The sequence below is a fragment of the Coregonus lavaretus genome (assembly GCF_964263955.1).
Source record: "Coregonus lavaretus genome assembly, contig: HAP1_SCAFFOLD_414, whole genome shotgun sequence".
Classification (NCBI taxonomy): domain Eukaryota; kingdom Metazoa; phylum Chordata; class Actinopteri; order Salmoniformes; family Salmonidae; genus Coregonus; species Coregonus lavaretus.
Genome location: NW_028157512.1, coordinates 240,908 through 312,996, shown reverse-complemented (window position 1 = coordinate 312,996; position 72,089 = coordinate 240,908).

Below are 72,089 nucleotides of genomic sequence, written 5' to 3'. Positions count from 1 at the left end.
CACTAGAAGGACACATGTAGAATATAACATACAAGGGTTTTCAAATGGGATTTAAAAAAAAAATTATATGAATATTTTCTAAGATCATGTTTTAGGCAAAATCCACAATGCAACTAGTTCGGCATATGAAGGGATAATTTTTTTTTTATAACAAACGTGAAAAATATTCTTTTAACATTTTGCATGAAAAGGGTCTAAAATATTTTTTTAACGTTCAGCACTAGAAGGACATATGTAGATACAAATATTTTTTATAAAAAACGTGAAAAATATTTTTTATAAATGTTTCATGAAAAGGGTCTAAAATATTTTTTTACGTTCAGCACTAGAAGGACACATGTAGAATATAACATACAAGGGTTTTCAAATGTGATTTAAAAAAAAAATTATGTGAATATTTTCTAAAATCATGTTTTAGGCAAAATCCACAATGCAACTAGTTCGGCATATGAAGGGATACAATTATTTTTATAAAAAACGTGAAAAATATTTTTTATAAAATTTTCATGAAAAGGGTCTAAAATATTTTTTTAACGTTCAGCACTAGAAGGACATATGTAGATACAAAGTTTTTTTATAAAAAACGTGAAAAATATTTTTTATAAATTTTTCATGAAAAGGGTCTAAAATATTTTTTCAACGTTCAGCACTAGAAGGACATATGTAGATACAAAGTTTTTTTTATAAAAAACGTAAAAAATATTTTTTATAAATGTTTCATGAAAAGGGTCTAAAATATTTTTTTACGTTCAGCACTAGAAGGACACATGTAGAATATAACATACAAGGGTTTTCAAATGGGATTTAAAAAAAAAATTATATGAATATTTTCTAAGATCATGTTTTAGGCAAAATCCACAATGCAACTAGTTCGGCATATGAAGGGATAATTTTTTTTTTATAACAAACGTGAAAAATATTCTTTTAACATTTTGCATGAAAAGGGTCTAAAATATTTTTTTAACGTTCAGCACTAGAAGGACATATGTAGATACAAATATTTTTTATAAAAAACGTGAAAAATATTTTTTATAAATGTTTCATGAAAAGGGTCTAAAATATTTTTTTACGTTCAGCACTAGAAGGACACATGTAGAATATAACATACAAGGGTTTTCAAATGTGATTTAAAAAAAATAAAATTCTATGAAAATCCACAAATCCACAGTTCAGCATATGACAGGAGACACTGTTTGAGTGTAACAAACGTGAAACATTTCTTTTAGCCATTTCGCATGAAAACAGGATCCACAATCATTGGTTTTCGTTCAGCACTAGAAGTACAGGCGCGCCCTACAATAGGCAAGGATTTTCAAGTCTGCAAGTACGTTTTAAGCTGAGTTCCATGAACATTGTCCAAAATCATGTTTTAGGCAAAATCCACAATGCGACCAGTTCAGCATATGACAGGAGACACTGTTTGAGTGTAACAAACTTGAAACATTTATTTTAGCCATTTCGCATGAAAACAGGATCCAAAATCATAGGCAAGGATTTTCAAGTCTGCAAGTACGTTTTAAGTTGAGTTCCATGAACATTGTCCAAAATCATGTTTTAGGCAAAATCCACAATGCGACCAGTTCAGCATATGACAGGAGACACTGTTTGAGTGTAACAAACTTGAAACATTTCTTTTAGCCATTTCGCATGAAAACAGGATCCACAATCATTGGTTTTCGTTCAGCACTGGAAGTACAGGCGCGCCCTACAAAAGGCAAGGATTTTCAAGTCTGCAAGTACGTTTTAAGCTAAGTTCCATGAACATTGTCCAAAATCATGTTTTAGGCTAAATCCACAATGCGACCAGTTCAGCATATGACAGGAGACACTGTTTGAGTGTAACAAACGTGAAACATTTCTTTTAGCCATTTCGCATGAAAACAGGATCCACAATCATTGGTTTTCGTTCAGCACTTAGAAGTACAGGCGCGCCCTACAATAGGCAAGGATTTTCAAGTCTGCAAGTACGTTTTAAGCTGAGTTCCATGAACATTGTCCAAAATCATGTTTTAGGTTAAATCCACAATGCGACCAGTTCAGCATATGACAGGAGACACTGTTTGAGTGTAACAAATTTGAAACATTTCTTTTAGCCATTTCGCATGAAAACAGGATCCAAAATCATTGGTTTTCGTTCAGCACTGGAAGTACAGGCGCGCCCTACAAAAGGCAAGGATTTTCAAGTCTGCAAGTACGTTTTAAGCTGAGTTCCATGAACATTGTCCAAAATCATGTTTTAGGCTAAATCCACAATGCGACCAGTTCAGCATATGACAGGAGACACTGTTTGAGTGTAACAAACGTGAAACATTTCTTTTAGCCATTTCGCATGAAAACAGGATCCAAAATCATTGGTTTTCGTTCAGCACTGGAAGTACAGGCGCGCCCTACAAAAGGCAATGATTTTCAAGTCTGCAAGTACGTTTTAAGCTGAGTTCCATGAACATTGTCCAAAATCATGTTTTAGGTTAAATCCACAATGCGACCAGTTCAGCATATGACAGGAGACACTGTTTGAGTGTAACAAACTTAAAACATTTCTTTTAGCCATTTCGCATGAAAACAGGATCCAAAATCATTGGTTTTCGTTCAGCACTTAGAAGTACAGGCGCGCCCTACAATAGGCAAGGATTTTCAAGTCTGCAAGTACGTTTTAAGCTGAGTTCCATGAACATTGTCCAAAATCATGTTTTAGGCAAAATCCACAATGCGACCAGTTCAGCATATGACAGGAGACACTGTTTGAGTGTAACAAACTTGAAACATTTCTTTTAGCCATTTCGCATGAAAACAGGATCCAAAATCATTGGTTTTCGTTCAGCACTGGAAGTACAGGCGCGCCCTACAATAGGCAAGGATTTTCAAGTCTGCAAGTAAGTTTTAAACTGAGTTCCATGAACATTGTCCAAAATCATGTTTTAGGCTAAATCCACAATGCGACCAGTTCAGCATATGACAGGAGACACTGTTTGAGTGTAACAAACTTGAAACATTTATTTTAGCCATTTCGCATGAAAACAGGATCCAAAATCATTGGTTTTCGTTCAGCACTGGAAGTACAGGCGCGCCCTACAAAAGGCAAGGATTTTCAAGTCTGCAAGTACGTTTTAAGCTGAGTTCCATGAACATTGTCCAAAATCATGTTTTAGGCAAAATCCACAATGCGACCAGTTCAGCATATGACAGGAGACACTGTTTGAGTGTAACAAACTTGAAACATTTCTTTTAGCCATTTCGCATGAAAACAGGATCCACAATCATTGGTTTTCGTTCAGCACTAGAAGTACAGGCGCGCCCTACAATAGGCAAGGATTTTCAAGTCTGCAAGTACGTTTTAAGCTGAGTTCCATGAACATTGTCCAAAATCATGTTTTTTGGCTAAATCCACAATGCGACCAGTTCAGCATATGACAGGAGACACTGTTTGAGTGTAAAAAACGTGAAACATTTATTTTAGCCATTTCGCATGAAAACAGGATCCAAAATCATTGGTTTTCGTTCAGCACTGGAAGTACAGGCGCGCCCTACAAAAGGCAAGGATTTTCAAGTCTGCAAGTACGTTTTAAGCTGAGTTCCATGAACATTGTCCAAAATCATGTTTTAGGCAAAATCCACAATGCGACCAGTTCAGCATATGACAGGAGCCACTGTTTGAGTGTAACAAACGTGAAACATTTCTTTTAGCCATTTCGCATGAAAACAGGATCCACAATCATTGGTTTTCGTTCAGCACTAGAAGTACAGGCGCGCCCTACAATAGGCAAGGATTTTCAAGTCTGCAAGTACGTTTTAAGCTGAGTTCCATGAACATTGTCCAAAATCATGTTTTTTGGCTAAATCCACAATGCGACCAGTTCAGCATATGACAGGAGACACTGTTTGAGTGTAAAAAACGTGAAACATTTCTTTTAGCCATTTCGCATGAAAACAGGATCAACAATCATTGGTTTTCGTTCAGCACTGGAAGTACAGGCGCGCCCTACAAAAGGCAAGGATTTTCAAGTCTGCAAGTACGTTTTAAGCTGAGTTCCATGAACATAGTCCAAAATCATGTTTTAGGCAAAATCCACAATGCGACCAGTTCAGCATATGACAGGAGCCACTGTTTGAGTGTAACAAACGTGAAACATTTCTTTTAGCCATTTCGCATGAAAACAGGATCCACAATCATTGGTTTTCGTTCAGCACTAGAAGTACAGGCGCGCCCTACAATAGGCAAGGATTTTCAAGTCTGCAAGTACGTTTTAAGCTGAGTTCCATGAACATTGTCCAAAATCATGTTTTTTGGCTAAATCCACAATGCGACCAGTTCAGCATATGACAGGAGACACTGTTTGAGTGTAAAAAACGTGAAACATTTCTTTTAGCCATTTCGCATGAAAACAGGATCAACAATCATTGGTTTTCGTTCAGCACTTAGAAGTACAGGCGCGCCCTACAATAGGCAAGGATTTTCAAGTCTGCAAGTACGTTTTAAGCTGAGTTCCATGAACATTGTCCAAAATCATGTTTTTTGGCTAAATCCACAATGCGACCAGTTCAGCATATGACAGGAGACACTGTTTGAGTGTAACAAACTTGAAACATTTCTTTTAGCCATTTCGCATGAAAACAGGATCCAAAATCATTGGTTTTCGTTCAGCACTGGAAGTACAGGCGCGCCCTACAATAGGCAAGGATTTTCAAGTCTGCAAGTACGTTTTAAACTGAGTTCCATGAACATTGTCCAAAATCATGTTTTAGGCTAAATCCACAATGCGACCAGTTCAGCATATGACAGGAGACACTGTTTGAGTGTAACAAACTTGAAACATTTATTTTAGCCATTTCGCATGAAAACAGGATCCAAAATCATTGGTTTTCGTTCAGCACTGGAAGTACAGGCGCGCCCTACAAAAGGCAAGGATTTTCAAGTCTGCAAGTACGTTTTAAGCTGAGTTCCATGAACATTGTCCAAAATCATGTTTTAGGCAAAATCCACAATGCGACCAGTTCAGCATATGACAGGAGCCACTGTTTGAGTGTAACAAACGTGAAACATTTCTTTTAGCCATTTCGCATGAAAACAGGATCCACAATCATTGGTTTTCGTTCAGCACTAGAAGTACAGGCGCGCCCTACAATAGGCAAGGATTTTCAAGTCTGCAAGTACGTTTTAAGCTGAGTTCCATGAACATTGTCCAAAATCATGTTTTTTGGCTAAATCCACAATGCGACCAGTTCAGCATATGACAGGAGACACTGTTTGAGTGTAACAAACTTGAAACATTTCTTTTAGCCATTTCGCATGAAAACAGGATCCAAAATCATTGGTTTTCGTTCAGCACTGGAAGTACAGGCGCGCCCTACAATAGGCAAGGATTTTCAAGTCTGCAAGTACGTTTTAAGCTGAGTTCCATGAACATTGTCCAAAATCATGTTTTTTGGCTAAATCCACAATGCGACCAGTTCAGCATATGACAGGAGACACTGTTTGAGTGTAACAAACTTGAAACATTTCTTTTAGCCATTTCGCATGAAAACAGGATCCAAAATCATTGGTTTTCGTTCAGCACTGGAAGTACAGGCGCGCCCTACAATAGGCAAGGATTTTCAAGTCTGCAAGTACGTTTTAAACTGAGTTCCATGAACATTGTCCAAAATCATGTTTTAGGCTAAATCCACAATGCGACCAGTTCAGCATATGACAGGAGACACTGTTTGAGTGTAACAAACGTGAAACATTTCTTTTAGCCATTTCGCATGAAAACAGGATCCAAAATCATTGGTTTTCGTTCAGCACTGGAAGTACAGGCGCGCCCTACAAAAGGCAAGGATTTTCAAGTCTGCAAGTACGTTTTAAGCTGAGTTCCATGAACATTGTCCAAAATCATGTTTTAGGCTAAATCCACAATGCGACCAGTTCAGCATATGACAGGAGACACTGTTTGAGTGTAACAAACGTGAAACATTTCTTTTAGACATTTTGCATGAAAACAGGATCCACAATCATTGGTTTTCGTTCAGCACTGGAAGTACAGGCGCGCCCTACAAAAGGCAAGGATTTTCAAGTCTGCAAGTACGTTTTAAGCTAAGTTCCATGAACATTGTCCAAAATCATGTTTTAGGCTAAATCCACAATGCGACCAGTTCAGCATATGACAGGAGACACTGTTTGAGTGTAACAAACGTGAAACATTTCTTTTAGCCATTTCGCATGAAAACAGGATCCAAAATCATTGGTTTTCGTTCAGCACTGGAAGTACAGGCGCGCCCTACAATAGGCAAGGATTTTCAAGTCTGCAAGTACGTTTTAAACTGAGTTCCATGAACATTGTCCAAAATCATGTTTTAGGCTAAATCCACAATGCGACCAGTTCAGCATATGACAGGAGACACTGTTTGAGTGTAACAAACGTGAAACATTTCTTTTAGCCATTTCGCATGAAAACAGGATCCAAAATCATTGGTTTTCGTTCAGCACTGGAAGTACAGGCGCGCCCTACAATAGGCAAGGATTTTCAAGTCTGCAAGTACGTTTTAAGCTGAGTTCCATGAACATTGTCCAAAATCATGTTTTTTGGCTAAATCCACAATGCGACCAGTTCAGCATATGACAGGAGACACTGTTTGAGTGTAACAAACTTGAAACATTTCTTTTAGCCATTTCGCATGAAAACAGGATCCAAAATCATTGGTTTTCGTTCAGCACTGGAAGTACAGGCGCGCCCTACAATAGGCAAGGATTTTCAAGTCTGCAAGTACGTTTTAAACTGAGTTCCATGAACATTGTCCAAAATCATGTTTTAGGCTAAATCCACAATGCGACCAGTTCAGCATATGACAGGAGACACTGTTTGAGTGTAACAAACTTGAAACATTTATTTTAGCCATTTCGCATGAAAACAGGATCCAAAATCATTGGTTTTCGTTCAGCACTGGAAGTACAGGCGCGCCCTACAAAAGGCAAGGATATTTCAAGTCTCCAAGTACGTTTTAAGCTGAGTTCCATGAACATTGTCCAAAATCATGTTTTAGGCAAAATCCACAATGCGACCAGTTCAGCATATGACAGGAGCCACTGTTTGAGTGTAACAAACGTGAAACATTTCTTTTAGCCATTTCGCATGAAAACAGGATCCACAATCATTGGTTTTCGTTCAGCACTAGAAGTACAGGCGCGCCCTACAATAGGCAAGGATTTTCAAGTCTGCAAGTACGTTTTAAGCTGAGTTCCATGAACATTGTCCAAAATCATGTTTTTTGGCTAAATCCACAATGCGACCAGTTCAGCATATGACAGGAGACACTGTTTGAGTGTAAAAAACGTGAAACATTTCTTTTAGCCATTTCGCATGAAAACAGGATCCACAATCATTGGTTTTCGTTCAGCACTAGAAGTACAGGCGCGCCCTACAATAGGCAAGGATTTTCAAGTCTGCAAGTACGTTTTAAGCTGAGTTCCATGAACATTGTCCAAAATCATGTTTTTTGGCTAAATCCACAATGCGACCAGTTCAGCATATGACAGGAGACACTGTTTGAGTGTAACAAACGTGAAACATTTCTTTTAGCCATTTCGCATGAAAACAGGATCCAAAATCATTGGTTTTCGTTCAGCACTGGAAGTACAGGCGCGCCCTACAATAGGCAAGGATTTTCAAGTCTGCAAGTACGTTTTAAGCTGAGTTCCATGAACATTGTCCAAAATCATGTTTTTTGGCTAAATCCACAATGCGACCAGTTCAGCATATGACAGGAGACACTGTTTGAGTGTAACAAACTTGAAACATTTCTTTTAGCCATTTCGCATGAAAACAGGATCCAAAATCATTGGTTTTCGTTCAGCACTGGAAGTACAGGCGCGCCCTACAATAGGCAAGGATTTTCAAGTCTGCAAGTACGTTTTAAACTGAGTTCCATGAACATTGTCCAAAATCATGTTTTAGGCTAAATCCACAATGCGACCAGTTCAGCATATGACAGGAGACACTGTTTGAGTGTAACAAACGTGAAACATTTCTTTTAGCCATTTCGCATGAAAACAGGATCCAAAATCATTGGTTTTCGTTCAGCACTGGAAGTACAGGCGCGCCCTACAATAGGCAAGGATTTTCAAGTCTGCAAGTACGTTTTAAGCTGAGTTCCATGAACATTGTCCAAAATCATGTTTTTTGGCTAAATCCACAATGCGACCAGTTCAGCATATGACAGGAGACACTGTTTGAGTGTAACAAACTTGAAACATTTCTTTTAGCCATTTCGCATGAAAACAGGATCCAAAATCATTGGTTTTCGTTCAGCACTGGAAGTACAGGCGCGCCCTACAATAGGCAAGGATTTTCAAGTCTGCAAGTACGTTTTAAACTGAGTTCCATGAACATTGTCCAAAATCATGTTTTAGGCTAAATCCACAATGCGACCAGTTCAGCATATGACAGGAGACACTGTTTGAGTGTAACAAACTTGAAACATTTATTTTAGCCATTTCGCATGAAAACAGGATCCAAAATCATTGGTTTTCGTTCAGCACTGGAAGTACAGGCGCGCCCTACAATAGGCAAGGATTTTCAAGTCTGCAAGTACGTTTTAAGCTGAGTTCCATGAACATTGTCCAAAATCATGTTTTTTGGCTAAATCCACAATGCGACCAGTTCAGCATATGACAGGAGACACTGTTTGAGTGTAACAAACTTGAAACATTTCTTTTAGCCATTTCGCATGAAAACAGGATCCAAAATCATTGGTTTTCGTTCAGCACTGGAAGTACAGGCGCGCCCTACAATAGGCAAGGATTTTCAAGTCTGCAAGTACGTTTTAAACTGAGTTCCATGAACATTGTCCAAAATCATGTTTTAGGCTAAATCCACAATGCGACCAGTTCAGCATATGACAGGAGCCACTGTTTGAGTGTAACAAACGTGAAACATTTCTTTTAGCCATTTCGCATGAAAACAGGATCCACAATCATTGGTTTTCGTTCAGCACTAGAAGTACAGGCGCGCCCTACAATAGGCAAGGATTTTCAAGTCTGCAAGTACGTTTTAAGCTGAGTTCCATGAACATTGTCCAAAATCATGTTTTTTGGCTAAATCCACAATGCGACCAGTTCAGCATATGACAGGAGACACTGTTTGAGTGTAAAAAACGTGAAACATTTCTTTTAGCCATTTCGCATGAAAACAGGATCCACAATCATTGGTTTTCGTTCAGCACTAGAAGTACAGGCGCGCCCTACAATAGGCAAGGATTTTCAAGTCTGCAAGTACGTTTTAAGCTGAGTTCCATGAACATTGTCCAAAATCATGTTTTTTGGCTAAATCCACAATGCGACCAGTTCAGCATATGACAGGAGACACTGTTTGAGTGTAACAAACGTGAAACATTTCTTTTAGCCATTTCGCATGAAAACAGGATCCAAAATCATTGGTTTTCGTTCAGCACTGGAAGTACAGGCGCGCCCTACAATAGGCAAGGATTTTCAAGTCTGCAAGTACGTTTTAAGCTGAGTTCCATGAACATTGTCCAAAATCATGTTTTTTGGCTAAATCCACAATGCGACCAGTTCAGCATATGACAGGAGACACTGTTTGAGTGTAACAAACTTGAAACATTTCTTTTAGCCATTTCGCATGAAAACAGGATCCAAAATCATTGGTTTTCGTTCAGCACTGGAAGTACAGGCGCGCCCTACAATAGGCAAGGATTTTCAAGTCTGCAAGTACGTTTTAAACTGAGTTCCATGAACATTGTCCAAAATCATGTTTTAGGCTAAATCCACAATGCGACCAGTTCAGCATATGACAGGAGACACTGTTTGAGTGTAACAAACGTGAAACATTTCTTTTAGCCATTTCGCATGAAAACAGGATCCAAAATCATTGGTTTTCGTTCAGCACTGGAAGTACAGGCGCGCCCTACAATAGGCAAGGATTTTCAAGTCTGCAAGTACGTTTTAAGCTGAGTTCCATGAACATTGTCCAAAATCATGTTTTTTGGCTAAATCCACAATGCGACCAGTTCAGCATATGACAGGAGACACTGTTTGAGTGTAACAAACTTGAAACATTTCTTTTAGCCATTTCGCATGAAAACAGGATCCAAAATCATTGGTTTTCGTTCAGCACTGGAAGTACAGGCGCGCCCTACAATAGGCAAGGATTTTCAAGTCTGCAAGTACGTTTTAAACTGAGTTCCATGAACATTGTCCAAAATCATGTTTTAGGCTAAATCCACAATGCGACCAGTTCAGCATATGACAGGAGACACTGTTTGAGTGTAACAAACTTGAAACATTTATTTTAGCCATTTCGCATGAAAACAGGATCCAAAATCATTGGTTTTCGTTCAGCACTGGAAGTACAGGCGCGCCCTACAATAGGCAAGGATTTTCAAGTCTGCAAGTACGTTTTAAGCTGAGTTCCATGAACATTGTCCAAAATCATGTTTTTTGGCTAAATCCACAATGCGACCAGTTCAGCATATGACAGGAGACACTGTTTGAGTGTAACAAACTTGAAACATTTCTTTTAGCCATTTCGCATGAAAACAGGATCCAAAATCATTGGTTTTCGTTCAGCACTGGAAGTACAGGCGCGCCCTACAATAGGCAAGGATTTTCAAGTCTGCAAGTACGTTTTAAACTGAGTTCCATGAACATTGTCCAAAATCATGTTTTAGGCTAAATCCACAATGCGACCAGTTCAGCATATGACAGGAGACACTGTTTGAGTGTAACAAACGTGAAACATTTCTTTTAGCCATTTCGCATGAAAACAGGATCCAAAATCATTGGTTTTCGTTCAGCACTGGAAGTACAGGCGCGCCCTACAAAAGGCAAGGATTTTCAAGTCTGCAAGTACGTTTTAAGCTGAGTTCCATGAACATTGTCCAAAATCATGTTTTAGGCTAAATCCACAATGCGACCAGTTCAGCATATGACAGGAGACACTGTTTGAGTGTAACAAACGTGAAACATTTCTTTTAGACATTTTGCATGAAAACAGGATCCACAATCATTGGTTTTCGTTCAGCACTGGAAGTACAGGCGCGCCCTACAAAAGGCAAGGATTTTCAAGTCTGCAAGTACGTTTTAACCCTCGTGTTGTCCTCCCAAATGCCTTACGCCTTTTGTCCTCTGGGGTCAAAAATGACCCCGCCTGGTTTGACTGTTTATAAAGCATACAGTATACATTTTCAATCAATTCTGTGTTACATCTTTATTCTTACTTCTGTTCAACCCATTACTATAATTTTTTTCATTTGTTTTGGAATTTAGAGCCAATAGACCTTGTTTACATAAAAGTATACCCTGTTTTTAAGTAAAAATACAATGAAACTATGAATTATTTTGACCTATTATTATTTTGACTATTTCACTTATCACTGAGTGGTATTTGTAAAAGTTTAGTGAGGATGCTGTTTTTGAATCATTTAATTTTTATTAATGACAGCCCATAATCACACCTTTTGTCCTCTGGGGTCAAAAATGACCCCGCCTGGTTTGACTGTTTATAAAGCATACAGTATACATTTTCAATCAATTCTGTGTTACATCTTTATTCTTACTTCTGTTCAACCCATTACTATAATTTTTTTCATTTGTTTTGGAATTTAGAGCCAATAGACCTTGTTTACATAAAAGTATACCCTGTTTTTAAGTAAAAATACAATGAAACTATGAATTATTTTGACCTATTATTATTTTGACTATTTCACTTATCACTGAGTGGTATTTGTAAAAGTTTAGTGAGGATGCTGTTTTTGAATCATTTAATTTTTATTAATGACAGCCCATAATCACACCTTTTGTCCTCTGGGGTCAAAAATGACCCCGCCTGGTTTGACTGTTTATAAAGCATACAGTATACATTTTCAATCAATTCTGTGTTACATCTTTAGTCTTACTTCTGTTCAACCCATTACTAGAATTTTTTTCATTTGTTTTGGAATTTAGAGCCAATAGACCTTGTTTACATAAAAGTATACCCTGTTTTTAAGTAAAAATACAATGAAACTATGAATTATTTTGACCTATTATTATTTTGACTATTTGACTTATCACTGAGTGGTATTTGTAAAAGTTTAGTGAGGATGCTGTTTTTGAATCATTTTATTTTTATTAATGACAGCCCATAATCACACCTTTTGTCCTGCCTGGTTTGACTGTTTATAAAGCATACAGTATACATTTTCAATCAATTCTGTGTTACATATTTAGTCTGAAAATAACGGTAGTTGTTTAATACTATGCTCTTTATGATTCAAACAAATTTGAAGTAATTTGATTGAATTATGGGTGTTTTACTAAATGTAATAACTTCTGTTGTCCTCTGGGATCAAAAAGACCCCGCAGCACAAAGTTTACATACTGCTTGGCAAAACATCTTTGATCATGTTTCTTTGATGTGTGGGGTCAAAACATCTTTGATCATGTTTCTTTGATGTGTGGGGTCAAGCAATGGTTATGACAACAACAACAACAAAAAAAGTATTTTCTCACAGGTGTTTGGGCATTTCACATTTTAGTCTGAGAGAGACAGGCAGCACAATGAGGAGGCAGAAGTTTTATAATGCACAGGAGGCTTGCAAGATAATTTTTGAAATAAAAGAAAATAATGACCAGGAGGACAATGCTGCACATAATGAGGATGAATCAACTGATGAAGAGGGTTCAGGATCAGCTGGGTCCTCTTCCTCAGATTCTACCTCATCTGTTGATTCTTCGTCTTCATCATAATAGATGATGTCCTCCACTTCTGACACTTCTTCCATTTCAACTTCAGATTCTACCTCATCTGTTGATTCTTCATCATAATAGGTGCAGTGCTCCACTTCTGACACTTCTTCCATACCAGCTTCAGATTCTACGTCATCATCACGTTCATCCATTTCCTTATATTCATAATCATCTTCCATTTCTGCAGCAGGAGATGTGGGGGAATCTTCGGAGGAAGAAGTAGCATGCTGTCTGTATGTTGGATCTATCACCTCATCATTATGTTCCTCCTCTTCTGACCCTGAACCCTCTTCATCAGTTGATTCATCCTCATTATGTGCAGCATTGTCCTCCTGGTCATTATTTTCTTTTATTTCAAAAATTATCTTGCAAGCCTCCTGTGCATTATAAAACTTCTGCCTCCTCATTGTGCTGCCTGTCTCTCTCAGACTAAAATGTGAAATGCCCAAACACCTGTGAGAAAATACTTTTTTTGTTGTTGTTGTTGTCATAACCATTGCTTGACCCCACACATCAAAGAAACATGATCAAAGATGTTTTGCCAAGCAGTATGTAAACTTTGTGCTGCGGGGTCTTTTTGACCCCAGAGGACAACAGAAGTTATTACATTTAGTAAAACACCCATAATTCAATCAAATTACTTCAAATTTGTTTGAATCATAAAGAGCATAGTATTAAACAACTACCGTTATTTTCAGACCAATTGATGAATAAAAAACATATTTTGTCGGCAAAAGATTTAATTTGGGGTCAGAATGACCCCAGGACAACAGGAGGGTTAAGCTAAGTTCCATGAACATTGTCCAAAATCATGTTTTAGGCTAAATCCACAATGCGACCAGTTCAGCATATGACAGGAGACACTGTTTGAGTGTAACAAACGTGAAACATTTCTTTTAGCCATTTCGCATGAAAACAGGATCCAAAATCATTGGTTTTCGTTCAGCACTGGAAGTACAGGCGCGCCCTACAATAGGCAAGGATTTTCAAGTCTGCAAGTACGTTTTAAACTGAGTTCCATGAACATTGTCCAAAATCATGTTTTAGGCTAAATCCACAATGCGACCAGTTCAGCATATGACAGGAGACACTGTTTGAGTGTAACAAACGTGAAACATTTCTTTTAGCCATTTCGCATGAAAACAGGATCCAAAATCATTGGTTTTCGTTCAGCACTGGAAGTACAGGCGCGCCCTACAATAGGCAAGGATTTTCAAGTCTGCAAGTACGTTTTAAGCTGAGTTCCATGAACATTGTCCAAAATCATGTTTTTTGGCTAAATCCACAATGCGACCAGTTCAGCATATGACAGGAGACACTGTTTGAGTGTAACAAACTTGAAACATTTCTTTTAGCCATTTCGCATGAAAACAGGATCCAAAATCATTGGTTTTCGTTCAGCACTGGAAGTACAGGCGCGCCCTACAATAGGCAAGGATTTTCAAGTCTGCAAGTACGTTTTAAACTGAGTTCCATGAACATTGTCCAAAATCATGTTTTAGGCTAAATCCACAATGCGACCAGTTCAGCATTATGACAGGAGACACTGTTTGAGTGTAACAAACTTGAAACATTTATTTTAGCCATTTCGCATGAAAACAGGATCCAAAATCATTGGTTTTCGTTCAGCACTGGAAGTACAGGCGCGCCCTACAAAAGGCAAGGATTTTCAAGTCTGCAAGTACGTTTTAAGCTGAGTTCCATGAACATTGTCCAAAATCATGTTTTAGGCAAAATCCACAATGCGACCAGTTCAGCATATGACAGGAGCCACTGTTTGAGTGCTGTCTGTATGTTGGATCTATCACCTCATCATTATGTTCCTCCTCTTCTGACCCTGAACCCTCTTCATCAGTTGATTCATCCTCATTATGTGCAGCATTGTCCTCCTGGTCATTATTTTCTTTTATTTCAAAAATTATCTTGCAAGCCTCCTGTGCATTATAAAACTTCTGCCTCCTCATTGTGCTGCCTGTCTCTCTCAGACTAAAATGTGAAATGCCCAAACACCTGTGAGAAAATACTTTTTTTGTTGTTGTTGTTGTCATAACCATTGCTTGACCCCACACATCAAAGAAACATGATCAAAGATGTTTTGCCAAGCAGTATGTAAACTTTGTGCTGCGGGGTCTTTTTGACCCCAGAGGACAACAGAAGTTATTACATTTAGTAAAACACCCATAATTCAATCAAATTACTTCAAATTTGTTTGAATCATAAAGAGCATAGTATTAAACAACTACCGTTATTTTCAGACCAATTGATGAATAAAAAACATATTTTGTCGGCAAAAGATTTAATTTGGGGTCAGAATGACCCCAGGACAACAGGAGGGTTAAGCTAAGTTCCATGAACATTGTCCAAAATCATGTTTTAGGCTAAATCCACAATGCGACCAGTTCAGCATATGACAGGAGACACTGTTTGAGTGTAACAAACGTGAAACATTTCTTTTAGCCATTTCGCATGAAAACAGGATCCAAAATCATTGGTTTTCGTTCAGCACTGGAAGTACAGGCGCGCCCTACAATAGGCAAGGATTTTCAAGTCTGCAAGTACGTTTTAAACTGAGTTCCATGAACATTGTCCAAAATCATGTTTTAGGCTAAATCCACAATGCGACCAGTTCAGCATATGACAGGAGACACTGTTTGAGTGTAACAAACGTGAAACATTTCTTTTAGCCATTTCGCATGAAAACAGGATCCAAAATCATTGGTTTTCGTTCAGCACTGGAAGTACAGGCGCGCCCTACAATAGGCAAGGATTTTCAAGTCTGCAAGTACGTTTTAAGCTGAGTTCCATGAACATTGTCCAAAATCATGTTTTTTGGCTAAATCCACAATGCGACCAGTTCAGCATATGACAGGAGACACTGTTTGAGTGTAACAAACTTGAAACATTTCTTTTAGCCATTTCGCATGAAAACAGGATCCAAAATCATTGGTTTTCGTTCAGCACTGGAAGTACAGGCGCGCCCTACAATAGGCAAGGATTTTCAAGTCTGCAAGTACGTTTTAAACTGAGTTCCATGAACATTGTCCAAAATCATGTTTTAGGCTAAATCCACAATGCGACCAGTTCAGCATTATGACAGGAGACACTGTTTGAGTGTAACAAACTTGAAACATTTATTTTAGCCATTTCGCATGAAAACAGGATCCAAAATCATTGGTTTTCGTTCAGCACTGGAAGTACAGGCGCGCCCTACAAAAGGCAAGGATTTTCAAGTCTGCAAGTACGTTTTAAGCTGAGTTCCATGAACATTGTCCAAAATCATGTTTTAGGCAAAATCCACAATGCGACCAGTTCAGCATATGACAGGAGCCACTGTTTGAGTGCTGTCTGTATGTTGGATCTATCACCTCATCATTATGTTCCTCCTCTTCTGACCCTGAACCCTCTTCATCAGTTGATTCATCCTCATTATGTGCAGCATTGTCCTCCTGGTCATTATTTTCTTTTATTTCAAAAATTATCTTGCAAGCCTCCTGTGCATTATAAAACTTCTGCCTCCTCATTGTGCTGCCTGTCTCTCTCAGACTAAAATGTGAAATGCCCAAACACCTGTGAGAAAATACTTTTTTTGTTGTTGTTGTTGTCATAACCATTGCTTGACCCCACACATCAAAGAAACATGATCAAAGATGTTTTGCCAAGCAGTATGTAAACTTTGTGCTGCGGGGTCTTTTTGACCCCAGAGGACAACAGAAGTTATTACATTTAGTAAAACACCCATAATTCAATCAAATTACTTCAAATTTGTTTGAATCATAAAGAGCATAGTATTAAACAACTACCGTTATTTTCAGACCAATTGATGAATAAAAAACATATTTTGTCGGCAAAAGATTTAATTTGGGGTCAGAATGACCCCAGGACAACAGGAGGGTTAAGCTAAGTTCCATGAACATTGTCCAAAATCATGTTTTAGGCTAAATCCACAATGCGACCAGTTCAGCATATGACAGGAGACACTGTTTGAGTGTAACAAACGTGAAACATTTCTTTTAGCCATTTCGCATGAAAACAGGATCCAAAATCATTGGTTTTCGTTCAGCACTGGAAGTACAGGCGCGCCCTACAATAGGCAAGGATTTTCAAGTCTGCAAGTACGTTTTAAACTGAGTTCCATGAACATTGTCCAAAATCATGTTTTAGGCTAAATCCACAATGCGACCAGTTCAGCATATGACAGGAGACACTGTTTGAGTGTAACAAACGTGAAACATTTCTTTTAGCCATTTCGCATGAAAACAGGATCCAAAATCATTGGTTTTCGTTCAGCACTGGAAGTACAGGCGCGCCCTACAATAGGCAAGGATTTTCAAGTCTGCAAGTACGTTTTAAGCTGAGTTCCATGAACATTGTCCAAAATCATGTTTTTTGGCTAAATCCACAATGCGACCAGTTCAGCATATGACAGGAGACACTGTTTGAGTGTAACAAACTTGAAACATTTCTTTTAGCCATTTCGCATGAAAACAGGATCCAAAATCATTGGTTTTCGTTCAGCACTGGAAGTACAGGCGCGCCCTACAATAGGCAAGGATTTTCAAGTCTGCAAGTACGTTTTAAACTGAGTTCCATGAACATTGTCCAAAATCATGTTTTAGGCTAAATCCACAATGCGACCAGTTCAGCATTATGACAGGAGACACTGTTTGAGTGTAACAAACTTGAAACATTTATTTTAGCCATTTCGCATGAAAACAGGATCCAAAATCATTGGTTTTCGTTCAGCACTGGAAGTACAGGCGCGCCCTACAAAAGGCAAGGATTTTCAAGTCTGCAAGTACGTTTTAAGCTGAGTTCCATGAACATTGTCCAAAATCATGTTTTAGGCAAAATCCACAATGCGACCAGTTCAGCATATGACAGGAGCCACTGTTTGAGTGTAACAAACGTGAAACATTTCTTTTAGCCATTTCGCATGAAAACAGGATCCACAATCATTGGTTTTCGTTCAGCACTAGAAGTACAGGCGCGCCCTACAATAGGCAAGGATTTTCAAGTCTGCAAGTACGTTTTAAGCTGAGTTCCATGAACATTGTCCAAAATCATGTTTTTTGGCTAAATCCACAATGCGACCAGTTCAGCATATGACAGGAGACACTGTTTGAGTGTAACAAACGTGAAACATTTCTTTTAGCCATTTCGCATGAAAACAGGATCCACAATCATTGGTTTTCGTTCAGCACTGGAAGTACAGGCGCGCCCTACAATAGGCAAGGATTTTCAAGTCTGCAAGTACGTTTTAAGCTGAGTTCCATGAACATTGTCCAAAATCATGTTTTTTGGCTAAATCCACAATGCGACCAGTTCAGCATATGACAGGAGACACTGTTTGAGTGTAACAAACTTGAAACATTTCTTTTAGCCATTTCGCATGAAAACAGGATCCAAAATCATTGGTTTTCGTTCAGCACTGGAAGTACAGGCGCGCCCTACAATAGGCAAGGATTTTCAAGTCTGCAAGTACGTTTTAAACTGAGTTCCATGAACATTGTCCAAAATCATGTTTTAGGCTAAATCCACAATGCGACCAGTTCAGCATATGACAGGAGACACTGTTTGAGTGTAACAAACGTGAAACATTTCTTTTAGCCATTTCGCATGAAAACAGGATCCAAAATCATTGGTTTTCGTTCAGCACTGGAAGTACAGGCGCGCCCTACAATAGGCAAGGATTTTCAAGTCTGCAAGTACGTTTTAAGCTGAGTTCCATGAACATTGTCCAAAATCATGTTTTTTGGCTAAATCCACAATGCGACCAGTTCAGCATATGACAGGAGACACTGTTTGAGTGTAACAAACTTGAAACATTTCTTTTAGCCATTTCGCATGAAAACAGGATCCAAAATCATTGGTTTTCGTTCAGCACTGGAAGTACAGGCGCGCCCTACAATAGGCAAGGATTTTCAAGTCTGCAAGTACGTTTTAAACTGAGTTCCATGAACATTGTCCAAAATCATGTTTTAGGCTAAATCCACAATGCGACCAGTTCAGCATATGACAGGAGACACTGTTTGAGTGTAACAAACTTGAAACATTTATTTTAGCCATTTCGCATGAAAACAGGATCCAAAATCATTGGTTTTCGTTCAGCACTGGAAGTACAGGCGCGCCCTACAATAGGCAAGGATTTTCAAGTCTGCAAGTACGTTTTAAGCTGAGTTCCATGAACATTGTCCAAAATCATGTTTTTTGGCTAAATCCACAATGCGACCAGTTCAGCATATGACAGGAGACACTGTTTGAGTGTAACAAACTTGAAACATTTCTTTTAGCCATTTCGCATGAAAACAGGATCCAAAATCATTGGTTTTCGTTCAGCACTGGAAGTACAGGCGCGCCCTACAATAGGCAAGGATTTTCAAGTCTGCAAGTACGTTTTAAACTGAGTTCCATGAACATTGTCCAAAATCATGTTTTAGGCTAAATCCACAATGCGACCAGTTCAGCATATGACAGGAGACACTGTTTGAGTGTAACAAACGTGAAACATTTCTTTTAGCCATTTCGCATGAAAACAGGATCCAAAATCATTGGTTTTCGTTCAGCACTGGAAGTACAGGCGCGCCCTACAAAAGGCAAGGATTTTCAAGTCTGCAAGTACGTTTTAAGCTGAGTTCCATGAACATTGTCCAAAATCATGTTTTAGGCTAAATCCACAATGCGACCAGTTCAGCATATGACAGGAGACACTGTTTGAGTGTAACAAACGTGAAACATTTCTTTTAGACATTTTGCATGAAAACAGGATCCACAATCATTGGTTTTCGTTCAGCACTGGAAGTACAGGCGCGCCCTACAAAAGGCAAGGATTTTCAAGTCTGCAAGTACGTTTTAAGCTAAGTTCCATGAACATTGTCCAAAATCATGTTTTAGGCTAAATCCACAATGCGACCAGTTCAGCATATGACAGGAGACACTGTTTGAGTGTAACAAACGTGAAACATTTCTTTTAGCCATTTCGCATGAAAACAGGATCCAAAATCATTGGTTTTCGTTCAGCACTGGAAGTACAGGCGCGCCCTACAATAGGCAAGGATTTTCAAGTCTGCAAGTACGTTTTAAACTGAGTTCCATGAACATTGTCCAAAATCATGTTTTAGGCTAAATCCACAATGCGACCAGTTCAGCATATGACAGGAGACACTGTTTGAGTGTAACAAACGTGAAACATTTCTTTTAGCCATTTCGCATGAAAACAGGATCCAAAATCATTGGTTTTCGTTCAGCACTGGAAGTACAGGCGCGCCCTACAATAGGCAAGGATTTTCAAGTCTGCAAGTACGTTTTAAGCTGAGTTCCATGAACATTGTCCAAAATCATGTTTTTTGGCTAAATCCACAATGCGACCAGTTCAGCATATGACAGGAGACACTGTTTGAGTGTAACAAACTTGAAACATTTCTTTTAGCCATTTCGCATGAAAACAGGATCCAAAATCATTGGTTTTCGTTCAGCACTGGAAGTACAGGCGCGCCCTACAATAGGCAAGGATTTTCAAGTCTGCAAGTACGTTTTAAACTGAGTTCCATGAACATTGTCCAAAATCATGTTTTAGGCTAAATCCACAATGCGACCAGTTCAGCATATGACAGGAGACACTGTTTGAGTGTAACAAACTTGAAACATTTATTTTAGCCATTTCGCATGAAAACAGGATCCAAAATCATTGGTTTTCGTTCAGCACTGGAAGTACAGGCGCGCCCTACAAAAGGCAAGGATTTTCAAGTCTGCAAGTACGTTTTAAGCTGAGTTCCATGAACATTGTCCAAAATCATGTTTTAGGCAAAATCCACAATGCGACCAGTTCAGCATATGACAGGAGCCACTGTTTGAGTGTAACAAACGTGAAACATTTCTTTTAGCCATTTCGCATGAAAACAGGATCCACAATCATTGGTTTTCGTTCAGCACTAGAAGTACAGGCGCGCCCTACAATAGGCAAGGATTTTCAAGTCTGCAAGTACGTTTTAAGCTGAGTTCCATGAACATTGTCCAAAATCATGTTTTTTGGCTAAATCCACAATGCGACCAGTTCAGCATATGACAGGAGACACTGTTTGAGTGTAAAAAACGTGAAACATTTCTTTTAGCCATTTCGCATGAAAACAGGATCCACAATCATTGGTTTTCGTTCAGCACTAGAAGTACAGGCGCGCCCTACAATAGGCAAGGATTTTCAAGTCTGCAAGTACGTTTTAAGCTGAGTTCCATGAACATTGTCCAAAATCATGTTTTTTGGCTAAATCCACAATGCGACCAGTTCAGCATATGACAGGAGACACTGTTTGAGTGTAACAAACGTGAAACATTTCTTTTAGCCATTTCGCATGAAAACAGGATCCAAAATCATTGGTTTTCGTTCAGCACTGGAAGTACAGGCGCGCCCTACAATAGGCAAGGATTTTCAAGTCTGCAAGTACGTTTTAAGCTGAGTTCCATGAACATTGTCCAAAATCATGTTTTTTGGCTAAATCCACAATGCGACCAGTTCAGCATATGACAGGAGACACTGTTTGAGTGTAACAAACTTGAAACATTTCTTTTAGCCATTTCGCATGAAAACAGGATCCAAAATCATTGGTTTTCGTTCAGCACTGGAAGTACAGGCGCGCCCTACAATAGGCAAGGATTTTCAAGTCTGCAAGTACGTTTTAAACTGAGTTCCATGAACATTGTCCAAAATCATGTTTTAGGCTAAATCCACAATGCGACCAGTTCAGCATATGACAGGAGACACTGTTTGAGTGTAACAAACGTGAAACATTTCTTTTAGCCATTTCGCATGAAAACAGGATCCAAAATCATTGGTTTTCGTTCAGCACTGGAAGTACAGGCGCGCCCTACAATAGGCAAGGATTTTCAAGTCTGCAAGTACGTTTTAAGCTGAGTTCCATGAACATTGTCCAAAATCATGTTTTTTGGCTAAATCCACAATGCGACCAGTTCAGCATATGACAGGAGACACTGTTTGAGTGTAACAAACTTGAAACATTTCTTTTAGCCATTTCGCATGAAAACAGGATCCAAAATCATTGGTTTTCGTTCAGCACTGGAAGTACAGGCGCGCCCTACAATAGGCAAGGATTTTCAAGTCTGCAAGTACGTTTTAAACTGAGTTCCATGAACATTGTCCAAAATCATGTTTTAGGCTAAATCCACAATGCGACCAGTTCAGCATATGACAGGAGACACTGTTTGAGTGTAACAAACTTGAAACATTTATTTTAGCCATTTCGCATGAAAACAGGATCCAAAATCATTGGTTTTCGTTCAGCACTGGAAGTACAGGCGCGCCCTACAAAAGGCAAGGATTTTCAAGTCTGCAAGTACGTTTTAAGCTGAGTTCCATGAACATTGTCCAAAATCATGTTTTAGGCAAAATCCACAATGCGACCAGTTCAGCATATGACAGGAGCCACTGTTTGAGTGTAACAAACGTGAAACATTTCTTTTAGCCATTTCGCATGAAAACAGGATCCAAAATCATTGGTTTTCGTTCAGCACTGGAAGTACAGGCGCGCCCTACAATAGGCAAGGATTTTCAAGTCTGCAAGTACGTTTTAAACTGAGTTCCATGAACATTGTCCAAAATCATGTTTTAGGCTAAATCCACAATGCGACCAGTTCAGCATATGACAGGAGACACTGTTTGAGTGTAACAAACGTGAAACATTTCTTTTAGCCATTTCGCATGAAAACAGGATCCAAAATCATTGGTTTTCGTTCAGCACTGGAAGTACAGGCGCGCCCTACAATAGGCAAGGATTTTCAAGTCTGCAAGTACGTTTTAAGCTGAGTTCCATGAACATTGTCCAAAATCATGTTTTTTGGCTAAATCCACAATGCGACCAGTTCAGCATATGACAGGAGACACTGTTTGAGTGTAACAAACTTGAAACATTTCTTTTAGCCATTTCGCATGAAAACAGGATCCAAAATCATTGGTTTTCGTTCAGCACTGGAAGTACAGGCGCGCCCTACAATAGGCAAGGATTTTCAAGTCTGCAAGTACGTTTTAAACTGAGTTCCATGAACATTGTCCAAAATCATGTTTTAGGCTAAATCCACAATGCGACCAGTTCAGCATATGACAGGAGACACTGTTTGAGTGTAACAAACTTGAAACATTTATTTTAGCCATTTCGCATGAAAACAGGATCCAAAATCATTGGTTTTCGTTCAGCACTGGAAGTACAGGCGCGCCCTACAATAGGCAAGGATTTTCAAGTCTGCAAGTACGTTTTAAACTGAGTTCCATGAACATTGTCCAAAATCATGTTTTAGGCTAAATCCACAATGCGACCAGTTCAGCATATGACAGGAGACACTGTTTGAGTGTAACAAACTTGAAACATTTATTTTAGCCATTTCGCATGAAAACAGGATCCAAAATCATTGGTTTTCGTTCAGCACTGGAAGTACAGGCGCGCCCTACAAAAGGCAAGGATTTTCAAGTCTGCAAGTACGTTTTAAGCTGAGTTCCATGAACATTGTCCAAAATCATGTTTTAGGCAAAATCCACAATGCGACCAGTTCAGCATATGACAGGAGCCACTGTTTGAGTGTAACAAACGTGAAACATTTCTTTTAGCCATTTCGCATGAAAACAGGATCCACAATCATTGGTTTTCGTTCAGCACTAGAAGTACAGGCGCGCCCTACAATAGGCAAGGATTTTCAAGTCTGCAAGTACGTTTTAAGCTGAGTTCCATGAACATTGTCCAAAATCATGTTTTTTGGCTAAATCCACAATGCGACCAGTTCAGCATATGACAGGAGACACTGTTTGAGTGTAAAAAACGTGAAACATTTCTTTTAGCCATTTCGCATGAAAACAGGATCCACAATCATTGGTTTTCGTTCAGCACTAGAAGTACAGGCGCGCCCTACAATAGGCAAGGATTTTCAAGTCTGCAAGTACGTTTTAAGCTGAGTTCCATGAACATTGTCCAAAATCATGTTTTTTGGCTAAATCCACAATGCGACCAGTTCAGCATATGACAGGAGACACTGTTTGAGTGTAACAAACGTGAAACATTTCTTTTAGCCATTTCGCATGAAAACAGGATCCAAAATCATTGGTTTTCGTTCAGCACTGGAAGTACAGGCGCGCCCTACAATAGGCAAGGATTTTCAAGTCTGCAAGTACGTTTTAAGCTGAGTTCCATGAACATTGTCCAAAATCATGTTTTAGGCTAAATCCACAATGCGACCAGTTCAGCATATGACAGGAGACACTGTTTGAGTGTAACAAACGTGAAACATTTCTTTTAGCCATTTCGCATGAAAACAGGATCCAAAATCATTGGTTTTCGTTCAGCACTGGAAGTACAGGCGCGCCCTACAATAGGCAAGGATTTTCAAGTCTGCAAGTACGTTTTAAGCTGAGTTCCATGAACATTGTCCAAAATCATGTTTTTTGGCTAAATCCACAATGCGACCAGTTCAGCATATGACAGGAGACACTGTTTGAGTGTAACAAACTTGAAACATTTCTTTTAGCCATTTCGCATGAAAACAGGATCCAAAATCATTGGTTTTCGTTCAGCACTGGAAGTACAGGCGCGCCCTACAATAGGCAAGGATTTTCAAGTCTGCAAGTACGTTTTAAACTGAGTTCCATGAACATTGTCCAAAATCATGTTTTAGGCTAAATCCACAATGCGACCAGTTCAGCATATGACAGGAGACACTGTTTGAGTGTAACAAACTTGAAACATTTATTTTAGCCATTTCGCATGAAAACAGGATCCAAAATCATTGGTTTTCGTTCAGCACTGGAAGTACAGGCGCGCCCTACAAAAGGCAAGGATTTTCAAGTCTGCAAGTACGTTTTAAGCTGAGTTCCATGAACATTGTCCAAAATCATGTTTTAGGCAAAATCCACAATGCGACCAGTTCAGCATATGACAGGAGCCACTGTTTGAGTGTAACAAACGTGAAACATTTCTTTTAGCCATTTCGCATGAAAACAGGATCCACAATCATTGGTTTTCGTTCAGCACTAGAAGTACAGGCGCGCCCTACAATAGGCAAGGATTTTCAAGTCTGCAAGTACGTTTTAAGCTGAGTTCCATGAACATTGTCCAAAATCATGTTTTTTGGCTAAATCCACAATGCGACCAGTTCAGCATATGACAGGAGACACTGTTTGAGTGTAAAAAACGTGAAACATTTCTTTTAGCCATTTCGCATGAAAACAGGATCCACAATCATTGGTTTTCGTTCAGCACTAGAAGTACAGGCGCGCCCTACAATAGGCAAGGATTTTCAAGTCTGCAAGTACGTTTTAAACTGAGTTCCATGAACATTGTCCAAAATCATGTTTTAGGCTAAATCCACAATGCGACCAGTTCAGCATATGACAGGAGACACTGTTTGAGTGTAACAAACTTGAAACATTTATTTTAGCCATTTCGCATGAAAACAGGATCCAAAATCATTGGTTTTCGTTCAGCACTGGAAGTACAGGCGCGCCCTACAAAAGGCAAGGATTTTCAAGTCTGCAAGTACGTTTTAAGCTGAGTTCCATGAACATTGTCCAAAATCATGTTTTAGGCAAAATCCACAATGCGACCAGTTCAGCATATGACAGGAGCCACTGTTTGAGTGTAACAAACGTGAAACATTTCTTTTAGCCATTTCGCATGAAAACAGGATCCACAATCATTGGTTTTCGTTCAGCACTAGAAGTACAGGCGCGCCCTACAATAGGCAAGGATTTTCAAGTCTGCAAGTACGTTTTAAGCTGAGTTCCATGAACATTGTCCAAAATCATGTTTTTTGGCTAAATCCACAATGCGACCAGTTCAGCATATGACAGGAGACACTGTTTGAGTGTAAAAAACGTGAAACATTTCTTTTAGCCATTTCGCATGAAAACAGGATCCACAATCATTGGTTTTCGTTCAGCACTAGAAGTACAGGCGCGCCCTACAATAGGCAAGGATTTTCAAGTCTGCAAGTACGTTTTAAGCTGAGTTCCATGAACATTGTCCAAAATCATGTTTTTTGGCTAAATCCACAATGCGACCAGTTCAGCATATGACAGGAGACACTGTTTGAGTGTAACAAACGTGAAACATTTCTTTTAGCCATTTCGCATGAAAACAGGATCCAAAATCATTGGTTTTCGTTCAGCACTGGAAGTACAGGCGCGCCCTACAATAGGCAAGGATTTTCAAGTCTGCAAGTACGTTTTAAGCTGAGTTCCATGAACATTGTCCAAAATCATGTTTTTTGGCTAAATCCACAATGCGACCAGTTCAGCATATGACAGGAGACACTGTTTGAGTGTAACAAACTTGAAACATTTCTTTTAGCCATTTCGCATGAAAACAGGATCCAAAATCATTGGTTTTCGTTCAGCACTGGAAGTACAGGCGCGCCCTACAATAGGCAAGGATTTTCAAGTCTGCAAGTACGTTTTAAACTGAGTTCCATGAACATTGTCCAAAATCATGTTTTAGGCTAAATCCACAATGCGACCAGTTCAGCATATGACAGGAGACACTGTTTGAGTGTAACAAACGTGAAACATTTCTTTTAGCCATTTCGCATGAAAACAGGATCCAAAATCATTGGTTTTCGTTCAGCACTGGAAGTACAGGCGCGCCCTACAATAGGCAAGGATTTTCAAGTCTGCAAGTACGTTTTAAGCTGAGTTCCATGAACATTGTCCAAAATCATGTTTTTTGGCTAAATCCACAATGCGACCAGTTCAGCATATGACAGGAGACACTGTTTGAGTGTAACAAACTTGAAACATTTCTTTTAGCAATTTCGCATGAAAACAGGATCCAAAATCATTGGTTTTCGTTCAGCACTGGAAGTACAGGCGCGCCCTACAATAGGCAAGGATTTTCAAGTCTGCAAGTACGTTTTAAACTGAGTTCCATGAACATTGTCCAAAATCATGTTTTAGGCTAAATCCACAATGCGACCAGTTCAGCATATGACAGGAGACACTGTTTGAGTGTAACAAACTTGAAACATTTATTTTAGCCATTTCGCATGAAAACAGGATCCAAAATCATTGGTTTTCGTTCAGCACTGGAAGTACAGGCGCGCCCTACAATAGGCAAGGATTTTCAAGTCTGCAAGTACGTTTTAAGCTGAGTTCCATGAACATTGTCCAAAATCATGTTTTTTGGCTAAATCCACAATGCGACCAGTTCAGCATATGACAGGAGACACTGTTTGAGTGTAACAAACTTGAAACATTTCTTTTAGCCATTTCGCATGAAAACAGGATCCAAAATCATTGGTTTTCGTTCAGCACTGGAAGTACAGGCGCGCCCTACAATAGGCAAGGATTTTCAAGTCTGCAAGTACGTTTTAAACTGAGTTCCATGAACATTGTCCAAAATCATGTTTTAGGCTAAATCCACAATGCGACCAGTTCAGCATATGACAGGAGACACTGTTTGAGTGTAACAAACGTGAAACATTTCTTTTAGCCATTTCGCATGAAAACAGGATCCAAAATCATTGGTTTTCGTTCAGCACTGGAAGTACAGGCGCGCCCTACAATAGGCAAGGATTTTCAAGTCTGCAAGTACGTTTTAAGCTGAGTTCCATGAACATTGTCCAAAATCATGTTTTTTGGCTAAATCCACAATGCGACCAGTTCAGCATATGACAGGAGACACTGTTTGAGTGTAACAAACTTGAAACATTTCTTTTAGCCATTTCGCATGAAAACAGGATCCAAAATCATTGGTTTTCGTTCAGCACTGGAAGTACAGGCGCGCCCTACAATAGGCAAGGATTTTCAAGTCTGCAAGTACGTTTTAAACTGAGTTCCATGAACATTGTCCAAAATCATGTTTTAGGCTAAATCCACAATGCGACCAGTTCAGCATATGACAGGAGACACTGTTTGAGTGTAACAAACTTGAAACATTTATTTTAGCCATTTCGCATGAAAACAGGATCCAAAATCATTGGTTTTCGTTCAGCACTGGAAGTACAGGCGCGCCCTACAATAGGCAAGGATTTTCAAGTCTGCAAGTACGTTTTAAGCTGAGTTCCATGAACATTGTCCAAAATCATGTTTTTTGGCTAAATCCACAATGCGACCAGTTCAGCATATGACAGGAGACACTGTTTGAGTGTAACAAACTTGAAACATTTCTTTTAGCCATTTCGCATGAAAACAGGATCCAAAATCATTGGTTTTCGTTCAGCACTGGAAGTACAGGCGCGCCCTACAATAGGCAAGGATTTTCAAGTCTGCAAGTACGTTTTAAACTGAGTTCCATGAACATTGTCCAAAATCATGTTTTAGGCTAAATCCACAATGCGACCAGTTCAGCATATGACAGGAGACACTGTTTGAGTGTAACAAACGTGAAACATTTCTTTTAGCCATTTCGCATGAAAACAGGATCCAAAATCATTGGTTTTCGTTCAGCACTGGAAGTACAGGCGCGCCCTACAAAAGGCAAGGATTTTCAAGTCTGCAAGTACGTTTTAAGCTGAGTTCCATGAACATTGTCCAAAATCATGTTTTAGGCTAAATCCACAATGCGACCAGTTCAGCATATGACAGGAGACACTGTTTGAGTGTAACAAACGTGAAACATTTCTTTTAGACATTTTGCATGAAAACAGGATCCACAATCATTGGTTTTCGTTCAGCACTGGAAGTACAGGCGCGCCCTACAAAAGGCAAGGATTTTCAAGTCTGCAAGTACGTTTTAAGCTAAGTTCCATGAACATTGTCCAAAATCATGTTTTAGGCTAAATCCACAATGCGACCAGTTCAGCATATGACAGGAGACACTGTTTGAGTGTAACAAACGTGAAACATTTCTTTTAGCCATTTCGCATGAAAACAGGATCCAAAATCATTGGTTTTCGTTCAGCACTGGAAGTACAGGCGCGCCCTACAATAGGCAAGGATTTTCAAGTCTGCAAGTACGTTTTAAACTGAGTTCCATGAACATTGTCCAAAATCATGTTTTAGGCTAAATCCACAATGCGACCAGTTCAGCATATGACAGGAGACACTGTTTGAGTGTAACAAACGTGAAACATTTCTTTTAGCCATTTCGCATGAAAACAGGATCCAAAATCATTGGTTTTCGTTCAGCACTGGAAGTACAGGCGCGCCCTACAATAGGCAAGGATTTTCAAGTCTGCAAGTACGTTTTAAGCTGAGTTCCATGAACATTGTCCAAAATCATGTTTTTTGGCTAAATCCACAATGCGACCAGTTCAGCATATGACAGGAGACACTGTTTGAGTGTAACAAACTTGAAACATTTCTTTTAGCCATTTCGCATGAAAACAGGATCCAAAATCATTGGTTTTCGTTCAGCACTGGAAGTACAGGCGCGCCCTACAATAGGCAAGGATTTTCAAGTCTGCAAGTACGTTTTAAACTGAGTTCCATGAACATTGTCCAAAATCATGTTTTAGGCTAAATCCACAATGCGACCAGTTCAGCATATGACAGGAGACACTGTTTGAGTGTAACAAACTTGAAACATTTATTTTAGCCATTTCGCATGAAAACAGGATCCAAAATCATTGGTTTTCGTTCAGCACTGGAAGTACAGGCGCGCCCTACAAAAGGCAAGGATTTTCAAGTCTGCAAGTACGTTTTAAGCTGAGTTCCATGAACATTGTCCAAAATCATGTTTTAGGCAAAATCCACAATGCGACCAGTTCAGCATATGACAGGAGCCACTGTTTGAGTGTAACAAACGTGAAACATTTCTTTTAGCCATTTCGCATGAAAACAGGATCCACAATCATTGGTTTTCGTTCAGCACTAGAAGTACAGGCGCGCCCTACAATAGGCAAGGATTTTCAAGTCTGCAAGTACGTTTTAAGCTGAGTTCCATGAACATTGTCCAAAATCATGTTTTTTGGCTAAATCCACAATGCGACCAGTTCAGCATATGACAGGAGACACTGTTTGAGTGTAAAAAACGTGAAACATTTCTTTTAGCCATTTCGCATGAAAACAGGATCCACAATCATTGGTTTTCGTTCAGCACTAGAAGTACAGGCGCGCCCTACAATAGGCAAGGATTTTCAAGTCTGCAAGTACGTTTTAAGCTGAGTTCCATGAACATTGTCCAAAATCATGTTTTTTGGCTAAATCCACAATGCGACCAGTTCAGCATATGACAGGAGACACTGTTTGAGTGTAACAAACGTGAAACATTTCTTTTAGCCATTTCGCATGAAAACAGGATCCAAAATCATTGGTTTTCGTTCAGCACTGGAAGTACAGGCGCGCCCTACAATAGGCAAGGATTTTCAAGTCTGCAAGTACGTTTTAAGCTGAGTTCCATGAACATTGTCCAAAATCATGTTTTTTGGCTAAATCCACAATGCGACCAGTTCAGCATATGACAGGAGACACTGTTTGAGTGTAACAAACTTGAAACATTTCTTTTAGCCATTTCGCATGAAAACAGGATCCAAAATCATTGGTTTTCGTTCAGCACTGGAAGTACAGGCGCGCCCTACAATAGGCAAGGATTTTCAAGTCTGCAAGTACGTTTTAAACTGAGTTCCATGAACATTGTCCAAAATCATGTTTTAGGCTAAATCCACAATGCGACCAGTTCAGCATATGACAGGAGACACTGTTTGAGTGTAACAAACGTGAAACATTTCTTTTAGCCATTTCGCATGAAAACAGGATCCAAAATCATTGGTTTTCGTTCAGCACTGGAAGTACAGGCGCGCCCTACAATAGGCAAGGATTTTCAAGTCTGCAAGTACGTTTTAAGCTGAGTTCCATGAACATTGTCCAAAATCATGTTTTTTGGCTAAATCCACAATGCGACCAGTTCAGCATATGACAGGAGACACTGTTTGAGTGTAACAAACTTGAAACATTTCTTTTAGCCATTTCGCATGAAAACAGGATCCAAAATCATTGGTTTTCGTTCAGCACTGGAAGTACAGGCGCGCCCTACAATAGGCAAGGATTTTCAAGTCTGCAAGTACGTTTTAAACTGAGTTCCATGAACATTGTCCAAAATCATGTTTTAGGCTAAATCCACAATGCGACCAGTTCAGCATATGACAGGAGACACTGTTTGAGTGTAACAAACTTGAAACATTTATTTTAGCCATTTCGCATGAAAACAGGATCCAAAATCATTGGTTTTCGTTCAGCACTGGAAGTACAGGCGCGCCCTACAAAAGGCAAGGATTTTCAAGTCTGCAAGTACGTTTTAAGCTGAGTTCCATGAACATTGTCCAAAATCATGTTTTAGGCAAAATCCACAATGCGACCAGTTCAGCATATGACAGGAGCCACTGTTTGAGTGTAACAAACGTGAAACATTTCTTTTAGCCATTTCGCATGAAAACAGGATCCAAAATCATTGGTTTTCGTTCAGCACTGGAAGTACAGGCGCGCCCTACAATAGGCAAGGATTTTCAAGTCTGCAAGTACGTTTTAAACTGAGTTCCATGAACATTGTCCAAAATCATGTTTTAGGCTAAATCCACAATGCGACCAGTTCAGCATATGACAGGAGACACTGTTTGAGTGTAACAAACGTGAAACATTTCTTTTAGCCATTTCGCATGAAAACAGGATCCAAAATCATTGGTTTTCGTTCAGCACTGGAAGTACAGGCGCGCCCTACAATAGGCAAGGATTTTCAAGTCTGCAAGTACGTTTTAAGCTGAGTTCCATGAACATTGTCCAAAATCATGTTTTTTGGCTAAATCCACAATGCGACCAGTTCAGCATATGACAGGAGACACTGTTTGAGTGTAACAAACTTGAAACATTTCTTTTAGCCATTTCGCATGAAAACAGGATCCAAAATCATTGGTTTTCGTTCAGCACTGGAAGTACAGGCGCGCCCTACAATAGGCAAGGATTTTCAAGTCTGCAAGTACGTTTTAAACTGAGTTCCATGAACATTGTCCAAAATCATGTTTTAGGCTAAATCCACAATGCGACCAGTTCAGCATATGACAGGAGACACTGTTTGAGTGTAACAAACTTGAAACATTTATTTTAGCCATTTCGCATGAAAACAGGATCCAAAATCATTGGTTTTCGTTCAGCACTGGAAGTACAGGCGCGCCCTACAAAAGGCAAGGATTTTCAAGTCTGCAAGTACGTTTTAAGCTGAGTTCCATGAACATTGTCCAAAATCATGTTTTAGGCAAAATCCACAATGCGACCAGTTCAGCATATGACAGGAGCCACTGTTTGAGTGTAACAAACGTGAAACATTTCTTTTAGCCATTTCGCATGAAAACAGGATCCACAATCATTGGTTTTCGTTCAGCACTAGAAGTACAGGCGCGCCCTACAATAGGCAAGGATTTTCAAGTCTGCAAGTACGTTTTAAGCTGAGTTCCATGAACATTGTCCAAAATCATGTTTTTTGGCTAAATCCACAATGCGACCAGTTCAGCATATGACAGGAGACACTGTTTGAGTGTAAAAAACGTGAAACATTTCTTTTAGCCATTTCGCATGAAAACAGGATCCACAATCATTGGTTTTCGTTCAGCACTAGAAGTACAGGCGCGCCCTACAATAGGCAAGGATTTTCAAGTCTGCAAGTACGTTTTAAGCTGAGTTCCATGAACATTGTCCAAAATCATGTTTTTTGGCTAAATCCACAATGCGACCAGTTCAGCATATGACAGGAGACACTGTTTGAGTGTAACAAACGTGAAACATTTCTTTTAGCCATTTCGCATGAAAACAGGATCCAAAATCATTGGTTTTCGTTCAGCACTGGAAGTACAGGCGCGCCCTACAATAGGCAAGGATTTTCAAGTCTGCAAGTACGTTTTAAGCTGAGTTCCATGAACATTGTCCAAAATCATGTTTTAGGCAAAATCCACAATGCGACCAGTTCAGCATATGACAGGAGACACTGTTTGAGTGTAACAAACGTGAAACATTTCTTTTAGCCATTTCGCATGAAAACAGGATCCAAAATCATTGGTTTTCGTTCAGCACTGGAAGTACAGGCGCGCCCTACAATAGGCAAGGATTTTCAAGTCTGCAAGTACGTTTTAAGCTGAGTTCCATGAACATTGTCCAAAATCATGTTTTTTGGCTAAATCCACAATGCGACCAGTTCAGCATATGACAGGAGACACTGTTTGAGTGTAACAAACTTGAAACATTTCTTTTAGCCATTTCGCATGAAAACAGGATCCAAAATCATTGGTTTTCGTTCAGCACTGGAAGTACAGGCGCGCCCTACAATAGGCAAGGATTTTCAAGTCTGCAAGTACGTTTTAAACTGAGTTCCATGAACATTGTCCAAAATCATGTTTTAGGCTAAATCCACAATGCGACCAGTTCAGCATATGACAGGAGACACTGTTTGAGTGTAACAAACTTGAAACATTTATTTTAGCCATTTCGCATGAAAACAGGATCCAAAATCATTGGTTTTCGTTCAGCACTGGAAGTACAGGCGCGCCCTACAAAAGGCAAGGATTTTCAAGTCTGCAAGTACGTTTTAAGCTGAGTTCCATGAACATTGTCCAAAATCATGTTTTAGGCAAAATCCACAATGCGACCAGTTCAGCATATGACAGGAGCCACTGTTTGAGTGTAACAAACGTGAAACATTTCTTTTAGCCATTTCGCATGAAAACAGGATCCACAATCATTGGTTTTCGTTCAGCACTAGAAGTACAGGCGCGCCCTACAATAGGCAAGGATTTTCAAGTCTGCAAGTACGTTTTAAGCTGAGTTCCATGAACATTGTCCAAAATCATGTTTTTTGGCTAAATCCACAATGCGACCAGTTCAGCATATGACAGGAGACACTGTTTGAGTGTAAAAAACGTGAAACATTTCTTTTAGCCATTTCGCATGAAAACAGGATCCACAATCATTGGTTTTCGTTCAGCACTAGAAGTACAGGCGCGCCCTACAATAGGCAAGGATTTTCAAGTCTGCAAGTACGTTTTAAGCTGAGTTCCATGAACATTGTCCAAAATCATGTTTTTTGGCTAAATCCACAATGCGACCAGTTCAGCATATGACAGGAGACACTGTTTGAGTGTAACAAACGTGAAACATTTCTTTTAGCCATTTCGCATGAAAACAGGATCCAAAATCATTGGTTTTCGTTCAGCACTGGAAGTACAGGCGCGCCCTACAATAGGCAAGGATTTTCAAGTCTGCAAGTACGTTTTAAGCTGAGTTCCATGAACATTGTCCAAAATCATGTTTTTTGGCTAAATCCACAATGCGACCAGTTCAGCATATGACAGGAGACACTGTTTGAGTGTAACAAACTTGAAACATTTCTTTTAGCCATTTCGCATGAAAACAGGATCCAAAATCATTGGTTTTCGTTCAGCACTGGAAGTACAGGCGCGCCCTACAATAGGCAAGGATTTTCAAGTCTGCAAGTACGTTTTAAACTGAGTTCCATGAACATTGTCCAAAATCATGTTTTAGGCTAAATCCACAATGCGACCAGTTCAGCATATGACAGGAGACACTGTTTGAGTGTAACAAACGTGAAACATTTCTTTTAGCCATTTCGCATGAAAACAGGATCCAAAATCATTGGTTTTCGTTCAGCACTGGAAGTACAGGCGCGCCCTACAATAGGCAAGGATTTTCAAGTCTGCAAGTACGTTTTAAGCTGAGTTCCATGAACATTGTCCAAAATCATGTTTTTTGGCTAAATCCACAATGCGACCAGTTCAGCATATGACAGGAGACACTGTTTGAGTGTAACAAACTTGAAACATTTCTTTTAGCCATTTCGCATGAAAACAGGATCCAAAATCATTGGTTTTCGTTCAGCACTGGAAGTACAGGCGCGCCCTACAATAGGCAAGGATTTTCAAGTCTGCAAGTACGTTTTAAACTGAGTTCCATGAACATTGTCCAAAATCATGTTTTAGGCTAAATCCACAATGCGACCAGTTCAGCATATGACAGGAGACACTGTTTGAGTGTAACAAACTTGAAACATTTATTTTAGCCATTTCGCATGAAAACAGGATCCAAAATCATTGGTTTTCGTTCAGCACTGGAAGTACAGGCGCGCCCTACAAAAGGCAAGGATTTTCAAGTCTGCAAGTACGTTTTAAGCTGAGTTCCATGAACATTGTCCAAAATCATGTTTTAGGCAAAATCCACAATGCGACCAGTTCAGCATATGACAGGAGCCACTGTTTGAGTGTAACAAACGTGAAACATTTCTTTTAGCCATTTCGCATGAAAACAGGATCCAAAATCATTGGTTTTCGTTCAGCACTGGAAGTACAGGCGCGCCCTACAATAGGCAAGGATTTTCAAGTCTGCAAGTACGTTTTAAACTGAGTTCCATGAACATTGTCCAAAATCATGTTTTAGGCTAAATCCACAATGCGACCAGTTCAGCATATGACAGGAGACACTGTTTGAGTGTAACAAACGTGAAACATTTCTTTTAGCCATTTCGCATGAAAACAGGATCCAAAATCATTGGTTTTCGTTCAGCACTGGAAGTACAGGCGCGCCCTACAATAGGCAAGGATTTTCAAGTCTGCAAGTACGTTTTAAGCTGAGTTCCATGAACATTGTCCAAAATCATGTTTTTTGGCTAAATCCACAATGCGACCAGTTCAGCATATGACAGGAGACACTGTTTGAGTGTAACAAACTTGAAACATTTCTTTTAGCCATTTCGCATGAAAACAGGATCCAAAATCATTGGTTTTCGTTCAGCACTGGAAGTACAGGCGCGCCCTACAATAGGCAAGGATTTTCAAGTCTGCAAGTACGTTTTAAACTGAGTTCCATGAACATTGTCCAAAATCATGTTTTAGGCTAAATCCACAATGCGACCAGTTCAGCATATGACAGGAGACACTGTTTGAGTGTAACAAACTTGAAACATTTATTTTAGCCATTTCGCATGAAAACAGGATCCAAAATCATTGGTTTTCGTTCAGCACTGGAAGTACAGGCGCGCCCTACAAAAGGCAAGGATTTTCAAGTCTGCAAGTACGTTTTAAGCTGAGTTCCATGAACATTGTCCAAAATCATGTTTTAGGCAAAATCCACAATGCGACCAGTTCAGCATATGACAGGAGCCACTGTTTGAGTGTAACAAACGTGAAACATTTCTTTTAGCCATTTCGCATGAAAACAGGATCCACAATCATTGGTTTTCGTTCAGCACTAGAAGTACAGGCGCGCCCTACAATAGGCAAGGATTTTCAAGTCTGCAAGTACGTTTTAAGCTGAGTTCCATGAACATTGTCCAAAATCATGTTTTTTGGCTAAATCCACAATGCGACCAGTTCAGCATATGACAGGAGACACTGTTTGAGTGTAAAAAACGTGAAACATTTCTTTTAGCCATTTCGCATGAAAACAGGATCCACAATCATTGGTTTTCGTTCAGCACTAGAAGTACAGGCGCGCCCTACAATAGGCAAGGATTTTCAAGTCTGCAAGTACGTTTTAAGCTGAGTTCCATGAACATTGTCCAAAATCATGTTTTTTGGCTAAATCCACAATGCGACCAGTTCAGCATATGACAGGAGACACTGTTTGAGTGTAACAAACGTGAAACATTTCTTTTAGCCATTTCGCATGAAAACAGGATCCAAAATCATTGGTTTTCGTTCAGCACTGGAAGTACAGGCGCGCCCTACAATAGGCAAGGATTTTCAAGTCTGCAAGTACGTTTTAAGCTGAGTTCCATGAACATTGTCCAAAATCATGTTTTTTGGCTAAATCCACAATGCGACCAGTTCAGCATATGACAGGAGACACTGTTTGAGTGTAACAAACTTGAAACATTTCTTTTAGCCATTTCGCATGAAAACAGGATCCAAAATCATTGGTTTTCGTTCAGCACTGGAAGTACAGGCGCGCCCTACAATAGGCAAGGATTTTCAAGTCTGCAAGTACGTTTTAAACTGAGTTCCATGAACATTGTCCAAAATCATGTTTTAGGCTAAATCCACAATGCGACCAGTTCAGCATATGACAGGAGACACTGTTTGAGTGTAACAAACGTGAAACATTTCTTTTAGCCATTTCGCATGAAAACAGGATCCAAAATCATTGGTTTTCGTTCAGCACTGGAAGTACAGGCGCGCCCTACAATAGGCAAGGATTTTCAAGTCTGCAAGTACGTTTTAAGCTGAGTTCCATGAACATTGTCCAAAATCATGTTTTTTGGCTAAATCCACAATGCGACCAGTTCAGCATATGACAGGAGACACTGTTTGAGTGTAACAAACTTGAAACATTTCTTTTAGCCATTTCGCATGAAAACAGGATCCAAAATCATTGGTTTTCGTTCAGCACTGGAAGTACAGGCGCGCCCTACAATAGGCAAGGATTTTCAAGTCTGCAAGTACGTTTTAAACTGAGTTCCATGAACATTGTCCAAAATCATGTTTTAGGCTAAATCCACAATGCGACCAGTTCAGCATATGACAGGAGACACTGTTTGAGTGTAACAAACTTGAAACATTTATTTTAGCCATTTCGCATGAAAACAGGATCCAAAATCATTGGTTTTCGTTCAGCACTGGAAGTACAGGCGCGCCCTACAAAAGGCAAGGATTTTCAAGTCTGCAAGTACGTTTTAAGCTGAGTTCCATGAACATTGTCCAAAATCATGTTTTAGGCAAAATCCACAATGCGACCAGTTCAGCATATGACAGGAGCCACTGTTTGAGTGTAACAAACGTGAAACATTTCTTTTAGCCATTTCGCATGAAAACAGGATCCAAAATCATTGGTTTTCGTTCAGCACTGGAAGTACAGGCGCGCCCTACAAAAGGCAAGGATTTTCAAGTCTGCAAGTACGTTTTAAGCTGAGTTCCATGAACATTGTCCAAAATCATGTTTTAGGCTAAATCCACAATGCGACCAGTTCAGCATATGACAGGAGACACTGTTTGAGTGTAACAAACGTGAAACATTTCTTTTAGACATTTTGCATGAAAACAGGATCCACAATCATTGGTTTTCGTTCAGCACTGGAAGTACAGGCGCGCCCTACAAAAGGCAAGGATTTTCAAGTCTGCAAGTACGTTTTAAGCTAAGTTCCATGAACATTGTCCAAAATCATGTTTTAGGCTAAATCCACAATGCGACCAGTTCAGCATATGACAGGAGACACTGTTTGAGTGTAACAAACGTGAAACATTTCTTTTAGCCATTTCGCATGAAAACAGGATCCAAAATCATTGGTTTTCGTTCAGCACTGGAAGTACAGGCGCGCCCTACAATAGGCAATGATTTTCAAGTCTGCAAGTACGTTTTAAGCTGAGTTCCATGAACATTGTCCAAAATCATGTTTTAGGTTAAATCCACAATGCGACCAGTTCAGCATATGACAGGAGACACTGTTTGAGTGTAACAAACGTGAAACATTTCTTTTAGTCATTTCGCATGAAAACAGGATCCAAAATCATTGGTTTTCGTTCAGCACTGGAAGTACAGGCGCGCCCTACAATAGGCAAGGATTTTCAAGTCTGCAAGTACGTTTTAAGCTGAGTTCCATGAACATTGTCCAAAATCATGTTTTAGGTTAAATCCACAATGCGACCAGTTCAGCATATGACAGGAGACACTGTTTGAGTGTAACAAACGTGAAACATTTCTTTTAGCCATTTCGCATGAAAACAGGATCCACAATCATTGGTTTTCGTTCAGCACTTAGAAGTACAGGCGCGCCCTACAATAGGCAAGGATTTTCAAGTCTGCAAGTACGTTTTAAGCTGAGTTCCATGAACATTGTCCAAAATCATGTTTTTTGGCTAAATCCACAATGCGACCAGTTCAGCATATGACAGGAGACACTGTTTGAGTGTAACAAACTTGAAACATTTCTTTTAGCCATTTCGCATGAAAACAGGATCCAAAATCATTGGTTTTCGTTCAGCACTGGAAGTACAGGCGCGCCCTACAAAAGGCAAGGATTTTCAAGTCTGCAAGTACGTTTTAAGCTGAGTTCCATGAACATTGTCCAAAATCATGTTTTAGGCAAAATCCACAATGCGACCAGTTCAGCATATGACAGGAGCCACTGTTTGAGTGTAACAAACGTGAAACATTTCTTTTAGCCATTTCGCATGAAAACAGGATCCACAATCATTGGTTTTCGTTCAGCACTAGAAGTACAGGCGCGCCCTACAATAGGCAAGGATTTTCAAGTCTGCAAGTACGTTTTAAGCTGAGTTCCATGAACATTGTCCAAAATCATGTTTTTTGGCTAAATCCACAATGCGACCAGTTCAGCATATGACAGGAGACACTGTTTGAGTGTAAAAAACGTGAAACATTTCTTTTAGCCATTTCGCATGAAAACAGGATCCACAATCATTGGTTTTCGTTCAGCACTAGAAGTACAGGCGCGCCCTACAATAGGCAAGGATTTTCAAGTCTGCAAGTACGTTTTAAGCTGAGTTCCATGAACATTGTCCAAAATCATGTTTTTTGGCTAAATCCACAATGCGACCAGTTCAGCATATGACAGGAGACACTGTTTGAGTGTAACAAACGTGAAACATTTCTTTTAGCCATTTCGCATGAAAACAGGATCCAAAATCATTGGTTTTCGTTCAGCACTGGAAGTACAGGCGCGCCCTACAATAGGCAAGGATTTTCAAGTCTGCAAGTACGTTTTAAGCTGAGTTCCATGAACATTGTCCAAAATCATGTTTTTTGGCTAAATCCACAATGCGACCAGTTCAGCATATGACAGGAGACACTGTTTGAGTGTAACAAACTTGAAACATTTCTTTTAGCCATTTCGCATGAAAACAGGATCCAAAATCATTGGTTTTCGTTCAGCACTGGAAGTACAGGCGCGCCCTACAATAGGCAAGGATTTTCAAGTCTGCAAGTACGTTTTAAACTGAGTTCCATGAACATTGTCCAAAATCATGTTTTAGGCTAAATCCACAATGCGACCAGTTCAGCATATGACAGGAGACACTGTTTGAGTGTAACAAACGTGAAACATTTCTTTTAGCCATTTCGCATGAAAACAGGATCCAAAATCATTGGTTTTCGTTCAGCACTGGAAGTACAGGCGCGCCCTACAATAGGCAAGGATTTTCAAGTCTGCAAGTACGTTTTAAGCTGAGTTCCATGAACATTGTCCAAAATCATGTTTTTTGGCTAAATCCACAATGCGACCAGTTCAGCATATGACAGGAGACACTGTTTGAGTGTAACAAACTTGAAACATTTCTTTTAGCCATTTCGCATGAAAACAGGATCCAAAATCATTGGTTTTCGTTCAGCACTGGAAGTACAGGCGCGCCCTACAATAGGCAAGGATTTTCAAGTCTGCAAGTACGTTTTAAACTGAGTTCCATGAACATTGTCCAAAATCATGTTTTAGGCTAAACCCACAATGCGACCAGTTCAGCATATGACAGGAGACACTGTTTGAGTGTAACAAACTTGAAACATTTATTTTAGCCATTTCGCATGAAAACAGGATCCAAAATCATTGGTTTTCGTTCAGCACTGGAAGTACAGGCGCGCCCTACAAAAGGCAAGGATTTTCAAGTCTGCAAGTACGTTTTAAGCTGAGTTCCATGAACATTGTCCAAAATCATGTTTTTTGGCTAAATCCACAATGCGACCAGTTCAGCATATGACAGGAGACACTGTTTGAGTGTAAAAAACGTGAAACATTTCTTTTAGCCATTTCGCATGAAAACAGGATCCAAAATCATTGGTTTTCGTTCAGCACTAGAAGTACAGGCGCGCCCTACAATAGGCAAGGATTTTCAAGTCTGCAAGTACGTTTTAAGCTGAGTTCCATGAACATTGTCCAAAATCATGTTTTTTGGCTAAATCCACAATGCGACCAGTTCAGCATATGACAGGAGACACTGTTTGAGTGTAACAAACGTGAAACATTTCTTTTAGCCATTTCGCATGAAAACAGGATCCAAAATCATTGGTTTTCGTTCAGCACTGGAAGTACAGGCGCGCCCTACAATAGGCAAGGATTTTCAAGTCTGCAAGTACGTTTTAAGCTGAGTTCCATGAACATTGTCCAAAATCATGTTTTTTGGCTAAATCCACAATGCGACCAGTTCAGCATATGACAGGAGACACTGTTTGAGTGTAACAAACTTGAAACATTTCTTTTAGCCATTTCGCATGAAAACAGGATCCAAAATCATTGGTTTTCGTTCAGCACTGGAAGTACAGGCGCGCCCTACAATAGGCAAGGATTTTCAAGTCTGCAAGTACGTTTTAAACTGAGTTCCATGAACATTGTCCAAAATCATGTTTTAGGCTAAATCCACAATGCGACCAGTTCAGCATATGACAGGAGACACTGTTTGAGTGTAACAAACGTGAAACATTTCTTTTAGCCATTTCGCATGAAAACAGGATCCAAAATCATTGGTTTTCGTTCAGCACTGGAAGTACAGGCGCGCCCTACAATAGGCAAGGATTTTCAAGTCTGCAAGTACGTTTTAAGCTGAGTTCCATGAACATTGTCCAAAATCATGTTTTTTGGCTAAATCCACAATGCGACCAGTTCAGCATATGACAGGAGACACTGTTTGAGTGTAACAAACTTGAAACATTTCTTTTAGCCATTTCGCATGAAAACAGGATCCAAAATCATTGGTTTTCGTTCAGCACTGGAAGTACAGGCGCGCCCTACAATAGGCAAGGATTTTCAAGTCTGCAAGTACGTTTTAAACTGAGTTCCATGAACATTGTCCAAAATCATGTTTTAGGCTAAATCCACAATGCGACCAGTTCAGCATATGACAGGAGACACTGTTTGAGTGTAACAAACTTGAAACATTTATTTTAGCCATTTCGCATGAAAACAGGATCCAAAATCATTGGTTTTCGTTCAGCACTGGAAGTACAGGCGCGCCCTACAAAAGGCAAGGATTTTCAAGTCTGCAAGTACGTTTTAAGCTGAGTTCCATGAACATTGTCCAAAATCATGTTTTAGGCAAAATCCACAATGCGACCAGTTCAGCATATGACAGGAGCCACTGTTTGAGTGTAACAAACGTGAAACATTTCTTTTAGCCATTTCGCATGAAAACAGGATCCAAAATCATTGGTTTTCGTTCAGCACTGGAAGTACAGGCGCGCCCTACAAAAGGCAAGGATTTTCAAGTCTGCAAGTACGTTTTAAGCTGAGTTCCATGAACATTGTCCAAAATCATGTTTTAGGCTAAATCCACAATGCGACCAGTTCAGCATATGACAGGAGACACTGTTTGAGTGTAACAAACGTGAAACATTTCTTTTAGACATTTTGCATGAAAACAGGATCCACAATCATTGGTTTTCGTTCAGCACTGGAAGTACAGGCGCGCCCTACAAAAGGCAAGGATTTTCAAGTCTGCAAGTACGTTTTAAGCTAAGTTCCATGAACATTGTCCAAAATCATGTTTTAGGCTAAATCCACAATGCGACCAGTTCAGCATATGACAGGAGACACTGTTTGAGTGTAACAAACGTGAAACATTTCTTTTAGCCATTTCGCATGAAAACAGGATCCAAAATCATTGGTTTTCGTTCAGCACTGGAAGTACAGGCGCGCCCTACAATAGGCAATGATTTTCAAGTCTGCAAGTACGTTTTAAGCTGAGTTCCATGAACATTGTCCAAAATCATGTTTTAGGTTAAATCCACAATGCGACCAGTTCAGCATATGACAGGAGACACTGTTTGAGTGTAACAAACGTGAAACATTTCTTTTAGTCATTTCGCATGAAAACAGGATCCAAAATCATTGGTTTTCGTTCAGCACTGGAAGTACAGGCGCGCCCTACAATAGGCAAGGATTTTCAAGTCTGCAAGTACGTTTTAAGCTGAGTTCCATGAACATTGTCCAAAATCATGTTTTAGGTTAAATCCACAATGCGACCAGTTCAGCATATGACAGGAGACACTGTTTGAGTGTAACAAACGTGAAACATTTCTTTTAGCCATTTCGCATGAAAACAGGATCCACAATCATTGGTTTTCGTTCAGCACTTAGAAGTACAGGCGCGCCCTACAATAGGCAAGGATTTTCAAGTCTGCAAGTACGTTTTAAGCTGAGTTCCATGAACATTGTCCAAAATCATGTTTTTTGGCTAAATCCACAATGCGACCAGTTCAGCATATGACAGGAGACACTGTTTGAGTGTAACAAACTTGAAACATTTCTTTTAGCCATTTCGCATGAAAACAGGATCCAAAATCATTGGTTTTCGTTCAGCACTGGAAGTACAGGCGCGCCCTACAATAGGCAAGGATTTTCAAGTCTGCAAGTAAGTTTTAAACTGAGTTCCATGAACATTGTCCAAAATCATGTTTTAGGCTAAATCCACAATGCGACCAGTTCAGCATATGACAGGAGACACTGTTTGAGTGTAACAAACTTGAAACATTTATTTTAGCCATTTCGCATGAAAACAGGATCCAAAATCATTGGTTTTCGTTCAGCACTGGAAGTACAGGCGCGCCCTACAAAAGGCAAGGATTTTCAAGTCTGCAAGTACGTTTTAAGCTGAGTTCCATGAACATTGTCCAAAATCATGTTTTAGGCAAAATCCACAATGCGACCAGTTCAGCATATGACAGGAGACACTGTTTGAGTGTAACAAACTTGAAACATTTCTTTTAGCCATTTCGCATGAAAACAGGATCCACAATCATTGGTTTTCGTTCAGCACTAGAAGTACAGGCGCGCCCTACAATAGGCAAGGATTTTCAAGTCTGCAAGTACGTTTTAAGCTGAGTTCCATGAACATTGTCCAAAATCATGTTTTTTGGCTAAATCCACAATGCGACCAGTTCAGCATATGACAGGAGACACTGTTTGAGTGTAAAAAACGTGAAACATTTATTTTAGCCATTTCGCATGAAAACAGGATCCAAAATCATTGGTTTTCGTTCAGCACTGGAAGTACAGGCGCGCCCTACAAAAGGCAAGGATTTTCAAGTCTGCAAGTACGTTTTAAGCTGAGTTCCATGAACATTGTCCAAAATCATGTTTTAGGCAAAATCCACAATGCGACCAGTTCAGCATATGACAGGAGCCACTGTTTGAGTGTAACAAACGTGAAACATTTCTTTTAGCCATTTCGCATGAAAACAGGATCCAAAATCATTGGTTTTCGTTCAGCACTGGAAGTACAGGCGCGCCCTACAAAAGGCAAGGATTTTCAAGTCTGCAAGTACGTTTTAAGCTGAGTTCCATGAACATTGTCCAAAATCATGTTTTAGGCTAAATCCACAATGCGACCAGTTCAGCATATGACAGGAGACACTGTTTGAGTGTAACAAACGTGAAACATTTCTTTTAGACATTTTGCATGAAAACAGGATCCACAATCATTGGTTTTCGTTCAGCACTGGAAGTACAGGCGCGCCCTACAAAAGGCAAGGATTTTCAAGTCTGCAAGTACGTTTTAAGCTAAGTTCCATGAACATTGTCCAAAATCATGTTTTAGGCTAAATCCACAATGCGACCAGTTCAGCATATGACAGGAGACACTGTTTGAGTGTAACAAACGTGAAACATTTCTTTTAGCCATTTCGCATGAAAACAGGATCCAAAATCATTGGTTTTCGTTCAGCACTGGAAGTACAGGCGCGCCCTACAATAGGCAATGATTTTCAAGTCTGCAAGTACGTTTTAAGCTGAGTTCCATGAACATTGTCCAAAATCATGTTTTAGGTTAAATCCACAATGCGACCAGTTCAGCATATGACAGGAGACACTGTTTGAGTGTAACAAACGTGAAACATTTCTTTTAGTCATTTCGCATGAAAACAGGATCCAAAATCATTGGTTTTCGTTCAGCACTGGAAGTACAGGCGCGCCCTACAATAGGCAAGGATTTTCAAGTCTGCAAGTACGTTTTAAGCTGAGTTCCATGAACATTGTCCAAAATCATGTTTTAGGTTAAATCCACAATGCGACCAGTTCAGCATATGACAGGAGACACTGTTTGAGTGTAACAAACGTGAAACATTTCTTTTAGCCATTTCGCATGAAAACAGGATCCACAATCATTGGTTTTCGTTCAGCACTTAGAAGTACAGGCGCGCCCTACAATAGGCAAGGATTTTCAAGTCTGCAAGTACGTTTTAAGCTGAGTTCCATGAACATTGTCCAAAATCATGTTTTTTGGCTAAATCCACAATGCGACCAGTTCAGCATATGACAGGAGACACTGTTTGAGTGTAACAAACTTGAAACATTTCTTTTAGCCATTTCGCATGAAAACAGGATCCAAAATCATTGGTTTTCGTTCAGCACTGGAAGTACAGGCGCGCCCTACAATAGGCAAGGATTTTCAAGTCTGCAAGTAAGTTTTAAACTGAGTTCCATGAACATTGTCCAAAATCATGTTTTAGGCTAAATCCACAATGCGACCAGTTCAGCATATGACAGGAGACACTGTTTGAGTGTAACAAACTTGAAACATTTATTTTAGCCATTTCGCATGAAAACAGGATCCAAAATCATTGGTTTTCGTTCAGCACTGGAAGTACAGGCGCGCCCTACAAAAGGCAAGGATTTTCAAGTCTGCAAGTACGTTTTAAGCTGAGTTCCATGAACATTGTCCAAAATCATGTTTTAGGCAAAATCCACAATGCGACCAGTTCAGCATATGACAGGAGACACTGTTTGAGTGTAACAAACTTGAAACATTTCTTTTAGCCATTTCGCATGAAAACAGGATCCACAATCATTGGTTTTCGTTCAGCACTAGAAGTACAGGCGCGCCCTACAATAGGCAAGGATTTTCAAGTCTGCAAGTACGTTTTAAGCTGAGTTCCATGAACATTGTCCAAAATCATGTTTTTTGGCTAAATCCACAATGCGACCAGTTCAGCATATGACAGGAGACACTGTTTGAGTGTAAAAAACGTGAAACATTTATTTTAGCCATTTCGCATGAAAACAGGATCCAAAATCATTGGTTTTCGTTCAGCACTGGAAGTACAGGCGCGCCCTACAAAAGGCAAGGATTTTCAAGTCTGCAAGTACGTTTTAAGCTGAGTTCCATGAACATTGTCCAAAATCATGTTTTAGGCAAAATCCACAATGCGACCAGTTCAGCATATGACAGGAGACACTGTTTGAGTGTAACAAACTTGAAACATTTCTTTTAGCCATTTCGCATGAAAACAGGATCCAAAATCATTGGTTTTCGTTCAGCACTGGAAGTACAGGCGCGCCCTACAATAGGCAAGGATTTTCAAGTCTGCAAGTACGTTTTAAGCTGAGTTCCATGAACATTGTCCAAAATCATGTTTTAGGCAAAATCCACAATGCGACCAGTTCAGCATATGACAGGAGCCACTGTTTGAGTGTAACAAACGTGAAACATTTCTTTTAGCCATTTCGCATGAAAACAGGATCCACAATCATTGGTTTTCGTTCAGCACTAGAAGTACAGGCGCGCCCTACAATAGGCAAGGATTTTCAAGTCTGCAAGTACGTTTTAAGCTGAGTTCCATGAACATTGTCCAAAATCATGTTTTTTGGCTAAATCCACAATGCGACCAGTTCAGCATATGACAGGAGACACTGTTTGAGTGTAAAAAACGTGAAACATTTCTTTTAGCCATTTCGCATGAAAACAGGATCCAAAATCATTGGTTTTCGTTCAGCACTGGAAGTACAGGCGCGCCCTACAATAGGCAAGGATTTTCAAGTCTGCAAGTACGTTTTAAGCTGAGTTCCATGAACATTGTCCAAAATCATGTTTTTTGGCTAAATCCACAATGCGACCAGTTCAGCATATGACAGGAGACACTGTTTGAGTGTAACAAACTTGAAACATTTCTTTTAGCCATTTCGCATGAAAACAGGATCCAAAATCATTGGTTTTCGTTCAGCACTGGAAGTACAGGCGCGCCCTACAATAGGCAAGGATTTTCAAGTCTGCAAGTACGTTTTAAACTGAGTTCCATGAACATTGTCCAAAATCATGTTTTAGGCTAAATCCACAATGCGACCAGTTCAGCATATGACAGGAGACACTGTTTGAGTGTAACAAACGTGAAACATTTCTTTTAGCCATTTCGCATGAAAACAGGATCCAAAATCATTGGTTTTCGTTCAGCACTGGAAGTACAGGCGCGCCCTACAAAAGGCAAGGATTTTCAAGTCTGCAAGTACGTTTTAAGCTGAGTTCCATGAACATTGTCCAAAATCATGTTTTAGGCTAAATCCACAATGCGACCAGTTCAGCATATGACAGGAGACACTGTTTGAGTGTAACAAACGTGAAACATTTCTTTTAGACATTTTGCATGAAAACAGGATCCACAATCATTGGTTTTCGTTCAGCACTGGAAGTACAGGCGCGCCCTACAAAAGGCAAGGATTTTCAAGTCTGCAAGTACGTTTTAAGCTAAGTTCCATGAACATTGTCCAAAATCATGTTTTAGGCTAAATCCACAATGCGACCAGTTCAGCATATGACAGGAGACACTGTTTGAGTGTAACAAACGTGAAACATTTCTTTTAGCCATTTCGCATGAAAACAGGATCCAAAATCATTGGTTTTCGTTCAGCACTGGAAGTACAGGCGCGCCCTACAATAGGCAAGGATTTTCAAGTCTGCAAGTACGTTTTAAACTGAGTTCCATGAACATTGTCCAAAATCATGTTTTAGGCTAAATCCACAATGCGACCAGTTCAGCATATGACAGGAGACACTGTTTGAGTGTAACAAACGTGAAACATTTCTTTTAGCCATTTCGCATGAAAACAGGATCCAAAATCATTGGTTTTCGTTCAGCACTGGAAGTACAGGCGCGCCCTACAATAGGCAAGGATTTTCAAGTCTGCAAGTACGTTTTAAGCTGAGTTCCATGAACATTGTCCAAAATCATGTTTTTTGGCTAAATCCACAATGCGACCAGTTCAGCATATGACAGGAGACACTGTTTGAGTGTAACAAACTTGAAACATTTCTTTTAGCCATTTCGCATGAAAACAGGATCCAAAATCATTGGTTTTCGTTCAGCACTGGAAGTACAGGCGCGCCCTACAATAGGCAAGGATTTTCAAGTCTGCAAGTACGTTTTAAACTGAGTTCCATGAACATTGTCCAAAATCATGTTTTAGGCTAAATCCACAATGCGACCAGTTCAGCATATGACAGGAGACACTGTTTGAGTGTAACAAACTTGAAACATTTATTTTAGCCATTTCGCATGAAAACAGGATCCAAAATCATTGGTTTTCGTTCAGCACTGGAAGTACAGGCGCGCCCTACAAAAGGCAAGGATTTTCAAGTCTGCAAGTACGTTTTAAGCTGAGTTCCATGAACATTGTCCAAAATCATGTTTTAGGCAAAATCCACAATGCGACCAGTTCAGCATATGACAGGAGCCACTGTTTGAGTGTAACAAACGTGAAACATTTCTTTTAGCCATTTCGCATGAAAACAGGATCCAAAATCATTGGTTTTCGTTCAGCACTGGAAGTACAGGCGCGCCCTACAATAGGCAAGGATTTTCAAGTCTGCAAGTACGTTTTAAGCTGAGTTCCATGAACATTGTCCAAAATCATGTTTTTTGGCTAAATCCACAATGCGACCAGTTCAGCATATGACAGGAGCCACTGTTTGAGTGTAACAAACGTGAAACATTTCTTTTAGCCATTTCGCATGAAAACAGGATCCACAATCATTGGTTTTCGTTCAGCACTAGAAGTACAGGCGCGCCCTACAATAGGCAAGGATTTTCAAGTCTGCAAGTACGTTTTAAGCTGAGTTCCATGAACATTGTCCAAAATCATGTTTTTTGGCTAAATCCACAATGCGACCAGTTCAGCATATGACAGGAGACACTGTTTGAGTGTAAAAAACGTGAAACATTTCTTTTAGCCATTTCGCATGAAAACAGGATCCAAAATCATTGGTTTTCGTTCAGCACTGGAAGTACAGGCGCGCCCTACAATAGGCAAGGATTTTCAAGTCTGCAAGTACGTTTTAAGCTGAGTTCCATGAACATTGTCCAAAATCATGTTTTTTGGCTAAATCCACAATGCGACCAGTTCAGCATATGACAGGAGACACTGTTTGAGTGTAACAAACTTGAAACATTTCTTTTAGCCATTTCGCATGAAAACAGGATCCAAAATCATTGGTTTTCGTTCAGCACTGGAAGTACAGGCGCGCCCTACAATAGGCAAGGATTTTCAAGTCTGCAAGTACGTTTTAAACTGAGTTCCATGAACATTGTCCAAAATCATGTTTTAGGCTAAATCCACAATGCGACCAGTTCAGCATATGACAGGAGACACTGTTTGAGTGTAACAAACGTGAAACATTTCTTTTAGCCATTTCGCATGAAAACAGGATCCAAAATCATTGGTTTTCGTTCAGCACTGGAAGTACAGGCGCGCCCTACAAAAGGCAAGGATTTTCAAGTCTGCAAGTACGTTTTAAGCTGAGTTCCATGAACATTGTCCAAAATCATGTTTTAGGCTAAATCCACAATGCGACCAGTTCAGCATATGACAGGAGACACTGTTTGAGTGTAATAAACGTGAAACATTTCTTTTAGACATTTTGCATGAAAACAGGATCCACAATCATTGGTTTTCGTTCAGCACTGGAAGTACAGGCGCGCCCTACAAAAGGCAAGGATTTTCAAGTCTGCAAGTACGTTTTAAGCTAAGTTCCATGAACATTGTCCAAAATCATGTTTTAGGCTAAATCCACAATGCGACCAGTTCAGCATATGACAGGAGACACTGTTTGAGTGTAACAAACGTGAAACATTTCTTTTAGCCATTTCGCATGAAAACAGGATCCAAAATCATTGGTTTTCGTTCAGCACTGGAAGTACAGGCGCGCCCTACAATAGGCAAGGATTTTCAAGTCTGCAAGTACGTTTTAAACTGAGTTCCATGAACATTGTCCAAAATCATGTTTTAGGCTAAATCCACAATGCGACCAGTTCAGCATATGACAGGAGACACTGTTTGAGTGTAACAAACGTGAAACATTTCTTTTAGCCATTTCGCATGAAAACAGGATCCAAAATCATTGGTTTTCGTTCAGCACTGGAAGTACAGGCGCGCCCTACAATAGGCAAGGATTTTCAAGTCTGCAAGTACGTTTTAAGCTGAGTTCCATGAACATTGTCCAAAATCATGTTTTTTGGCTAAATCCACAATGCGACCAGTTCAGCATATGACAGGAGACACTGTTTGAGTGTAACAAACTTGAAACATTTCTTTTAGCCATTTCGCATGAAAACAGGATCCAAAATCATTGGTTTTCGTTCAGCACTGGAAGTACAGGCGCGCCCTACAATAGGCAAGGATTTTCAAGTCTGCAAGTACGTTTTAAACTGAGTTCCATGAACATTGTCCAAAATCATGTTTTAGGCTAAATCCACAATGCGACCAGTTCAGCATATGACAGGAGACACTGTTTGAGTGTAACAAACTTGAAACATTTATTTTAGCCATTTCGCATGAAAACAGGATCCAAAATCATTGGTTTTCGTTCAGCACTGGAAGTACAGGCGCGCCCTACAAAAGGCAAGGATTTTCAAGTCTGCAAGTACGTTTTAAGCTGAGTTCCATGAACATTGTCCAAAATCATGTTTTAGGCAAAATCCACAATGCGACCAGTTCAGCATATGACAGGAGCCACTGTTTGAGTGTAACAAACGTGAAACATTTCTTTTAGCCATTTCGCATGAAAACAGGATCCAAAATCATTGGTTTTCGTTCAGCACTGGAAGTACAGGCGCGCCCTACAATAGGCAAGGATTTTCAAGTCTGCAAGTACGTTTTAAGCTGAGTTCCATGAACATTGTTCAAAATCATGTTTTAGGCAAAATCCACAATGCGACCAGTTCAGCATATGACAGGAGCCACTGTTTGAGTGTAACAAACGTGAAACATTTCTTTTAGCCATTTCGCATGAAAACAGGATCCACAATCATTGGTTTTCGTTCAGCACTAGAAGTACAGGCGCGCCCTACAATAGGCAAGGATTTTCAAGTCTGCAAGTACGTTTTAAGCTGAGTTCCATGAACATTGTCCAAAATCATGTTTTTTGGCTAAATCCACAATGCGACCAGTTCAGCATATGACAGGAGACACTGTTTGAGTGTAAAAAACGTGAAACATTTCTTTTAGCCATTTCGCATGAAAACAGGATCAACAATCATTGGTTTTCGTTCAGCACTTAGAAGTACAGGCGCGCCCTACAATAGGCAAGGATTTTCAAGTCTGCAAGTACGTTTTAAGCTGAGTTCCATGAACATTGTCCAAAATCATGTTTTTTGGCTAAATCCACAATGCGACCAGTTCAGCATATGACAGGAGACACTGTTTGAGTGTAACAAACTTGAAACATTTCTTTTAGCCATTTCGCATGAAAACAGGATCCAAAATCATTGGTTTTCGTTCAGCACTGGAAGTACAGGCGCGCCCTACAATAGGCAAGGATTTTCAAGTCTGCAAGTACGTTTTAAACTGAGTTCCATGAACATTGTCCAAAATCATGTTTTAGGCTAAATCCACAATGCGACCAGTTCAGCATATGACAGGAGACACTGTTTGAGTGTAACAAACTTGAAACATTTATTTTAGCCATTTCGCATGAAAACAGGATCCAAAATCATTGGTTTTCGTTCAGCACTGGAAGTACAGGCGCGCCCTACAAAAGGCAAGGATTTTCAAGTCTGCAAGTACGTTTTAAGCTGAGTTCCATGAACATTGTCCAAAATCATGTTTTAGGCAAAATCCACAATGCGACCAGTTCAGCATATGACAGGAGCCACTGTTTGAGTGTAACAAACGTGAAACATTTCTTTTAGCCATTTCGCATGAAAACAGGATCCACAATCATTGGTTTTCGTTCAGCACTAGAAGTACAGGCGCGCCCTACAATAGGCAAGGATTTTCAAGTCTGCAAGTACGTTTTAAGCTGAGTTCCATGAACATTGTCCAAAATCATGTTTTTTGGCTAAATCCACAATGCGACCAGTTCAGCATATGACAGGAGACACTGTTTGAGTGTAACAAACTTGAAACATTTCTTTTAGCCATTTCGCATGAAAACAGGATCCAAAATCATTGGTTTTCGTTCAGCACTGGAAGTACAGGCGCGCCCTACAATAGGCAAGGATTTTCAAGTCTGCAAGTACGTTTTAAGCTGAGTTCCATTAACATTGTCCAAAATCATGTTTTTTGGCTAAATCCACAATGCGACCAGTTCAGCATATGACAGGAGACACTGTTTGAGTGTAACAAACTTGAAACATTTCTTTTAGCCATTTCGCATGAAAACAGGATCCAAAATCATTGGTTTTCGTTCAGCACTGGAAGTACAGGCGCGCCCTACAATAGGCAAGGATTTTCAAGTCTGCAAGTACGTTTTAAACTGAGTTCCATGAACATTGTCCAAAATCATGTTTTAGGCTAAATCCACAATGCGACCAGTTCAGCATATGACAGGAGACACTGTTTGAGTGTAACAAACGTGAAACATTTCTTTTAGCCATTTCGCATGAAAACAGGATCCAAAATCATTGGTTTTCGTTCAGCACTGGAAGTACAGGCGCGCCCTACAAAAGGCAAGGATTTTCAAGTCTGCAAGTACGTTTTAAGCTGAGTTCCATGAACATTGTCCAAAATCATGTTTTAGGCTAAATCCACAATGCGACCAGTTCAGCATATGACAGGAGACACTGTTTGAGTGTAACAAACGTGAAACATTTCTTTTAGACATTTTGCATGAAAACAGGATCCACAATCATTGGTTTTCGTTCAGCACTGGAAGTACAGGCGCGCCCTACAAAAGGCAAGGATTTTCAAGTCTGCAAGTACGTTTTAAGCTAAGTTCCATGAACATTGTCCAAAATCATGTTTTAGGCTAAATCCACAATGCGACCAGTTCAGCATATGACAGGAGACACTGTTTGAGTGTAACAAACGTGAAACATTTCTTTTAGCCATTTCGCATGAAAACAGGATCCAAAATCATTGGTTTTCGTTCAGCACTGGAAGTACAGGCGCGCCCTACAATAGGCAAGGATTTTCAAGTCTGCAAGTACGTTTTAAACTGAGTTCCATGAACATTGTCCAAAATCATGTTTTAGGCTAAATCCACAATGCGACCAGTTCAGCATATGACAGGAGACACTGTTTGAGTGTAACAAACGTGAAACATTTCTTTTAGCCATTTCGCATGAAAACAGGATCCAAAATCATTGGTTTTCGTTCAGCACTGGAAGTACAGGCGCGCCCTACAATAGGCAAGGATTTTCAAGTCTGCAAGTACGTTTTAAGCTGAGTTCCATGAACATTGTCCAAAATCATGTTTTTTGGCTAAATCCACAATGCGACCAGTTCAGCATATGACAGGAGACACTGTTTGAGTGTAACAAACTTGAAACATTTCTTTTAGCCATTTCGCATGAAAACAGGATCCAAAATCATTGGTTTTCGTTCAGCACTGGAAGTACAGGCGCGCCCTACAATAGGCAAGGATTTTCAAGTCTGCAAGTACGTTTTAAACTGAGTTCCATGAACATTGTCCAAAATCATGTTTTAGGCTAAATCCACAATGCGACCAGTTCAGCATATGACAGGAGACACTGTTTGAGTGTAACAAACTTGAAACATTTATTTTAGCCATTTCGCATGAAAACAGGATCCAAAATCATTGGTTTTCGTTCAGCACTGGAAGTACAGGCGCGCCCTACAAAAGGCAAGGATTTTCAAGTCTGCAAGTACGTTTTAAGCTGAGTTCCATGAACATTGTCCAAAATCATGTTTTAGGCAAAATCCACAATGCGACCAGTTCAGCATATGACAGGAGCCACTGTTTGAGTGTAACAAACGTGAAACATTTCTTTTAGCCATTTCGCATGAAAACAGGATCCACAATCATTGGTTTTCGTTCAGCACTAGAAGTACAGGCGCGCCCTACAATAGGCAAGGATTTTCAAGTCTGCAAGTACGTTTTAAGCTGAGTTCCATGAACATTGTCCAAAATCATGTTTTTTGGCTAAATCCACAATGCGACCAGTTCAGCATATGACAGGAGACACTGTTTGAGTGTAACAAACTTGAAACATTTCTTTTAGCCATTTCGCATGAAAACAGGATCCAAAATCATTGGTTTTCGTTCAGCACTGGAAGTACAGGCGCGCCCTACAATAGGCAAGGATTTTCAAGTCTGCAAGTACGTTTTAAGCTGAGTTCCATGAACATTGTCCAAAATCATGTTTTTTGGCTAAATCCACAATGCGACCAGTTCAGCATATGACAGGAGACACTGTTTGAGTGTAACAAACTTGAAACATTTCTTTTAGCCATTTCGCATGAAAACAGGATCCAAAATCATTGGTTTTCGTTCAGCACTGGAAGTACAGGCGCGCCCTACAATAGGCAAGGATTTTCAAGTCTGCAAGTACGTTTTAAACTGAGTTCCATGAACATTGTCCAAAATCATGTTTTAGGCTAAATCCACAATGCGACCAGTTCAGCATATGACAGGAGACACTGTTTGAGTGTAACAAACGTGAAACATTTCTTTTAGCCATTTCGCATGAAAACAGGATCCACAATCATTGGTTTTCGTTCAGCACTGGAAGTACAGGCGCGCCCTACAAAAGGCAAGGATTTTCAAGTCTGCAAGTACGTTTTAAGCTAAGTTCCATGAACATTGTCCAAAATCATGTTTTAGGCTAAATCCACAATGCGACCAGTTCAGCATATGACAGGAGACACTGTTTGAGTGTAACAAACGTGAAACATTTCTTTTAGCCATTTCGCATGAAAACAGGATCCAAAATCATTGGTTTTCGTTCAGCACTGGAAGTACAGGCGCGCCCTACAATAGGCAATGATTTTCAAGTCTGCAAGTACGTTTTAAGCTGAGTTCCATGAACATTGTCCAAAATCATTTTTTAGGTTAAATCCACAATGCGACCAGTTCAGCATATGACAGGAGACACTGTTTGAGTGTAACAAACGTGAAACATTTCTTTTAGTCATTTCGCATGAAAACAGGATCCAAAATCATTGGTTTTCGTTCAGCACTGGAAGTACAGGCGCGCCCTACAATAGGCAAGGATTTTCAAGTCTGCAAGTACGTTTTAAGCTGAGTTCCATGAACATTGTCCAAAATCATGTTTTAGGTTAAATCCACAATGCGACCAGTTCAGCATATGACAGGAGACACTGTTTGAGTGTAACAAACGTGAAACATTTCTTTTAGCCATTTCGCATGAAAACAGGATCCACAATCATTGGTTTTCGTTCAGCACTTAGAAGTACAGGCGCGCCCTACAATAGGCAAGGATTTTCAAGTCTGCAAGTACGTTTTAAGCTGAGTTCCATGAACATTGTCCAAAATCATGTTTTTTGGCTAAATCCACAATGCGACCAGTTCAGCATATGACAGGAGACACTGTTTGAGTGTAACAAACTTGAAACATTTCTTTTAGCCATTTCGCATGAAAACAGGATCCAAAATCATTGGTTTTCGTTCAGCACTGGAAGTACAGGCGCGCCCTACAATAGGCAAGGATTTTCAAGTCTGCAAGTAAGTTTTAAACTGAGTTCCATGAACATTGTCCAAAATCATGTTTTAGGCTAAATCCACAATGCGACCAGTTCAGCATATGACAGGAGACACTGTTTGAGTGTAACAAACTTGAAACATTTATTTTAGCCATTTCGCATGAAAACAGGATCCAAAATCATTGGTTTTCGTTCAGCACTGGAAGTACAGGCGCGCCCTACAAAAGGCAAGGATTTTCAAGTCTGCAAGTACGTTTTAAGCTGAGTTCCATGAACATTGTCCAAAATCATGTTTTAGGCAAAATCCACAATGCGACCAGTTCAGCATATGACAGGAGACACTGTTTGAGTGTAACAAACTTGAAACATTTCTTTTAGCCATTTCGCATGAAAACAGGATCCACAATCATTGGTTTTCGTTCAGCACTAGAAGTACAGGCGCGCCCTACAATAGGCAAGGATTTTCAAGTCTGCAAGTACGTTTTAAGCTGAGTTCCATGAACATTGTCCAAAATCATGTTTTTTGGCTAAATCCACAATGCGACCAGTTCAGCATATGACAGGAGACACTGTTTGAGTGTAAAAAACGTGAAACATTTCTTTTAGCCATTTCGCATGAAAACAGGATCCACAATCATTGGTTTTCGTTCAGCACTTAGAAGTACAGGCGCGCCCTACAATAGGCAAGGATTTTCAAGTCTGCAAGTACGTTTTAAGCTGAGTTCCATGAACATTGTCCAAAATCATGTTTTTTGGCTAAATCCACAATGCGACCAGTTCAGCATATGACAGGAGACACTGTTTGAGTGTAACAAACTTTAAACATTTCTTTTAGCCATTTCGCATGAAAACAGGATCCAAAATCATTGGTTTTCGTTCAGCACTGGAAGTACAGGCGCGCCCTACAATAGGCAAGGATTTTCAAGTCTGCAAGTAAGTTTTAAACTGAGTTCCATGAACATTGTCCAAAATCATGTTTTAGGCTAAATCCACAATGCGACCAGTTCAGCATATGACAGGAGACACTGTTTGAGTGTAACAAACTTGAAACATTTATTTTAGCCATTTCGCATGAAAACAGGATCCAAAATCATTGGTTTTCGTTCAGCACTGGAAGTACAGGCGCGCCCTACAAAAGGCAAGGATTTTCAAGTCTGCAAGTACGTTTTAAGCTGAGTTCCATGAACATTGTCCAAAATCATGTTTTAGGCAAAATCCACAATGCGACCAGTTCAGCATATGACAGGAGACACTGTTTGAGTGTAACAAACTTGAAACATTTCTTTTAGCCATTTCGCATGAAAACAGGATCCACAATCATTGGTTTTCGTTCAGCACTAGAAGTACAGGCGCGCCCTACAATAGGCAAGGATTTTCAAGTCTGCAAGTACGTTTTAAGCTGAGTTCCATGAACATTGTCCAAAATCATGTTTTTTGGCTAAATCCACAATGCGACCAGTTCAGCATATGACAGGAGACACTGTTTGAGTGTAAAAAACGTGAAACATTTATTTTAGCCATTTCGCATGAAAACAGGATCCAAAATCATTGGTTTTCGTTCAGCACTGGAAGTACAGGCGCGCCCTACAAAAGGCAAGGATTTTCAAGTCTGCAAGTACGTTTTAAGCTGAGTTCCATGAACATTGTCCAAAATCATGTTTTAGGCAAAATCCACAATGCGACCAGTTCAGCATATGACAGGAGCCACTGTTTGAGTGTAACAAACGTGAAACATTTCTTTTAGCCATTTCGCATGAAAACAGGATCCACAATCATTGGTTTTCGTTCAGCACTAGAAGTACAGGCGCGCCCTACAATAGGCAAGGATTTTCAAGTCTGCAAGTACGTTTTAAACTGAGTTCCATGAACATTGTCCAAAATCATGTTTTAGGCAAAATCCACAATGCGACCAGTTCAGCATATGACAGGAGCCACTGTTTGAGTGTAACAAACGTGAAACATTTCTTTTAGCCATTTCGCATGAAAACAGGATCCACAATCATTGGTTTTCGTTCAGCACTAGAAGTACAGGCGCGCTCTACAATAGGCAAGGATTTTCAAGTCTGCAAGTACGTTTTAAGCTGAGTTCCATGAACATTGTCCAAAATCATGTTTTTTGGCTAAATCCACAATGCGACCAGTTCAGCATATGACAGGAGACACTGTTTGAGTGTAAAAAACGTGAAACATTTCTTTTAGCCATTTCGCATGAAAACAGGATCAACAATCATTGGTTTTCGTTCAGCACTTAGAAGTACAGGCGCGCCCTACAATAGGCAAGGATTTTCAAGTCTGCAAGTACGTTTTAAGCTGAGTTCCATGAACATTGTCCAAAATCATGTTTTTTGGCTAAATCCACAATGCGACCAGTTCAGCATATGACAGGAGACACTGTTTGAGTGTAACAAACTTGAAACATTTCTTTTAGCCATTTCGCATGAAAACAGGATCCAAAATCATTGGTTTTCGTTCAGCACTGGAAGTACAGGCGCGCCCTACAATAGGCAAGGATTTTCAAGTCTGCAAGTACGTTTTAAACTGAGTTCCATGAACATTGTCCAAAATCATGTTTTAGGCTAAATCCACAATGCGACCAGTTCAGCATATGACAGGAGACACTGTTTGAGTGTAACAAACTTGAAACATTTATTTTAGCCATTTCGCATGAAAACAGGATCCAAAATCATTGGTTTTCGTTCAGCACTGGAAGTACAGGCGCGCCCTACAAAAGGCAAGGATTTTCAAGTCTGCAAGTACGTTTTAAGCTGAGTTCCATGAACATTGTCCAAAATCATGTTTTAGGCAAAATCCACAATGCGACCAGTTCAGCATATGACAGGAGCCACTGTTTGAGTGTAACAAACGTGAAACATTTCTTTTAGCCATTTCGCATGAAAACAGGATCCACAATCATTGGTTTTCGTTCAGCACTAGAAGTACAGGCGCGCCCTACAATAGGCAAGGATTTTCAAGTCTGCAAGTACGTTTTAAGCTGAGTTCCATGAACATTGTCCAAAATCATGTTTTTTGGCTAAATCCACAATGCGACCAGTTCAGCATATGACAGGAGACACTGTTTGAGTGTAACAAACTTGAAACATTTCTTTTAGCCATTTCGCATGAAAACAGGATCCAAAATCATTGGTTTTCGTTCAGCACTGGAAGTACAGGCGCGCCCTACAATAGGCAAGGATTTTCAAGTCTGCAAGTACGTTTTAAGCTGAGTTCCATTAACATTGTCCAAAATCATGTTTTTTGGCTAAATCCACAATGCGACCAGTTCAGCATATGACAGGAGACACTGTTTGAGTGTAACAAACTTGAAACATTTCTTTTAGCCATTTCGCATGAAAACAGGATCCAAAATCATTGGTTTTCGTTCAGCACTGGAAGTACAGGCGCGCCCTACAATAGGCAAGGATTTTCAAGTCTGCAAGTACGTTTTAAACTGAGTTCCATGAACATTGTCCAAAATCATGTTTTAGGCTAAATCCACAATGCGACCAGTTCAGCATATGACAGGAGACACTGTTTGAGTGTAACAAACGTGAAACATTTCTTTTAGCCATTTCGCATGAAAACAGGATCCAAAATCATTGGTTTTCGTTCAGCACTGGAAGTACAGGCGCGCCCTACAAAAGGCAAGGATTTTCAAGTCTGCAAGTACGTTTTAAGCTGAGTTCCATGAACATTGTCCAAAATCATGTTTTAGGCTAAATCCACAATGCGACCAGTTCAGCATATGACAGGAGACACTGTTTGAGTGTAACAAACGTGAAACATTTCTTTTAGACATTTTGCATGAAAACAGGATCCACAATCATTGGTTTTCGTTCAGCACTGGAAGTACAGGCGCGCCCTACAAAAGGCAAGGATTTTCAAGTCTGCAAGTACGTTTTAAGCTAAGTTCCATGAACATTGTCCAAAATCATGTTTTAGGCTAAATCCACAATGCGACCAGTTCAGCATATGACAGGAGACACTGTTTGAGTGTAACAAACGTGAAACATTTCTTTTAGCCATTTCGCATGAAAACAGGATCCAAAATCATTGGTTTTCGTTCAGCACTGGAAGTACAGGCGCGCCCTACAATAGGCAAGGATTTTCAAGTCTGCAAGTACGTTTTAAACTGAGTTCCATGAACATTGTCCAAAATCATGTTTTAGGCTAAATCCACAATGCGACCAGTTCAGCATATGACAGGAGACACTGTTTGAGTGTAACAAACGTGAAACATTTCTTTTAGCCATTTCGCATGAAAACAGGATCCAAAATCATTGGTTTTCGTTCAGCACTGGAAGTACAGGCGCGCCCTACAATAGGCAAGGATTTTCAAGTCTGCAAGTACGTTTTAAGCTGAGTTCCATGAACATTGTCCAAAATCATGTTTTTTGGCTAAATCCACAATGCGACCAGTTCAGCATATGACAGGAGACACTGTTTGAGTGTAACAAACTTGAAACATTTCTTTTAGCCATTTCGCATGAAAACAGGATCCAAAATCATTGGTTTTCGTTCAGCACTGGAAGTACAGGCTCGCCCTACAATAGGCAAGGATTTTCAAGTCTGCAAGTACGTTTTAAACTGAGTTCCATGAACATTGTCCAAAATCATGTTTTAGGCTAAATCCACAATGCGACCAGTTCAGCATATGACAGGAGACACTGTTTGAGTGTAACAAACTTGAAACATTTATTTTAGCCATTTCGCATGAAAACAGGATCCAAAATCATTGGTTTTCGTTCAGCACTGGAAGTACAGGCGCGCCCTACAATAGGCAAGGATTTTCAAGTCTGCAAGTACGTTTTAAGCTGAGTTCCATGAACATTGTCCAAAATCATGTTTTTTGGCTAAATCCACAATGCGACCAGTTCAGCATATGACAGGAGACACTGTTTGAGTGTAACAAACTTGAAACATTTCTTTTAGCCATTTCGCATGAAAACAGGATCCAAAATCATTGGTTTTCGTTCAGCACTGGAAGTACAGGCGCGCCCTACAAAAGGCAAGGATTTTCAAGTCTGCAAGTACGTTTTAAGCTGAGTTCCATGAACATTGTCCAAAATCATGTTTTAGGCAAAATCCACAATGCGACCAGTTCAGCATATGACAGGAGCCACTGTTTGAGTGTAACAAACGTGAAACATTTCTTTTAGCCATTTCGCATGAAAACAGGATCCACAATCATTGGTTTTCGTTCAGCACTAGAAGTACAGGCGCGCCCTACAATAGGCAAGGATTTTCAAGTCTGCAAGTACGTTTTAAACTGAGTTCCATGAACATTGTCCAAAATCATGTTTTAGGCAAAATCCACAATGCGACCAGTTCAGCATATGACAGGAGCCACTGTTTGAGTGTAACAAACGTGAAACATTTCTTTTAGCCATTTCGCATGAAAACAGGATCCACAATCATTGGTTTTCGTTCAGCACTAGAAGTACAGGCGCGCTCTACAATAGGCAAGGATTTTCAAGTCTGCAAGTACGTTTTAAGCTGAGTTCCATGAACATTGTCCAAAATCATGTTTTTTGGCTAAATCCACAATGCGACCAGTTCAGCATATGACAGGAGACACTGTTTGAGTGTAAAAAACGTGAAACATTTCTTTTAGCCATTTCGCATGAAAACAGGATCAACAATCATTGGTTTTCGTTCAGCACTTAGAAGTACAGGCGCGCCCTACAATAGGCAAGGATTTTCAAGTCTGCAAGTACGTTTTAAGCTGAGTTCCATGAACATTGTCCAAAATCATGTTTTTTGGCTAAATCCACAATGCGACCAGTTCAGCATATGACAGGAGACACTGTTTGAGTGTAACAAACTTGAAACATTTCTTTTAGCCATTTCGCATGAAAACAGGATCCAAAATCATTGGTTTTCGTTCAGCACTGGAAGTACAGGCGCGCCCTACAATAGGCAAGGATTTTCAAGTCTGCAAGTACGTTTTAAACTGAGTTCCATGAACATTGTCCAAAATCATGTTTTAGGCTAAATCCACAATGCGACCAGTTCAGCATATGACAGGAGACACTGTTTGAGTGTAACAAACTTGAAACATTTATTTTAGCCATTTCGCATGAAAACAGGATCCAAAATCATTGGTTTTCGTTCAGCACTGGAAGTACAGGCGCGCCCTACAAAAGGCAAGGATTTTCAAGTCTGCAAGTACGTTTTAAGCTGAGTTCCATGAACATTGTCCAAAATCATGTTTTAGGCAAAATCCACAATGCGACCAGTTCAGCATATGACAGGAGCCACTGTTTGAGTGTAACAAACGTGAAACATTTCTTTTAGCCATTTCGCATGAAAACAGGATCCACAATCATTGGTTTTCGTTCAGCACTAGAAGTACAGGCGCGCCCTACAATAGGCAAGGATTTTCAAGTCTGCAAGTACGTTTTAAGCTGAGTTCCATGAACATTGTCCAAAATCATGTTTTTTGGCTAAATCCACAATGCGACCAGTTCAGCATATGACAGGAGACACTGTTTGAGTGTAACAAACTTGAAACATTTCTTTTAGCCATTTCGCATGAAAACAGGATCCAAAATCATTGGTTTTCGTTCAGCACTGGAAGTACAGGCGCGCCCTACAATAGGCAAGGATTTTCAAGTCTGCAAGTACGTTTTAAGCTGAGTTCCATTAACATTGTCCAAAATCATGTTTTTTGGCTAAATCCACAATGCGACCAGTTCAGCATATGACAGGAGACACTGTTTGAGTGTAACAAACTTGAAACATTTCTTTTAGCCATTTCGCATGAAAACAGGATCCAAAATCATTGGTTTTCGTTCAGCACTGGAAGTACAGGCGCGCCCTACAATAGGCAAGGATTTTCAAGTCTGCAAGTACGTTTTAAACTGAGTTCCATGAACATTGTCCAAAATCATGTTTTAGGCTAAATCCACAATGCGACCAGTTCAGCATATGACAGGAGACACTGTTTGAGTGTAACAAACGTGAAACATTTCTTTTAGCCATTTCGCATGAAAACAGGATCCAAAATCATTGGTTTTCGTTCAGCACTGGAAGTACAGGCGCGCCCTACAAAAGGCAAGGATTTTCAAGTCTGCAAGTACGTTTTAAGCTGAGTTCCATGAACATTGTCCAAAATCATGTTTTAGGCTAAATCCACAATGCGACCAGTTCAGCATATGACAGGAGACACTGTTTGAGTGTAACAAACGTGAAACATTTCTTTTAGACATTTTGCATGAAAACAGGATCCACAATCATTGGTTTTCGTTCAGCACTGGAAGTACAGGCGCGCCCTACAAAAGGCAAGGATTTTCAAGTCTGCAAGTACGTTTTAAGCTAAGTTCCATGAACATTGTCCAAAATCATGTTTTAGGCTAAATCCACAATGCGACCAGTTCAGCATATGACAGGAGACACTGTTTGAGTGTAACAAACGTGAAACATTTCTTTTAGCCATTTCGCATGAAAACAGGATCCAAAATCATTGGTTTTCGTTCAGCACTGGAAGTACAGGCGCGCCCTACAATAGGCAAGGATTTTCAAGTCTGCAAGTACGTTTTAAACTGAGTTCCATGAACATTGTCCAAAATCATGTTTTAGGCTAAATCCACAATGCGACCAGTTCAGCATATGACAGGAGACACTGTTTGAGTGTAACAAACGTGAAACATTTCTTTTAGCCATTTCGCATGAAAACAGGATCCAAAATCATTGGTTTTCGTTCAGCACTGGAAGTACAGGCGCGCCCTACAATAGGCAAGGATTTTCAAGTCTGCAAGTACGTTTTAAGCTGAGTTCCATGAACATTGTCCAAAATCATGTTTTTTGGCTAAATCCACAATGCGACCAGTTCAGCATATGACAGGAGACACTGTTTGAGTGTAACAAACTTGAAACATTTCTTTTAGCCATTTCGCATGAAAACAGGATCCAAAATCATTGGTTTTCGTTCAGCACTGGAAGTACAGGCTCGCCCTACAATAGGCAAGGATTTTCAAGTCTGCAAGTACGTTTTAAACTGAGTTCCATGAACATTGTCCAAAATCATGTTTTAGGCTAAATCCACAATGCGACCAGTTCAGCATATGACAGGAGACACTGTTTGAGTGTAACAAACTTGAAACATTTATTTTAGCCATTTCGCATGAAAACAGGATCCAAAATCATTGGTTTTCGTTCAGCACTGGAAGTACAGGCGCGCCCTACAAAAGGCAAGGATTTTCAAGTCTGCAAGTACGTTTTAAGCTGAGTTCCATGAACATTGTCCAAAATCATGTTTTAGGCAAAATCCACAATGCGACCAGTTCAGCATATGACAGGAGCCACTGTTTGAGTGTAACAAACGTGAAACATTTCTTTTAGCCATTTCGCATGAAAACAGGATCCACAATCATTGGTTTTCGTTCAGCACTAGAAGTACAGGCGCGCCCTACAATAGGCAAGGATTTTCAAGTCTGCAAGTACGTTTTAAGCTGAGTTCCATGAACATTGTCCAAAATCATGTTTTTTGGCTAAATCCACAATGCGACCAGTTCAGCATATGACAGGAGACACTGTTTGAGTGTAACAAACTTGAAACATTTCTTTTAGCCATTTCGCATGAAAACAGGATCCAAAATCATTGGTTTTCGTTCAGCACTGGAAGTACAGGCGCGCCCTACAATAGGCAAGGATTTTCAAGTCTGCAAGTACGTTTTAAGCTGAGTTCCATGAACATTGTCCAAAATCATGTTTTTTGGCTAAATCCACAATGCGACCAGTTCAGCATATGACAGGAGACACTGTTTGAGTGTAACAAACTTGAAACATTTCTTTTAGCCATTTCGCATGAAAACAGGATCCAAAATCATTGGTTTTCGTTCAGCACTGGAAGTACAGGCGCGCCCTACAATAGGCAATGATTTTCAAGTCTGCAAGTACGTTTTAAGCTGAGTTCCATGAACATTGTCCAAAATCATTTTTTAGGTTAAATCCACAATGCGACCAGTTCAGCATATGACAGGAGACACTGTTTGAGTGTAACAAACGTGAAACATTTCTTTTAGTCATTTCGCATGAAAACAGGATCCAAAATCATTGGTTTTCGTTCAGCACTGGAAGTACAGGCGCGCCCTACAATAGGCAAGGATTTTCAAGTCTGCAAGTACGTTTTAAGCTGAGTTCCATGAACATTGTCCAAAATCATGTTTTAGGTTAAATCCACAATGCGACCAGTTCAGCATATGACAGGAGACACTGTTTGAGTGTAACAAACGTGAAACATTTCTTTTAGCCATTTCGCATGAAAACAGGATCCACAATCATTGGTTTTCGTTCAGCACTTAGAAGTACAGGCGCGCCCTACAATAGGCAAGGATTTTCAAGTCTGCAAGTACGTTTTAAGCTGAGTTCCATGAACATTGTCCAAAATCATGTTTTTTGGCTAAATCCACAATGCGACCAGTTCAGCATATGACAGGAGACACTGTTTGAGTGTAACAAACTTGAAACATTTCTTTTAGCCATTTCGCATGAAAACAGGATCCAAAATCATTGGTTTTTGTTCAGCACTGGAAGTACAGGCGCGCCCTACAATAGGCAAGGATTTTCAAGTCTGCAAGTAAGTTTTAAACTGAGTTCCATGAACATTGTCCAAAATCATGTTTTAGGCTAAATCCACAATGCGACCAGTTCAGCATATGACAGGAGACACTGTTTGAGTGTAACAAACTTGAAACATTTATTTTAGCCATTTCGCATGAAAACAGGATCCAAAATCATTGGTTTTCGTTCAGCACTGGAAGTACAGGCGCGCCCTACAAAAGGCAAGGATTTTCAAGTCTGCAAGTACGTTTTAAGCTGAGTTCCATGAACATTGTCCAAAATCATGTTTTAGGCAAAATCCACAATGCGACCAGTTCAGCATATGACAGGAGACACTGTTTGAGTGTAACAAACTTGAAACATTTCTTTTAGCCATTTCGCATGAAAACAGGATCCACAATCATTGGTTTTCGTTCAGCACTAGAAGTACAGGCGCGCCCTACAATAGGCAAGGATTTTCAAGTCTGCAAGTACGTTTTAAGCTGAGTTCCATGAACATTGTCCAAAATCATGTTTTTTGGCTAAATCCACAATGCGACCAGTTCAGCATATGACAGGAGACACTGTTTGAGTGTAAAAAACGTGAAACATTTCTTTTAGCCATTTCGCATGAAAACAGGATCCACAATCATTGGTTTTCGTTCAGCACTTAGAAGTACAGGCGCGCCCTACAATAGGCAAGGATTTTCAAGTCTGCAAGTACGTTTTAAGCTGAGTTCCATGAACATTGTCCAAAATCATGTTTTTTGGCTAAATCCACAATGCGACCAGTTCAGCATATGACAGGAGACACTGTTTGAGTGTAACAAACTTGAAACATTTCTTTTAGCCATTTCGCATGAAAACAGGATCCAAAATCATTGGTTTTCGTTCAGCACTGGAAGTACAGGCGCGCCCTACAATAGGCAAGGATTTTCAAGTCTGCAAGTAAGTTTTAAACTGAGTTCCATGAACATTGTCCAAAATCATGTTTTAGGCTAAATCCACAATGCGACCAGTTCAGCATATGACAGGAGACACTGTTTGAGTGTAACAAACTTGAAACATTTATTTTAGCCATTTCGCATGAAAACAGGATCCAAAATCATTGGTTTTCGTTCAGCACTGGAAGTACAGGCGCGCCCTACAAAAGGCAAGGATTTTCAAGTCTGCAAGTACGTTTTAAGCTGAGTTCCATGAACATTGTCCAAAATCATGTTTTAGGCAAAATCCACAATGCGACCAGTTCAGCATATGACAGGAGACACTGTTTGAGTGTAACAAACTTGAAACATTTCTTTTAGCCATTTCGCATGAAAACAGGATCCACAATCATTGGTTTTCGTTCAGCACTAGAAGTACAGGCGCGCCCTACAATAGGCAAGGATTTTCAAGTCTGCAAGTACGTTTTAAGCTGAGTTCCATGAACATTGTCCAAAATCATGTTTTTTGGCTAAATCCACAATGCGACCAGTTCAGCATATGACAGGAGACACTGTTTGAGTGTAAAAAACGTGAAACATTTATTTTAGCCATTTCGCATGAAAACAGGATCCAAAATCATTGGTTTTCGTTCAGCACTGGAAGTACAGGCGCGCCCTACAAAAGGCAAGGATTTTCAAGTCTGCAAGTACGTTTTAAGCTGAGTTCCATGAACATTGTCCAAAATCATGTTTTAGGCAAAATCCACAATGCGACCAGTTCAGCATATGACAGGAGCCACTGTTTGAGTGTAACAAACGTGAAACATTTCTTTTAGCCATTTCGCATGAAAACAGGATCCACAATCATTGGTTTTCGTTCAGCACTAGAAGTACAGGCGCGCCCTACAATAGGCAAGGATTTTCAAGTCTGCAAGTACGTTTTAAGCTGAGTTCCATGAACATTGTCCAAAATCATGTTTTTTGGCTAAATCCACAATGCGACCAGTTCAGCATATGACAGGAGACACTGTTTGAGTGTAACAAACTTGAAACATTTCTTTTAGCCATTTCGCATGAAAACAGGATCCAAAATCATTGGTTTTCGTTCAGCACTGGAAGTACAGGCGCGCCCTACAATAGGCAAGGATTTTCAAGTCTGCAAGTACGTTTTAAGCTGAGTTCCATGAACATTGTCCAAAATCATGTTTTTTGGCTAAATCCACAATGCGACCAGTTCAGCATATGACAGGAGACACTGTTTGAGTGTAACAAACTTGAAACATTTCTTTTAGCCATTTCGCATGAAAACAGGATCCAAAATCATTGGTTTTCGTTCAGCACTGGAAGTACAGGCGCGCCCTACAATAGGCAAGGATTTTCAAGTCTGCAAGTACGTTTTAAACTGAGTTCCATGAACATTGTCCAAAATCATGTTTTAGGCTAAATCCACAATGCGACCAGTTCAGCATATGACAGGAGACACTGTTTGAGTGTAACAAACGTGAAACATTTCTTTTAGCCATTTCGCATGAAAACAGGATCCAAAATCATTGGTTTTCGTTCAGCACTGGAAGTACAGGCGCGCCCTACAAAAGGCAAGGATTTTCAAGTCTGCAAGTACGTTTTAAGCTGAGTTCCATGAACATTGTCCAAAATCATGTTTTAGGCTAAATCCACAATGCGACCAGTTCAGCATATGACAGGAGACACTGTTTGAGTGTAACAAACGTGAAACATTTCTTTTAGACATTTTGCATGAAAACAGGATCCACAATCATTGGTTTTCGTTCAGCACTGGAAGTACAGGCGCGCCCTACAAAAGGCAAGGATTTTCAAGTCTGCAAGTACGTTTTAAGCTAAGTTCCATGAACATTGTCCAAAATCATGTTTTAGGCTAAATCCACAATGCGACCAGTTCAGCATATGACAGGAGACACTGTTTGAGTGTAACAAACGTGAAACATTTCTTTTAGCCATTTCGCATGAAAACAGGATCCAAAATCATTGGTTTTCGTTCAGCACTGGAAGTACAGGCGCGCCCTACAATAGGCAATGATTTTCAAGTCTGCAAGTACGTTTTAAGCTGAGTTCCATGAACATTGTCCAAAATCATTTTTTAGGTTAAATCCACAATGCGACCAGTTCAGCATATGACAGGAGACACTGTTTGAGTGTAACAAACGTGAAACATTTCTTTTAGTCATTTCGCATGAAAACAGGATCCAAAATCATTGGTTTTCGTTCAGCACTGGAAGTACAGGCGCGCCCTACAATAGGCAAGGATTTTCAAGTCTGCAAGTACGTTTTAAGCTGAGTTCCATGAACATTGTCCAAAATCATGTTTTAGGTTAAATCCACAATGCGACCAGTTCAGCATATGACAGGAGACACTGTTTGAGTGTAACAAACGTGAAACATTTCTTTTAGCCATTTCGCATGAAAACAGGATCCACAATCATTGGTTTTCGTTCAGCACTTAGAAGTACAGGCGCGCCCTACAATAGGCAAGGATTTTCAAGTCTGCAAGTACGTTTTAAGCTGAGTTCCATGAACATTGTCCAAAATCATGTTTTTTGGCTAAATCCACAATGCGACCAGTTCAGCATATGACAGGAGACACTGTTTGAGTGTAACAAACTTGAAACATTTCTTTTAGCCATTTCGCATGAAAACAGGATCCAAAATCATTGGTTTTCGTTCAGCACTGGAAGTACAGGCGCGCCCTACAATAGGCAAGGATTTTCAAGTCTGCAAGTAAGTTTTAAACTGAGTTCCATGAACATTGTCCAAAATCATGTTTTAGGCTAAATCCACAATGCGACCAGTTCAGCATATGACAGGAGACACTGTTTGAGTGTAACAAACTTGAAACATTTATTTTAGCCATTTCGCATGAAAACAGGATCCAAAATCATTGGTTTTCGTTCAGCACTGGAAGTACAGGCGCGCCCTACAAAAGGCAAGGATTTTCAAGTCTGCAAGTACGTTTTAAGCTGAGTTCCATGAACATTGTCCAAAATCATGTTTTAGGCAAAATCCACAATGCGACCAGTTCAGCATATGACAGGAGACACTGTTTGAGTGTAACAAACTTGAAACATTTCTTTTAGCCATTTCGCATGAAAACAGGATCCACAATCATTGGTTTTCGTTCAGCACTAGAAGTACAGGCGCGCCCTACAATAGGCAAGGATTTTCAAGTCTGCAAGTACGTTTTAAGCTGAGTTCCATGAACATTGTCCAAAATCATGTTTTTTGGCTAAATCCACAATGCGACCAGTTCAGCATATGACAGGAGACACTGTTTGAGTGTAAAAAACGTGAAACATTTCTTTTAGCCATTTCGCATGAAAACAGGATCCACAATCATTGGTTTTCGTTCAGCACTTAGAAGTACAGGCGCGCCCTACAATAGGCAAGGATTTTCAAGTCTGCAAGTACGTTTTAAGCTGAGTTCCATGAACATTGTCCAAAATCATGTTTTTTGGCTAAATCCACAATGCGACCAGTTCAGCATATGACAGGAGACACTGTTTGAGTGTAACAAACTTGAAACATTTCTTTTAGCCATTTCGCATGAAAACAGGATCCAAAATCATTGGTTTTCGTTCAGCACTGGAAGTACAGGCGCGCCCTACAATAGGCAAGGATTTTCAAGTCTGCAAGTAAGTTTTAAACTGAGTTCCATGAACATTGTCCAAAATCATGTTTTAGGCTAAATCCACAATGCGACCAGTTCAGCATATGACAGGAGACACTGTTTGAGTGTAACAAACTTGAAACATTTATTTTAGCCATTTCGCATGAAAACAGGATCCAAAATCATTGGTTTTCGTTCAGCACTGGAAGTACAGGCGCGCCCTACAAAAGGCAAGGATTTTCAAGTCTGCAAGTACGTTTTAAGCTGAGTTCCATGAACATTGTCCAAAATCATGTTTTAGGCAAAATCCACAATGCGACCAGTTCAGCATATGACAGGAGACACTGTTTGAGTGTAACAAACTTGAAACATTTCTTTTAGCCATTTCGCATGAAAACAGGATCCACAATCATTGGTTTTCGTTCAGCACTAGAAGTACAGGCGCGCCCTACAATAGGCAAGGATTTTCAAGTCTGCAAGTACGTTTTAAGCTGAGTTCCATGAACATTGTCCAAAATCATGTTTTTTGGCTAAATCCACAATGCGACCAGTTCAGCATATGACAGGAGACACTGTTTGAGTGTAAAAAACGTGAAACATTTATTTTAGCCATTTCGCATGAAAACAGGATCCAAAATCATTGGTTTTCGTTCAGCACTGGAAGTACAGGCGCGCCCTACAAAAGGCAAGGATTTTCAAGTCTGCAAGTACGTTTTAAGCTGAGTTCCATGAACATTGTCCAAAATCATGTTTTAGGTTAAATCCACAATGCGACCAGTTCAGCATATGACAGGAGACACTGTTTGAGTGTAACAAACGTGAAACATTTCTTTTAGTCATTTCGCATGAAAACAGGATCCAAAATCATTGGTTTTCGTTCAGCACTGGAAGTACAGGCGCGCCCTACAAAAGGCAAGGATTTTCAAGTCTGCAAGTACGTTTTAAGCTGAGTTCCATGAACATTGTCCAAAATCATGTTTTAGGTTAAATCCACAATGCGACCAGTTCAGCATATGACAGGAGACACTGTTTGAGTGTAACAAACGTGAAACATTTCTTTTAGCCATTTCGCATGAAAACAGGATCCACAATCATTGGTTTTCGTTCAGCACTAGAAGTACAGGCGCGCCCTACAATAGGCAAGGATTTTCAAGTCTGCAAGTACGTTTTAAGCTGAGTTCCATGAACATTGTCCAAAATCATGTTTTAGGCAAAATCCACAATGCGACCAGTTCAGCATATGACAGGAGCCACTGTTTGAGTGTAACAAACGTGAAACATTTCTTTTAGCCATTTCGCATGAAAACAGGATCCACAATCATTGGTTTTCGTTCAGCACTAGAAGTACAGGCGCGCCCTACAATAGGCAAGGATTTTCAAGTCTGCAAGTACGTTTTAAGCTGAGTTCCATGAACATTGTCCAAAATCATGTTTTTTGGCTAAATCCACAATGCGACCAGTTCAGCATATGACAGGAGACACTGTTTGAGTGTAACAAACGTGAAACATTTCTTTTAGCCATTTCGCATGAAAACAGGATCAACAATCATTGGTTTTCGTTCAGCACTGGAAGTACAGGCGCGCCCTACAAAAGGCAAGGATTTTCAAGTCTGCAAGTACGTTTTAAGCTGAGTTCCATGAACATTGTCCAAAATCATGTTTTTTGGCTAAATCCACAATGCGACCAGTTCAGCATATGACAGGAGACACTGTTTGAGTGTAAAAAACGTGAAACATTTCTTTTAGCCATTTCGCATGAAAACAGGATCAACAATCATTGGTTTTCGTTCAGCACTTAGAAGTACAGGCGCGCCCTACAATAGGCAAGGATTTTCAAGTCTGCAAGTACGTTTTAAGCTGAGTTCCATGAACATTGTCCAAAATCATGTTTTTTGGCTAAATCCACAATGCGACCAGTTCAGCATATGACAGGAGACACTGTTTGAGTGTAACAAACTTGAAACATTTCTTTTAGCCATTTCGCATGAAAACAGGATCCAAAATCATTGGTTTTCGTTCAGCACTGGAAGTACAGGCGCGCCCTACAATAGGCAAGGATTTTCAAGTCTGCAAGTACGTTTTAAACTGAGTTCCATGAACATTGTCCAAAATCATGTTTTAGGCTAAATCCACAATGCGACCAGTTCAGCATATGACAGGAGACACTGTTTGAGTGTAACAAACGTGAAACATTTATTTTAGCCATTTCGCATGAAAACAGGATCCAAAATCATTGGTTTTCGTTCAGCACTGGAAGTACAGGCGCGCCCTACAAAAGGCAAGGATTTTCAAGTCTGCAAGTACGTTTTAAGCTGAGTTCCATGAACATTGTCCAAAATCATGTTTTAGGCAAAATCCACAATGCGACCAGTTCAGCATATGACAGGAGACACTGTTTGAGTGTAACAAACTTGAAACATTTCTTTTAGCCATTTCGCATGAAAACAGGATCCACAATCATTGGTTTTCGTTCAGCACTAGAAGTACAGGCGCGCCCTACAATAGGCAAGGATTTTCAAGTCTGCAAGTACGTTTTAAGCTGAGTTCCATGAACATTGTCCAAAATCATGTTTTTTGGCTAAATCCACAATGCGACCAGTTCAGCATATGACAGGAGACACTGTTTGAGTGTAAAAAACGTGAAACATTTATTTTAGCCATTTCGCATGAAAACAGGATCCAAAATCATTGGTTTTCGTTCAGCACTGGAAGTACAGGCGCGCCCTACAAAAGGCAAGGAT